The sequence below is a fragment of the Pseudophryne corroboree genome, chromosome 2, assembly GCF_028390025.1.
Source record: "Pseudophryne corroboree isolate aPseCor3 chromosome 2, aPseCor3.hap2, whole genome shotgun sequence".
NCBI classification, from domain to species: domain Eukaryota; kingdom Metazoa; phylum Chordata; class Amphibia; order Anura; family Myobatrachidae; genus Pseudophryne; species Pseudophryne corroboree.
In genome coordinates, this window is record NC_086445.1 from 330,593,216 (window position 1) to 330,665,304 (window position 72,089).

Sequence of the window (72,089 nt, forward strand, 5' to 3'; positions counted from 1 at the left end):
AAAAATGCGTCTTTGAAGTCAAGTCCATTCCGTTTCTAGGGTACATTGTGTCCGGTTCCGGACTAGAGATGGATCCTGAGAAACTACAAGCAATCCAAAATTGGCCGGTACCCTTAACCCTCAAAGGGGTCCAGAGGTTCTTAGGGTTCGCCAACTATTACCGAAAGTTTATACGAGACTTTTCCACCATTGTGGCGCCTATTACTGCTTTCACTAAGAAGGGTGCTAACCCGTCCAAGTGGTCTGAAGAAGCCATGCAAGCATTTCATCTTTTAAAACAAAGGTTCATCTCTGCGCCTGTTCTGAAACAGCCTGACATCGACTCTCCTTTCATCTTAGAGGTGGATGCCTCCTCCGTTGGAGTAGGAGCGGTGTTATCTCAGAGGGCTAAAGATGGCCATTTACACCCTTGCAGTTTCTTCTCCCGGAAGTTCTCCCCAGCTGAGCGCAACTATGCCATTGGCGACCAGGAGTTGCTAGCCATCAAGCTCGCTCTAGAAGAGTGGAGGTATCTGTTGGAGGGAGCTTCTCATTCAATCACCATACTTACAGACCACAAGAACCTTTTATACCTGAAGGGCGCACAATGTCTCAACCCTCGTCAGGCCAGATGGGCACTTTTCTTTTCCAGGTTCGACTTTAAACTCCAGTTCTGTCCGGGCTCTCAGAATCGCAAGGCCGATGCCCTTTCCCGCTCATGGGAGCAAGAAAATGAGTCAGAGTCTTCAGACAAGCATCCTATTATAAATCCGTTGGCATTCTCCACGGTAGGGATGGACTCTACGCCCCCATCAGGGAAAAGTTTTGTGAAGCCGATGCTAAGGAAGAAGCTCATGCATTGGGCCCATGCTTCCCGTTTTGCCGGACATACAGGTATCCAAAAAACCCTGGAGTTTATCTCTAGGTCCTATTGGTGGCCAACTCTGAAAAAGGACGTCTTGGAGTTTATTGCATCTTGCCCAAAGTGTGCCCAACATAAAGTATCCCGCCAGTCGCCTGCGGGGCAACTGGTTCCACTATCCGTTCCCCGTCGACCATGGACCCACTTGTCGATGGATTTCATTACAGACTTACCCATGTGCAACAAGTTCAATACCATCTGGGTGGTAGTTGACCGGTTCACCAAGATGGCACACTTCATTCCTCTCACCGGTCTTCCGTCAGCTTCCAAGTTGGCTCAAGTATTCATACAAGAGATCTTCCGACTCCACGGTCTTCCTGAAGAAATTATCTCAGATCGAGGAGTTCAATTCACAGCCAAATTCTGGCGAAGTTTATGTCAAGTCCTCCAAGTCAAGCTAAAGTTTTCCACGGCTTACCATCCTCAGACCAATGGTCAAACCGAGAGGGTGAATCAGGACTTGGAGGCCTTCCTCCGCATCTATGTGTCCTCCTCTCAAGATGACTGGGTTCAATTACTTCCCTGGGCCGAGTTCTGTCATAACAACCAGTATCATTCTTCATCTGCTTCAACACCATTCTTCACTAACTTTGGATTCCACCCTAAAGTCCCTGAGTTCCAACCGCTTCCAGCAACTTCTGTTCCCGGAGTGGATATCACCTTGCATCAGTTTGCCAATATCTGGAAGAGCGTACGATCAGCTCTGCTCAAGGCATCGTTCAGGTACAAGAAGTTTGCGGATAAGAAGCGTCGAGCAGTTCCTGCTCTCAAGGTGGGTGATCGGGTATGGTTATCCACGAAGAATTTGAGGTTAAGAGTTCCCAGTATGAAGTTTGCACCTCGCTATATCGGTCCTTTCAAGATTGAACAAGTCATCAATCCTGTTGCTTACAGACTCCAGTTGCCTCCCTTCTTAAAAATACCCAGGACATTCCATGTTTCCCTGTTGAAACCGCTGATCTTGAATCGGTTTCATTCCTCACTTCCTCCAACTCCGAAAGTCCAAACTCAACGAGGCGTTGAGTATGAAGTGGCCAAGATCCTGGACTCACGTCACCGTTACGGTCAACTACAATATCTTATTGACTGGAAGGGTTATGGTCCTGAGGAACGTTCATGGACCAATGCTTCTGATGTCCATGCTCCTGCCTTGGTCTGGAGATTCCATTCCAAGTTTCCTCAAAAGCCAAAGAAGTGTCCTGGGGCCACTCCTAAAGGGGGGGGTGCTGTCACGATCCGGGTATCTGGACGCCATTTCTTACCCATCAGATGCCTCCTAAGGCTGGCTCAGCGCTCCAGGACCGGATCCCATCTGTTATCCTGATGTGTACATTCCTGTATCCTCTCCTGTCACTCTGGGACGCTGTCACAGTGGACGCCATATTACACCTGGCATGGCGTCTCCCGCGGCCTCTGCCGCCGTCCCTGAACTTCTGCATGCGGAGTGTCTGAGTGGCGATTGCGTCAGCCGCGGCCTCCGCTGTGTCCGCGTGGTTGGATGTGCATCTGTCAGCCTGGCGCCTCCTGTCTCCGGTGGCCGGCGCCGCCATTACTGTTTTCATTACCACATGGATTACAAACCAAACTTCCCTCCAAGTGTCTGCATGGGCGCAGCCATCTTGGATTCTGTCAGCTGATCATTTCCACCAATCTGTTCTCAGTATTGATAATCTGCATAATTGCCTAGCCAATCCCTTCCTTGCTGCAGGTATAAATACACTGTGCCTGAGCAAGGAAGGCGTCAGTGCTTTGGTTGTCAAACCTAGTTCCTGTTTGTCTCTCTCCTGTGATTGTCTTCCAGGTTCCAGCTCCTGTCTCAAGACTTCCACCATAGAGACCCGCACCAGCATTCCACCTGCGGTGTAGCCTGACTCTCCAATCCATTGTGGATTCATCTGTTTCCAGCTACAACATTACCTGCTTCCAGCTCAGCTTCCAGCAGAGTACAGCTTCCCTTAAAGGGCCGGTGTCCTTTCTACACTTTACCACTCTCCACCGGTATTATTATTTCTCCGCTCTCAAGTTCTACATTTCAGTTCATATTTCATCGCTCCCAAGTTCATTTATTATTTAACTGGTTCCAGCCAGTATCCACTCCGTGCTAACAACAGTCTGGTTCCAGCCAGTATCCACAGCAGCTGTTTTATCTTCAGCAACCCAGCTTTTCCTGGAACACCAGCTGGCACAATCCTGGGTTATCTCCATTGCTACAGTCGGGCCTGGTAAGGACTTTCCATCTAGAAGATCATAAGAACTATCTCACACTACCAGTGCCCTGTGGCTCCTGCCATCCTGTAGTACCCAGGAACTGTATTTATTCTTTGCTGACTTTTTACGTTTTCTTTTACTGCTGCTGTGTTGCGGAGTTGTCATAATAAACATCATTGACTTTTATCCAAGTTGTCGTGGTCACGCCTTCAGGCAGTTATTATTCATGTTACTTACATGTCCAGGGGTCTGATACAACCTCCCAGGTTCCGGTACATCTCAGCCCCTACAACTGAGGCTGCCTCCCGTCAGCTCAGGCCCTCAGTTGTGACAGGAGGAATCCCAGTTAGGAGAGGAATCGTCAGACTTGCTGTCACGATCCGGGTAACTGGACGCCATTTTCTACCAGTTAGGTGTCTCCTGAGATTGGCTCAGCGTACCAGGGCCGGGACATAACTATGTTTGTTTTACATTTCATCTGGTATTACCCGCAGCACTGGCTCAGCGGCATTCTTAACGTTTTCACTTAACTTTAGTATGGCGCTCTCAGTACCACCGCGGCCGTCACCGCCGCGCCCGTGATCTTGCCGCATGGAAGCTAAGTGTGGCGTCCTCTGTGTGCTGCAGCTGCTGCCCCCATCCCTGTGGCCAATGTTCGTGTGTGGGAGAGCGTGGAGTCTTCTGCTGCTGCAGCCTCTGCCGCCATTGCTGTTTGGCACATGGTTCTTCAGATCATCTTTCCCCTTCAAACTCTGTCATGTGCGCAGCCATGTTGGATGAAATCCCATGTCACTCTTCTCACCAATCTGCAGCGCTGCTGGTGCCTGTGTGTAATTGTCAGCCAATGCCTGCTTCCCAGCAGGTATAAATATCCTGTCCCAGCGCCCATGAAATTGTCAGTGCTTCAATTGTCTTCCCAGTGATTCCAGTCTTCAGCTTCACTAGAGACTCTCCTGTGTTCACATTCTGCGGTGCAACCCGACTCTCCTGTGGTTACACTCTGCGGTACAGCCTGTCTCTCCTGCAATTATACTATGCGGTGCAGCCTGACTCTCCTGTGATTATACTCTGGTGCAGCCTGACTCTCTTGCTATTGCACCCTGCGTTGGCAGAGTGTATGCCTCGGCTTCCAGCAGCTCTTCTCCAGCGGTACTTTGCTCTCACTGTCTTCAAGCATCCACTATTACAGTTAAGTGCTATCTCTGCGATCTCTAGCATCACTTAAATGCTTTACCTACGATCTCTAGCATCATAAAGCACTTTAAGCCAACCCCTAGTTACTGGTCTCAAATCAGTAGGAACTCAGAGACTTTCTTTGACAGTTATTGTTTTGTTGCACCTTCTATGACTTTTATTATTTAATAAAAACCTTAAAGTCACCTCCAGTTGTCGTGGTCACGCCTTCGGGCATTGGTACTGCAGTCCCTGCGCATGTCTAGGAGTCCCATCTCACCTCCTAAGTTCAGGTACCCGTCAGCCCCTACAACTGAGCCTTCCTGCTACCAACACCAGCCCTCAGTTGTGACACTTGCCAATGACATGGCTTGCAGGACTATTGGCGTTCCTGTCTAAGGAGGAAATTGACACTGAGGGAGTTGGTGGTGTGGTTTGCAGGAGCTTGGGTACAAGAGGAAGAAGGGATTTAGTTGTCAGTGGACTGCTTCCGCTGTCACCCAAAGTTTTTGAACTTGTCAATGACTTCTGATGAATGCGCTCCAGGTGACGTATAAGGGAGGATGTTGCTAGGTGGTTAACGTCCTTACCCCTACTTATTACAGCTTGACAAAGGCAACACATGGCTTGACACCTGTTGTCCGCATTTCTGTTGAAATAATTCCAGACCGAAGAGGTGAGTTTTTTTTGTATTTTGACCAGGCATGTCAATGGCCTTATTCATCCCATGAACAACAGGTGTCTCCCCGGATGCCTGACTTAAGCAAACCACCTCACCATCTGAATCCTCCTTGTCAATTTCCTCCTCAGCACCAGCAACACCCATATTCTCATCCTGATGTACTTCAACAGTGACATCTTCAATTTGAATATCAGGAACTGGACTGTGGGTGCTCCTTCCAGCACTTGCAGGGGGAGTGCAAATGGTGGAAGGCGCAACCTCTTCCCGTCCAGTGTTGGGAAGGTCAGGCATCTCAACCGACACAATTGGACTCTCCTTGGGTATTTGTGATTTAGAAGAATGCACAGTTCTTTACTGTGCTTTTGCCAGCTTAACTCTTTTCATTTTTCTAGCAGTAGGATGAGTGCTTCCATCCTCATGTGAAGCTGACCCACTAGCCATGAACATAGGCCAGGGCCTCAGCCGTTCCTTGCCACTCCGTGTCGTAAATGGCATATTGGCAAGTTTATGCTTCTCCTCAGACGCTTTTAATTTAGATTTTTGGGTCATTTTACAGAACTTTTGTTTTTTGGATTTTACATGCTCTCTACTATGACATTGGGCATCGGCCTTGGCAGATGACGTTGATGGCATTGAATCATCTCTGCCATGACTAGTGGCAGCAGCTTCAGCACTAGGTGGAAGTGGATCTTGATCTTTCCCTATTTTACCCTCCACATTTTTGTTCTCCATTTTTTAATGTGTGGAATTATTTGCTAGTAATATATCTGGAATTAGACGGCAGTAATGTCTGGAATTAGATACCACTGTGACTGGAATGATGATGATCTATGCACAGTGACAGGACACTACCACAGCACCCTACAGCAGCAAGATGCAGCACAAGACACAGGACTTTTAGTAATGTACTGTAGTATACCGGTCACCACAATGCAGCACAAGACAATGAGTAGTGATACTGAGCACTGGTGAGGATACTAGAACTGACACTGGGCAGCGAGAACAGCACTGGACTATTGTACTGTAGTATACTGGTCACCACAATGCAGCACAAGACAATGAGTAGTGATACTGAGCACTGATGAGGATACTAGAACTGACACTGGGCAGCGAGAACAGCACTGGACTATTGTACTGTAGTATACTGGTCACCACAATGCAGCACAAGACAATGAGTAGTGATACTGAGCACTGATGAGGATACTAGAACTGACACTGGGCAGCGAGAACAGCACTGGACTATTGTACTGTAGTATACTGGTCACCACAATGCAGCACAAGACAATGAGTAGTGATACTGAGCACTGATGAGGATACTAGAACTGACACTGGGCAGCGAGAACAGCACTGGACTATTGTACTGTAGTATACTGGTCACCACAATGCAGCACAAGACAATGAGTAGTGATACTGAGCACTGATGAGGATACTAGAACTGACATTGGGCAGCGAGAACAGCACTGGACTATTGTACTGTAGTATACTGGTCACCACAATGCAGCACAAGACAATGAGTAGTGATCCTGAGCGCTGATGAGGATACTAGAACTGACACTGAGCAGCGAGATGCAGCACTGGACTATTGTACTGTAGTATACTGGTCACCACAATGCAGCACAAGACAATGAGTAGTGATACTGAGCACTGATGAGGATAGTAGAACTGACACTGGGCAGCGAGAACAGCACTGGACTATTGTACTGTAGTATACTGGTCACCACAATGCAGCACAAGACAATGAGCACTGACCCTGAGCACTGATGAGGATACTAGAACTGACACTGAGCAGCGAGGTGCAGCACTGGACTATTGTACTGTAGTATACTGGTCACCACAATGCAGCACAGATACTGAGCACTGATATTGAGCTGATATTAAGCTTTCCACTGAGAGAGCGTAGCCACGTCCTCTCACTCTCTCGATAATGCACGAGTGAAAATGTCAGCGACGCGCGGCTCTTTATATGGAATCCGAATCTCGCGAGAATCCGACAGCGGGATGATGACGTTTTCCCTCGTTCGGGTTTTCCGAGTCAGGCGGGAAGAACCGAGGCTGCCTCGTACCCGTGTAAACCACGTGGAGTTCGGGGGGGTTTGGTTCTCGGAGAACCGAACCCGCTCATCTCTAATATACACACAGAAAAAGTATGAGACTCCTAACCTGTACACAGGTAAATAAGTAAGGGGACTTATTTTGGGACATTGGTTACCAGATTAGACACCTGCACAGTAGAAGATAACTGTATTGTATGTGTTGTATTGAAACTGTATATTGAAAGGATTATACGGGCTTGTTAAAGTTAGTTGAACTTTAGGTAAAGAGAGCCCTTGAGAGTTATAGTAGTTGTGTACAGGGCAATAATATACATATATTGTCAGTGGTAAGACATTTACAACTGTTCTTATGGTATTTTGGTGAGTGATAATTATATAAAACTTGATAAATGTGATACATTGTTCTAATATGAATATTATGTTACTACATTGTTGCACTGAACTGTGTTAAAAAATACCCTGAAGCTAAGATATTGGAAGTGCATCTTGGTGTGATTTGACGCCCTTCTCCTTCCTACAAAGAGTATGGCTGAACCTGTACCAAAGAATTTCCCTGACTCCTTGTAATGGAACCGTAAAGTGTTAAAATAATGCATTACCCGTTACCCAACCATTGTACAGCAATACCGTCAGTCACCACTGGTTCTTACATGTGTGTGTTTCCTGAGTGTGCATATGCATGTTTTTTTCCTCTATTGGTGCCTGTTTGTGTATTTTTTTCCTATGGGTCCTGTTTGTGTTTTCTTTTTCCTTTGGGTGCCTGTGTGTGTGTGTGTGTGTGTGTGTGTGTGTGTGTGTGTGTGTGTGTGTGTGTGCGCGCATGTGTGTGTGTTATATTGGTGTCTATGTTTGTGTTTTTCCCTGTGGCGGCCTATGTGTGCGTGTTTTTGTCCCTGTTGGGAGCTATGTGTGTGTTTTATATTCTGCAGGTGCCTATTTGTGTGTTTTTCATATTGGTTCCTATGTATGGTTTGGTTTTTCTGTGGGGGCATATGTGTGTGGATGTGTTTTTCTTTGGATGCCAGCTAGAGGGCCAAATAAAGGGGGTGTAATAGTTTAAAAATGAGCACAACCAGAGATTCACTATAGTATACTGCTGTGTAAATTTATGCTGTTATATGGGGGCCTATGTGTTGTGTTTTGTCCTGTGGGGTCCTATGTGTATGTGTAATTTTTCATGTGGGGGCCTATTTGTGTGTGAGGTTTTTTTAGGTGCGGGCCTATGTGTTTGTGAGTTTTTTCTTGTAGGGCAAAATGTAGCCACAACAGAAGTAGCCAAAAACATCTTTGTTGTGATGTTTATGCTTGGCCATATGCATCATGGCATGCTGCATGCTTGCTAGGCTGCAACTACTCACAGCCAGTGGCCACACCACTAAAGTCTATGGTGTGCACATATGTGCCATAGTTGCAGGTAAATTAGTCATGCTATCCATGCCACACTGCTTATGTATCATGGGATGGATGAGCATAACTACATCTGTACTGTACTGTATGTGTGTTTCTTTTTCCTTCAGGGGCCTATGCTTGTGTTTTTTTTCCTTTTGGTTCCTATGTGTGTGGACCTGTGTGCTGTATGTGCTTTTCTGTGGATGTCTATGTGTGTTTGCATTTTTTTCCTATTGGAATTCAAATTCAAGCCATTTCTGAGACCATTCATCTCAGTAATAGCTGGATAGGTCATGCATCCACATGGGTGTGGATGCATGAGCAGTGCATATTAGACACATGCACAGTAGAATAAAAATGCTCAACTGTTCTGACATCAACATTATGTCCAATTCAGAATCAAGACCATATTCCACACCATTATTAGAAATTTTGATCCATAAGTATTAAAATTGAGCAGTTCAGTTCAAGGGAAAATTGAAATGTTAGACTTTTCCAAGAAGTGGTCTGTCCAGTTTTTGTGGGCCACCAGCCACACTAAGGGCTCAGTAGGAGATTGACTAATAGTCTATAGCAGTAGCATATTTTACCCATGGGCTGCAGGACTGAAACTCCCCCCCCCCCCCCACTCCCCCAATTCCCTGACTGCACTGGCTTCACTGTGACTGGCAGTGAATTCCTGCTGGAAGTCCTACCTGTCAGTCACGAGCAAACAAGGCAGTCTCATTTGGAGGTGTCTCCTCCCTCCAGGGTTGCCAGACTGGGCTGCGATAAGAAGAGAGCTGGCTTCCTTTAGGCAAATACAGAGGTAGTCAAGTTTATCATGGCTACATCTGCACCCCAATGCGATGGGGCGATGGAGGGCGCCGGCATGTCTCGGACTCGCTCAAGTCATAAACACACATGCGCCCCATTCACTTGGATGGGTGCATCTTTGTGCACTGCCTCAGCGCAGCTAGGTGCTGGAATGACTAGCCGTGCCAGCAGTGCACGTTTGTAATGTAGCCTCGCTGGATGAGCATGTTTACATCTGTATAAACTTAATTGAGCTGCAGTCGGTGCAGTCCATAGAAGCTGGGGTTTGCGCATGCACAGTCAAATCGATTGCACAGGTGCAAGGCCCCAGGAAACACTTGTCTCCTCTCCTTTCCGGGCACGGGAGTAACGGCGGCTTCTCTACCAAACGTAAATAGGAGCTGACGCTGGTCTATAGACTGCTCTTCTGCTCTAATTCCTCCTCTTTGCATCTAGAAAATTGCCACATTTGTACAACTGTAGCCATCAAGCAGGCCCGGCGCTACCCGCTCAGCAGAGTCTGCAAAGCAGGTAGGCGCCGAGCATGAGAGGCGCTTTCCCCTCTCTCTCTGTGACCCTGCTGCTGCCGGATACCACTGCGCCTGTCAGACTCTATGACAGATAGCAGCGTCGGACGGCAGCATGAAGCTCCAGTTCACCTACTGATCTCCCTACCCCTCCCACCCTCACAGTAGCACACATAGGAGGAGGTTCATTAACAGCCTGAAACTCCGTCCGTCCGCACAGGCTGTCGGAAGTATCCCCTCTCTGATGTTTTCTGTACCGTTCTGTTAACCTTTCTCCCTGCAGTGCACCCGGATTTCTGAACCCTCCCTCTCTACATACTGAAGCACAGGAGCTATCTGTGTTCAGGGCAGCCTGCCACTCACAACAGTGAGTTTAACTCTTTGAAAACCTTGTTTTCTACAGTGATTGGCAGTCACTGCCTCCTAAATGTGAGCTGCGGCTCCCATACTAATAGATCAGGGGGTAGGCGGCACTAGACTTTGACACACTCCCCTACCCCACCTTCCCTAGTCCACCTCCGATGGCGCTAGGCTGAGGCGTGAATGAGATCATGTGAAGAGGAGCCAGGGACACACCTAGGTGACAGGACCCGCGCGGATGCTGATAGGAAACAGCAGTGACACATGAGACAAGTGGAGGTTGGCATTTATTATGTGTATAAGCGCCACTGTGACCATGGGCAAGTGTATAAGTGGCATTGATACCATGGCCATTTGAATAAGCAGCACTGATACCGTGGGCATGTGTACAAGTGGCACTGATACCGTGGGCATGTGTACAAGTGGCACTGATACCGTGGGCATGTGTACAAGTGGCACTGACACCATGGGCATGTGTACAAGAGGCACTGATGCTGTGGGCATGTGTATAAGCGGCACTGCTATCATAGGCATTATTATGTGTATAAGCGGCATTGATACCGTGGGCATGTATATAAGCAGCACTGCCATCATGGGCATTATTATGTGTATAAGCGGCACCGATATTGTGGGCATGTGTATATGCGGCACTGCTATCATGGGCTTTATTATGTGTATAAGCGGCACTGCTACATTTGGCATTATTATGTGTATAAATGGCACTGCCACCGTGGGTATGTGTATAAGCGGCACTGATAGTGTGGCCATGCCCCTTCCTTGTGATACCACACCTGTTTTTTGCAGCATGTGCCTTCAGCGTGCAACTGTTCCTTTAGACAGTATGGGGGTTAGGGTACTGTAGTTTTACAGAGGGCGTCGAACACTCTACTATCGGCCCTGGCACGACTAATGGGAAGGGAGTAGGTGGCGAGGGAAATGAGTTCCACAACCTCTCCAGGACCTGAAGAAAAGGCTCTACTGTGTGTTGTAAAGTAGTGTAAAATAAATCAAGAGCACTGTATGCGGTGTAATGTGAACTAGATTGCGCTACTGTGTGGCATAACGTAAATTAGGGGTACAGTTGTGAAACCACAACCCTTTTTGCTGCATGCGCCTTCGGCGGCACGCTGTCCCTATCTTAAGTATGGAAGAAAGGGCGCAATTTACAGTTTGCAGGGAGGCGCCAAACACCTAAGCATCGGCCCTGCCATCAAGGTACCTTTTTTGAAAGGCCTTAAAGTCATCCCACAAAATTAGAGGTGTGATAGCCATCCAAATGTGCAATGACTGAGACACCCACTGTCAGCATCTGTAGAGGCTAAAATACCTCTTTAGATGCACCATACTGTAGGTCGTACAATCAAAACTTGCATCAGCCTAATGGTAGGTGAAGTTTCTCGGTCTGAGCATGGCCTCCTATTTGAGCAGTCGAGCATCTCTGTACTCAACTGATTCAGTGACATGCTCGCAATAATTCCATAAAATGTAACATCTTCGTACATATTTTTAACCACCCACCCAGGAATGCCCCAAACATTTTTGCTACCGTGCATCTAAATTTGTATTGCAACCATGTACGAACAAAATTCAGGATGAGTCTGACATGCAAGTCCTACAGTACATCTCTAGATTAGAGATGAGCGGGTTCGGTTCTCGGAGAACTAAACCCACCGGAACATTGAGATCCAAGCCGGGATCCGAGTCCACCTTACTCGGATTCCAAAGCGAGTCTGCACGTCATCTTCCCGCTGTTGGATTCTTGTGGGTTTTGGATTCTATTAAGTCCCTGTGCATCACCGCCATCTTCACTTCAGCTGTGGAGAGTGTACTGGACGGACATGTCTGTCTTAGTACTGTGTTGTCTGGCGTGGGGCGGGTGCTCTGTCTGCTGTATCTGAAAGGGGTGCTCTGTCTGCTGTATCTGAAAGGAGTGCTCTTTCTGCTGTTTCTGAAAGGGGTGTTCTCTCTGTCTGCTGTATCTGAAAGGAGTGCTCTTTCTGCTGTATCTGAAAGGAGTGCTCTTTCTGCTGTATCTGCAAGGGGTGCTCTCTCTGTCTGCTGTATCGGAAAAAGGGGTGCTCTGTCTGCTGTATCTGAAAGGGGTGCTCTATCTGCTGTATCTGAAAAAAGGGTGCTCTGTCTGATGTATCTGAAAGGGTGATCTTTCCATCTATCCAGGTGCTCCGCCCCTGTGTAAAACTAAGATAATAAAAGCTAAAAAAAAAGGCTAAAATTATAATTATAAAAAAAAATATATTTTTTGTTTGTGCTGTAGCCCAGTGTACTATACAATTTTTATTTTATTTTCATAAGTACTGTGACACTGCCGATCAGACTGCAGTATATTATTTCTTACTCATACACGTATTGTGCAACGCAGTTGGTGAAGCTAAACCGCAGTGTGTAATAATATATATTTCTGACTCATTTGTACGACACTGTAACCGCCAGTATGTGATATAAAAAATAATAGTACATATTTTGACTCATTTGTGTAACACTATAACTGCAGTGTGTGATATAAAAATAATAATACATATTTCTGACTGGTTAATAATACTATAGAAAACAAAGAAGAAAAAGTATTCCACAATGAGGCACTCATGAGTGCCCCATTGAGGAATACTTTTTCTTCTTTGTTTTCTATATGACTAATATATTCCAGGGAGCACCCCCAACTAACAACAAATAATATAATTATCAACAAGTTAATGGATTTTTCTATAAGAGTTATGGGAGGTAACTGATTGACATAACAGTATTACTTATGCGATCTGTGTGGATTTTTCCTTAAGAATTCATGGTTAATAATACTGTAGGAACAGAAACACCCCCAAATTCTGTTATTTTAGCTGTTTTTATGATTTATTTATTTTTTAAATCCAGATCCAAACCCAAAATCAAAAACCGCAAGGGCGGTTCTGGCAAAACCAATACAGATCCAAAACACGAAGGAGATCCAGATCCAAAACCAAAACACAAAACCTAAAAAATGGCCCGGAGCACATCCCTACTCTGGATTTTTTATTGTGGAGAAGAGGAAAAATATTCCCATGGGACATTGGGGGTCATTCCGAGTTGTTCGCTCTGTAAATTTCTTTGCATTGCAGCGATTTTCCGCTTAGTGCGCATGCGCAATGTCCGTACTTTGACTGCGCCAAGTAAATTTTCTATGCAGTTAGGAATTTTACTCACAGTTTTTTCCTCGTTCTGGTGATCGTAATGTGATTGACAGGAAGTGGGTGTTTCTGGGCGGAAACTGGCCGTTTTATGGGAGTGTGTGAAAAAACGCTACCGTTTCTGGGCAAAACGCGGGAGTGGCTGGAGAAACGGAGGAGTGTCTGGGCGAACTCTGGGTGTGTTTGTGACGTCAAACCAGGAACGACAAGCACTGAACTGATCGCAGATGCCGTGTAAGTCTCGAGTTACTCAGAAACTGCACAGAGATGTCTTTTTGCAATATTGCGAATCTTTCGTTCGCAATTTTTATAAGCTAAGATTCAATCCCAGTAGGCGGCGGCTTAGCGTGTGCAAAGCTGCTAAAAGCAGCTTGCGAGCGAACAACTCGGAATGACCCCCATTGTACTGGCTACATATGACAAAATAGCATACCAGTTTAAAATGAATACCTACACATTTATGGTTTATTAGTTACTGTCTACAATCATAGGATGTATTTCATAAGCAACAATCAGCCCGGCACTCCCAATTAGATTATCTGTTTATTGGTGTGTTTTCTGTTTATTTTTATTTTGGTTATGGCACGGTGCTTAAAGATGTCACTGCCTATTTTGGCCAGGCGGAACACTGTGTGACTCCATAGTTCTGGGAAAGATACACCAGTTCCGTTTGTATGGTGCCCGAGTCGCGTTACTTATGGCAAGGTGGGAGGCATGCTAAGCCGGTGTGTATTGCACCCGGCACCAAATGACAGTGATATTGCTAAACCTTGGTGCTGTCACTTATTTTTGGTATGTGAATAATATTGTAACTGTTGTCCGGATTAGGCTCCAGCATCCGGAGTTATACTCCTAGTTTTAAAGAAAAAATATATAACAGTCCTCTAGGATGTTCAATATCTAGAATGGGAATAACCATGCAGCTACACGGTTATTCCCATTCCCATATATGTGGGAAAGGCACTGTAGAATTTACAGGACAGAAATAATTACAGCTTTCAAATTGTTAAATGAACTGTAGCCGTATGGTGATTTCCAATTTATTATTGGATACCTTGGAGAACTATTATAGATATCTCCTGACAACTAATAGTACAATTCCAGCTACACAAGTACAATCCGGACACAGCCATAATAACAATTACTTGCTATTTTTTCCAACTAATTAGCAGTTGCATCCACACTGACAGGGCGAGATCGATACTAAAGGGGGGTACTCGCGGAGAGATCTATGCTTAAAATCTAAGCTATCTGACTAGATTGCTTAGATTTTAAGCACAGATTACTCGTGTTTACCCCTCACAGCGATAGCGATGCGCAGCCCCGCGCATCGCTATCGCTGGTGCTAGATCGGCCTGCATGCAGGCCAATCTAGCACGTCGCTCATTTCACCCGCTGGGTGAAATGAGCGGGCCCCCGTCCTCCCCCCGCATCGCTCAGCACACATCGTGCTGTGCTGAGCGGCGGGAGAGATGTGTGCTGAGCGGTTCGGTCAGCACACATCTCTCCCTTGTATACCAGCCTTAAGGATCTGGCTCCTGGGAATAGTCACTATCTAATTTTGAAATTGAGACTGCAAGAGAAGTGACTTGTGCACATTCTAACTAACCATATATGTGAACACTGAGGTTGATAACACAGCCAATAGCAAAGATAAGATATACTATTAGTGTGATTGACAGTATAGTTATTGATATTTGAATCACTAATTAAGTAATAGCAGGAGTGTTCATCGGCATCCCGGCGGTATACATTTTAATACTTTCTTTCTTATCTACTATCTATCTTTTAATATTTCGCCTTTTAACCTGAGTAGGTGGGGATTTATTAATTGTATACACTTAAAAAAAGTTATGTTTTAATATAGATCATTAAACTCTATTGATGTTGTAGGTGGGAAATCATTAATTATATACACTTAATAAAAGTTAAATCTTAATATTGATTGTTAAATTCTATCGACGTTGTGCACCACAGCGCTACCATCTTTCCTTTTTTGTAACACAGTTGTTCAACAGGTAGCAGGTAGCACGCCCCCGTATATGCCCAGAATTTCTCTTGGGCTAATATTGTGAATGGGAGGAAATCGTCGAACTGAACCTGTGCGGGAACATTTGTTTTTTTGTTGCATATTTTTGTTACTGCCCCTGCTGTCTCTGCTCCAGCTCCCACTGCTGCCAGCTGTGAGCTGAGCTGAAAGTTCTGATTGCAGTAGAGCAGCCAGAGTAGTCATTTCTCACTGTGAAGCTGAGCCGGCCCTAGGTTTGGAATGTATGCCCCTATGCCAAAGGGCCGGCTTTGTCAGTGGCAATCTCTGAACAAATACCTGCAGCAGCATCGTTAGCATGTTTTCGCAGATCGATTGTGGGTGTGATTGCAGTAGACATGGCATTTGTGTCCATGTCTGAATTATGGCATCTGATTGCTGATAAGCTACAGTACAGATGGCTCTGACTATGGAAAGTTTAATCTCTATATATGGGGTATGATGCAAAAAATTATAATGATTGGATGTCTACACATTCACTCCTAACTACTTTTTTTGGGGATGCAGTCAGTTTACCTCCAATCAAAATCCCGACGTTCAAAATCCCGACACCAATTGACCGATGGTCAAAATCCCGACAAGGTCAAAATCCCGACATGGACAAAATACCGACATTTAAAATACCGACATGGTCAAAATACCGACATGTAAAATGCAGACAGGTCAAAATACCGACATGAGTTTCACACTTTACCATCCCAGTGGACCTGGAGGGGGAATATAATAGTGTGCAGAGCGCAGCGAGGCACCGTGCCAGAAGCATTGCGAGCACAGCCAGCCATGCGAGGGGATGCGGTACACTTTATATGGTGTCCATGTTGACTTATGTTGACATACACACAAAAAACAACACAAACGCATGTCGGTATTTTGACCTGTTGGCACTGTACATGTCGGTATTTTGACCTTGTCGGTATTTTACATGTCGGTATTTTGTCCATGTCGGGATTTTGACCTTGTCGGGATTTTGACCATCGGTCAATTGGAACGGGATTTTGAACGTCGGCATTTTGATTGGAGGTATTTCATACCGATCCCTTTTTTTGCAATATACTGATAGAAAAAGTAAAAACTAGAAGAATCATCATAGTCTCCACATACCAGTAAGAAGTAGCATTCAATATTTTAACATATTTAAGGAACATATATAGTATCTTCATCAGTGCCAGATAAGGTCCACATTTGGAGCTGAGATTTAGGAAGGGCCTATTATATGCCATTGCAGGCAGTGTGATCAGCACCGTACAGACGTTCTCCTGGGTGGGTGGAGGGGAGTTGACATACTCAGTGGTGCCGAGAGAGGGAAAAGGGGGTACAGATTACCTGGGCCCGGGCATGCCAGGGTGCTCAGATTAGAGCACACCAGTAGCCATTTTTTGGAGGGGTCATTTTTTTTTCATTATTAGAAATCAGTGGGTGGGTGGGCATGCAAACGGTGTTTTGGCCGCAGGGTGGAGGGATGTATGTGTGTGTGTCACCTGGCTATTTGTACTATGTCGTGGACGTCAATCGCAGCCACTTCCAGACACCGCACGGCTGCTAGGATCTCGCAAGTTGATGACATCATCTCGCGAGTCAATCTCTGCAACCGGCTCTGGAGGGTCTCTTCAGAATCAGCAGGCTCCAGGCAGCTGGCAGGGACTGTGAGGGGCAGGCATGCATCTGGCTGGTCGTGGCCCATGTGTTTAACAAGTGGCGCAGCTCACCTTAGTTGTAAGAATCAGCAGTAGGGCTGGTCATCTTGTCGGAAGCTACCTGCAACACTGTGAGTTGAGAACTGTGACTGTGACAGACACTACACTCTGGTACGTCTATTATTATTATTATTATTATTTAACCTGAGTAGGTGGGGATTTATTAATGGTATACACTTAAAAAAAGTTATGTTTTAATTAGTGATGAGCGGGTTCGGTTTGTCGGAAACCGAACCCCCCCGAACTTCACCTTGTTTACACGGGTCCGAGGCAGGTTCGAACCTTCCCGCCATGCTCGGCTAACCCGAGCGCGCCCGAACGTCATCATCCAGCTGTCGGATTCTCGTGAGATTCGGATTCTATATAAGCAGCCGCGCGTCGCCGCCATTTTCACTCGTGCATTGGAGATGATAGGGAGAGGACGTGGCTGGCGTCCTCTCCGTTTATTGTAGAAGACAGTTGATTGGTTGTTTATTGCTTAATTGTGGGGAGGATTGGGGAGCAGCTGTTAGGAGTACAGTGCAGAGTTTTGCTGATAAGTGACCACCAGTTTTTATCCGTTCTCTGCCTGAAAAAAACGCTCCATACCATATCTGTGCTCAGTGTGTTGCATAATATATCTGTGCTGAGTGCTCACACTGCTTAATTGTGGGGACTGGGGAGCAGCTATAGCAGGAGTACAGTGCAGAGTTTTGCTGACAGTGACCACCAGTATACGTTGTTTGCCTGAAAAACACTCCATATCTGTGCTCAGTGTGCTGCTTTATTGTGGGGACTGGGGACCACCAGTATAATTAATATTATATAGGAGGAGTACAGTGCAGAGTGCACTGCTGTACCTACCTCTGTGTCGTCATCCATTAAGTATACTATCCATCTACATTCTATACCTGTGGTGCATTTTAGTTTTGCAGTTTGCTGACAGTGTCCACCAGTATACTATATATAGCAGTACGGTAGGCCACTGCTGTACCTACCTCTGTGTCGTCACTCGTCATCCATTAAGTATACTATCCATCTATATTCTATACCTGTGGTGCATTTTAGTTTTGCAGTTTGCTGACAGTGTCCACCAGTATACTATATATAGCAGTACGGTAGGCCACTACTGTACCTACCTCTGTGTCGTCACTCGTCATCCATTAAGTATACTATCCATCTACATTCTATACCTGTGGTGCATTTTAGTTTTCCAGTTTGCTGACAGTGTCCACCAGTATACTATATATAGCAGTACGGTAGGCCACTGCTGTACTTACCTCTGTGTCGTCACTCGTCATCCATTAAGTATACTATCCATCTACATTCTATACCTGTGGTGCATTTTAGTTTTGCAGTTTGCTGACAGTGTCCACCAGTATACTATATATAGCAGTACGGTAGGCCACTGCTGTACCTACCTCTGTGTCGTCACTCGTCATCCATTAAGTATACTATCCATCTACATTCTATACCTGTGGTGCATTTTAGTTTTGCAGTTTGCTGACAGTGTCCACCAGTATACTATATATAGCAGTACGGTAGGCCACTGCTGTACCTACCTCTGTGTCGTCACTCGTCATCCATTAAGTATACTATCCATCTATATTCTATACCTGTGGTGCATTTTAGTTTTGCAGTTTGCTGACAGTGTCCACCAGCATACTATATATAGCAGTACGGTTGGCAACTGCTGTGTACCTACCTCTGTGTAGTCACTCGTCATCCATTAAGTTAACTATCCATCTACATTCTATACCTGTTGTGCATTTTAGTTTTGCAGTTTGCTGACAGTGTCCACCAGTATACTATATATAGCAGTACGGTAGGCCACTGCTGTACCTACCTCTGTGTCATCACTCGTCATCCATTAAGTATACTATCCATCAACATTCTATACCTGTGGTGCATTTTAGTTTTGCAGTTTGCTGACAGTGTCCACCAGTATACTATATATAGCAGTACGGTAGGCAACTGCTGTGTACCTACCTCTGTGTAGTCACTCGTCATCCATTAAGTTAACTATCCATCTACATTCTATACCTGTTGTGCATTTTAGTTTTGCAGTTTGCTGACAGTGTCCACCAGTATACTATATATAGCAGTACGGTAGGCCACTGCTGTACCTACCTCTGTGTCGTCACTCGTCATCCATTAAGTATACTATCCATCTACATTCTATACCTGTGGTGCATTTTAGTTTTGCGCAGTAAATATAGTAGTAGGCCATTGCTATTGATACTGGCATATAATTCCACACATTAAAAAATGGAGAACAAAAATGTGGAGGTTAAAATAGGGAAAGATCAAGATCCACTTCCACCTCGTGCTGAAGCTGCTGCCACTAGTCATAGCCGAGACGATGAAATGCCATCAACGTCGTCTGCCAAGGCCGATGCCCAATGTCATAGTAGAGAGCATGTAAAATCCAAAACACAAAAGTTCAGTAAAATGACCCAAAAATCAAAATTAAAAGCGTCTGAGGAGAAGCGTAAACTTGCCAAAATGCCATTTATGACACGGAGTGGCAAGGAACGGCTGAGGCCCTGGCCTATATTCATGGCTAGTGGTTCAGCTTCACATGAGGATGGAAGCACTCATCCTCTCGCTAGAAAAAAGAAAAGACTTAAGCTGGCAAAAGCACAGCAAAGAACTGTGCGTTCTTCTAAATCACAAATCCCCAAGGAGAGTCCAATTGTGTCGGTTGCGATGCCTGACCTTCCCAACACTGGACGGGAAGAGCTTGCGCCTTCCACCATTTGCACGCCCCCTGCAAGTGCTGGAAGGAGCACCCGCAGTCCAGTTCCTGATAGTCAAATTGAAGATGTCACTGTTGAAGTACACCAGGATGAGGATATGGGTGTTGCTGGCGCTGGGGAGGAGATTGACAAGGAGGATTCTGATGGTGAGGTGGTTTGTTTAAGTCAGGCACCCGGGGAGACACCTGTTGTCCGTGGGAGGAATATGGCCATTGAAATGCCTGGTCAAAATACAAAAAAAATCAGCTCTTCGGTGTGGAATTATTTCAACACAAATGCGGACAACAGGTGTCAAGCCGTGTGTTGCCTTTGTCAAGCTGTAATAAGTAGGGGTAAGGATGTTAACCACCTCGGAACATCCTCCCTTATACGTCACCTGCAGCGCATTCATCATAAGTCAGTGACAAGTTCAAAAACTTTGAGTGACAGCGGAAGCGGTTCACTGACCACTAAATCCCTTCCTCTTGTAACCAAGCTCCTGCAAACCACACCACCAACTCCCTCAGTGTCAATTTCCTCCTTACCCAGGAAAGCCAATAGTCCTGCAGGCCATGTCACTGTCAAGTCTGACGAGTCCTCTCCTGCCTGGGATTCCTCCGATGCATCCTTGAGTGTAACGCCTACTGCTACTGGCGCTGCTGTTGTTGCTGCTGGGAGTCGATCGTCATCCCAGAGAGGAAGTCGGAAGACCACTTGTACTACTTCCAGTAAGCAATTGACTGTACAACAGTCCTTTGCTAGGAAGATGAAATATCACAGCAGTCATCCTGCTGCAAAGCAGATAACTCAGGCCTTGGCAGCCTGGGCGGTGAGAAACGTGGTTCCGATATCCATCGTTAATTCAGAGGCAACTATAGACTTGATTGAGGTACTGTGTCCCCGGTACCAAATACCATCTAGGTTCCATTTCTCTAGGCAGGCGATACCGAAAATGTACACAGACCTCAGAAAAAGACTCACCAGTTTCCTAAAAAATGCAGTTGTACCCAATGTCCACTTAACCACGGACATGTGGACAAGTGGAGCAGGGCAGACTCAGGACTATATGACTGTGACAGCCCACTGGGTAGATGTATTGCCTCCCGCAGTAAGAACAGCAGTGGCGGCACCAGTAGCAGCATCTCGCAAATGCCAACTCGTTCCTAGGCAGGCTACGCTTTGTATCACCGCTTTCCAGAATACGCACACAGCTGAAAACCTCTTACGGCAAGTGAGGAAGATCATCGCAGAATGGCTTACCCCAATTGGACTCTCCTGGGGATTTGTGACATCGGACAACGCCAGCAATATTGTGCGTGCATTACATCTGGGCAAATTCCATCACGTCCCATGTTTTGTACATACCTTGAATTTGGTGGTGCAGAATTATTGCGAGCGCAGCGAGCCATGCGAGGGGATGCGGTACACTTTATATGGTGTCCATGTTGACTTATGTTGACATACACACAAAAAACAACACAAACGCATGTCGGTATTTTGACCTGTTGGCATTGTACATGTCGGTATTTTGACCTTGTCGGTATTTTACATGTCGGTATTTTGTCCATGTCGGGATTTTGACCTTGTCGGGATTTTGACCATCGGTCAATTGGTGTCAGGATTTTGAACGTCGGCATTTTGATTGGAGGTATTTCATACCGATCCCTTTTTTTGCAGTATACTGATAGAAAAAGTAAAAACTAGAAGAATCATCATAGTCTCCACATACCAGTAAGAAGTAGCATTCAATATTTTAACATATTTAAGGAACATATATAGTATCTTCATCAGTGCCAGATAAGGTCCACATTTGGAGCTGAGATTTAGGAAGGGCCTATTATATGCCATTGCAGGCAGTGTGATCAGCACCGTACAGACGTTCTCCTGGGTGGGTGGAGGGGAGTTGACATACTCAGTGGTGCCGAGAGAGGGAAAAGGGGGTACAGATACCCTGGGCCCGGGCATGCCAGGGTGCCCAGATTAGAGCACACCAGTAGCCATTTTTTGGAGGGGTCATTTTTTTTTCATTAGTAGAAATCAGTGGGTGGGTGGGCATGCAAACGGTGTGTTGGCCGCTGGGTGGAGGGATGTATGTGTGTGTCACCTGGCTATTTGTACTATGTCGTGGACGTCAATCGCAGCCACTTCCAGACACCGCACGGCTGCTAGGATCTCGCAAGTTGATGACATCATCTCGCGAGTCAATCTCTGCAACCGGCTCTGGAGGGTCTCTTCAGTATCAGCAGGCTCCAGGCAGCTGGCAGGGACTGTGAGGGGCAGGCATGCATCTGGCTGGTCGTGGCCCATGTGTTTAACAAGTGGCGCAGCTCACCTTAGTTGTAAGAATCAGCAGTAGGGCTGGTCATCTTGTCGGGAGCTACCTGCAACACTGTGAGTTGAGAACTGTGACTGTGACAGACACTACACTCTGGTACGTCTATTATTATTATTATTATTATTTAAACTGAGTAGGTGGGGATTTATTAATGGTATACACTTAAAAAAAGTTATGTTTTAATTAGTGATGAGCGGGTTCGGTTTGTCGGAAACCGAACCCCCCCGAACTTCACCTTGTTTACACGGGTCCGAGGCAGGTTCGTACCTTCCCGCCATGCTCGGTTAACCCGAGCGCGCCCGAACGTCATCATCCCGCTGTCGGATTCTCGTGAGATTCGGATTCTATATAAGCAGCCGCGCGTCGCCGCCATTTTCACTCGTGCATTGGAGATGATAGGGAGAGGACGTGGCTGGCGTCCTCTCCGTTTATTGTAGAAGACAGTTGATTGGTTGCTTATTGCTTAATTGTGGGGAGGATTGGGGAGCAGCTGTTAGGAGTACAGTGCAGAGTTTTGCTGATAAGTGACCACCAGTTTTTATCCGTTCTCTGCCTGAAAAAAAACGCTCCATACCATATCTGTGCTCAGTGTGTTGCATAATATATCTGTGCTGAGTGCTCACACTGCTTAATTGTGGGGACTGGGGAGCAGCTATAGCAGGAGTACAGTGCAGAGTTTTGCTGACAGTGACCACCAGTATACGTTGTTTGCCTGAAAAACACTCCATATCTGTGCTCAGTGTGCTGCTTTATTGTGGGGACTGGGGACCACCAGTATAATTAATATTATATAGGAGGAGTACAGTGCAGAGTGCACTGCTGTACCTACCTCTGTGTCGTCATCCATTAAGTATACTATCCATCTACATTCTATACCTGTGGTGCATTTTAGTTTTGCAGTTTGCTGACAGTGTCCACCAGTATACTATATATAGCAGTACGGTAGGCCACTGCTGTACCTACCTCTGTGTCGTCACTCGTCATCCATTAAGTATACTATCCATCTACATTCTATACCTGTGGTGCATTTTAGTTTTGCAGTTTGCTGACAGTGTCCACCAGTATACTATATATAGCAGTACGGTAGGCCACTACTGTACCTACCTCTGTGTCGTCACTCGACATCCATTAAGTATACTATCCATCTACATTCTATACCTGTGGTGCATTTTAGTTTTGCAGTTTGCTGACAGTGTCCACCAGTATACTATATATAGCAGTACGGTAGGCCACTGCTGTACCTACCTCTGTGTCGTCACTCGTCATCCATTAAGTATACTATCCATCTACATTCTATACCTGTGGTGCATTTTAGTTTTGCAGTTTGCTGACAGTGTCCACCAGTATACTATATATAGCAGTACGGTAGGCCACTACTGTACCTACCTCTGTGTCGTCACTCGACATCCATTAAGTATACTATCCATCTACATTCTATACCAGTGGTGCATTTTAGTTTTGCAGTTTGCTGACAGTGTCCACCAGTATACTATATATAGCAGTACGGTAGGCCACTGCTGTACCTACCTCTGTGTCGTCACTCGTCATCCATTAAGTATACTATCCATCTACATTCTATACCTGTGGTGCATTTTAGTTTTGCAGTTTGCTGACAGTGTCCACCAGTATACTATATATAGCAGTACGGTAGGCCACTGCTGTACCTACCTCTGTGTCGTCACTCGTCATCCATTAAGTATACTATCCATCTACATTCTATACCTGTGGTGCATTTTAGTTTTGCAGTTTGCTGACAGTGTCCACCAGTATACTATATATAGCAGTACGGTAGGCCACTGCTATACCTACCTCTGTGTCGTCACTCGTCATCCATTAAGTATACTATCCATCTACATTCTATACCTGTGGTGCATTTTAGTTTTGCGCAGTAAATATAGTAGTAGTCCATTGCTATTGATACTGGCATATAATTCAACACATTAAAAAATGGAGAACAAAAATGTGGAGGTTAAAATAGGGAAAGATCAAGATCCACTTCCACCTCGTGCTGAAGCTGCTGCCACTAGTCATGGCCGAGACGATGAAATGCCATCAACGTCATCTGTCAAGGCCGATGCCCAATGTCATAGTAGAGAGCATGTAAAATCCAAAACACAAAAGTTCAGTAAAATGACCCAAAAATCAAAATTAAAAGCGTCTGAGGAGAAGCGTAAACTTGCCAATATGCCATTTACGACACGGAGTGGCAAGGAACGGCTGAGGCCCTGTCCTATGTTCATGGCTAGTGGTTCAGCTTCACATGAGGATGGAAGCACTCATCCTCTCGCTAGAAAAAAGAAAAGACTTAAGCTGGCAAAAGCACAGCAAAGAACTGTGCGTTCTTCTAAATCACAAATCCCCAAGGAGAGTCCAATTGTGTCGGTTGCGATGCCTGACCTTCCCAACACTGGACGGGAAGAGCTTGTGCCTTCCACCATTTGCACGCCCCCTGCAAGTGCTGGAAGGAGCACCCGCAGTCCAGTTCCTGATAGTCAAATTGAAGATGTCACTGTTGAAGTACACCAGGATGAGGATATGGGTGTTGCTGGCGCTGGGGAGGAAATTGACAAGGAGGATTCTGATGGTGAGGTGGTTTGTTTAAGTCAGGCACCCGGGGAGACAACTGTTGTCCGTGGGAGGAATATGGCCATTGAAATGCCTGGTCAAAATACAAAAAAAATAAGCTCTTCGGTGTGGAATTATTTCAACACAAATGCGGACAACAGGTGTCAAGCCGTGTGTTGCCTTTGTCAAGCTGTAATAAGTAGGGGTAAGGACGTTAACCACCTCGGAACATCCTCCCTTATACGTCACCTGCAGCGCATTCATCATAAGTCAGTGACAAGTTCAAAAACTTTGGGTGACAGCGGAAGCTGTCCACTGACCACTAAATCCCTTCCTCTTGTAACCAAGCTCCTGTAAACCACACCACCAACTCCCTCAGTGTCAATTTCCTCCTTACCCAGGAAAGCCAATAGTCCTGCAGGCCATGTCACTGTCAAGTCTGACGAGTCCTCTCCTGCCTGGGATTCCTCCGATGCATCCTTGAGTGTAACGCCTACTGCTGCTGGCGCTGCTGTTGTTGCTGCTGGGAGTCGATCGTCATCCCAGAGGGGAAGTCGGAAGACCACTTGTACTACTTCCAGTAAGCAATTCACTGTCCAACAGTCCTTTGCTAGGAAGAAGAAATATCACAGCAGTCATCCTGCGGCATAGCAGATAACTCAGGCCTTGGCAGCCTGGGCGGTGAGAAACGTGGTTCCGGTATCCATCGTTAATTCAGAGGCAACTATAGACTTGATTGAGGTACTGTGTCCCTGGTACCAAATACCATCTAGGTTCCATTTCTCTAGGCAGGCGATATCGAAAATGTACACAGACCTCAGAAAAAGACTCACCAGTGTCCTAAAAAATGCAGTTGTACCCAATGTCCACTTAACCACGGACATGTGGACAAGTGGAGCAGGGCAGACTCAGGACTATATGACTGTGGCAGCCCACTGGGTAGATGTATTGCCTCCCGCAGCAAGAACAGCAGCGGCGGCACCAGTAGCAGCATCTCGCAAATGCCAACTCGTTCCTAGGCAGGCTACGCTTTGTATCACCACTTTCCAGAATAGGCACACAGCTGACAACCTCTTACGGCAAGTGAGGAAGATCATCGCAGAATGGCTTACCCCAATTGGACTCTCCTGGGGATTTGTGACATCGGACAACGCCAGCAATATTGTGCGTGCATTACATCTGGGCAAATTCCATCACGTCCCATGTTTTGCACATACCTTGAATTTGGTGGTGCAGAATTATTGTGAGCGCAGCGAGCCATGCGAGGGAATGCGGTACACTTTATATGGTGTCCATGTTGACTTATGTTGACATACACACAAAAAACAACACAAACACATGTCGGTATTTTGACTTGTTGGCATTGTACATGTCGGTATTTTGACCTTGTCGGTATTTTACATGTCGGTATTTTGTCCATGTCGGGATTTTGACCTTGTCGGGATTTTGACCATCGGTCAATTGGTGTCGGGATTTTGAACGTCGGCATTTTGATTGGAGGTATTTCATACCGATCCCTTTTTTTGCAGTATACTGATAGAAAAAGTAAAAACTAGAAGAATCATCATAGTCTCCACATACCAGTAGGAAGTAGCATTCAATATTTTAACATATTTAAGGAACATATATAGTATCTTCATCAGTGCCAGATAAGGTCCACATTTGGAGCTGAGATTTAGGAAGGGCCTATTATATGCCATTGCAGGTAGTGTGATCAGCACCGCACAGACGTTCTCATGGGTGGGTGGAGGGGAGTTGACATACTCAGTGGTGGCGAGAGAGGGAAAAGGGGGTACAGATTACCTGGGCCCGGGCATGCCAGGGTGCTCAGATTAGAGCACACCAGTAGCCATTTTTTGGAGGGGTCATTTTTTTTTCATTATTAGAAATCAGTTGGTGGGTGGGCATGCAAACGGTGTGTTGGCCTGCTGGGTGGAGGGATGTATGTGTGTGTCACCTGGCTATTTGTACTATGTTGTGGACGTCAATCGCAGCCACTTCCAGACACCGCACGGCTGCTAGGATCTCGCAAGTTGATGACATCATCTCGCGAGTCAATCTCTGCAACCGGCTCTGGAGGGTCTCTTCAGAATCAGCAGGCTCCAGGCAGCTGGCAGGGACTGTGAGTGGCAGGCATGCATCTGGCTGGTCGTGGCCCATGTGTTTAACAAGTGGCACAGCTCACCTTAGCTTTAAGAATCAGCAGTAGGGCTGGTCATCTTGTCGGGAGCTACCTGCAACACTGTGAGTTGAGAGCTGCGACTGTGACAGACACTACACTCTGGTACGTCTCTCTCTCTCTATATATATATATATATTAGAGATGAGCACCTGAAATTTTTCGGGTTTTGTGTTTTGGTTTTGGGTTCGGTTCCGCGGCCGTGTTTTGGGTTCGAACGCGTTTTGGCAAAACCTCACCGAATTATTTTTGTCGGATTCGGGTGTGTTTTGGATTCGGGTGTTTTTTTCCAAAAACACTAAAAAACAGCTTAAATCATAGAATTTGGGGGTCATTTTGATCCCAAAGTATTATTAACCTCAAAAACCATAATTTACACTCATTTTCAGTCTATTCTGAATACCTCACACCTCACAATATTATTTTTAGTCCTAAAATTTGCACCGAGGTCGCTGTGTGAGTAAGATAAGCGACCCTAGTGGCCGACACAAACACCGGGCCCATCTAGGAGTGGCACTGCAGTGTCACGCAGGATGTCCCTTCCAAAAAACCCTCCCCAAACAGCACATGACGCAAAGAAAAAAAGAGGCGCAATGAGGTAGCTGTGTGAGTAAGATTAGCGACCCTAGTGGCCGACACAAACACCGGGCCCATCTAGGAGTGGCACTGCAGTGTCACGCAGGATGGCCCTTCCAAAAAACCCTCCCCAAACAGCACATGACGCAAAGAAAAAAAGAGGCGCAATGAGGTAGCTGACTGTGTGAGTAAGATTAGCGACCCTAGTGGCCGACACAAACACCGGGCCCATCTAGGAGTGGCACTGCAGTGTCACGCAGGATGGCCCTTCCAAAAAACCCTCCCCAAACAGCACATGACGCAAAGAAAAAAAGAGGCGCAATAAGGTAGCTGACTGTGTGAGTAAGATTAGCGACCCTAGTGGCCGACACAAACACCGGGCCCATCTAGGAGTGGCACTGCAGTGTCACGCAGGATGTCCCTTCCAAAAAACCCTCCCCAAACAGCACATGACGCAAAGAAAAAAAGAGGCGCAATGAGGTAGCTGTGTGAGTAAGATTAGCGACCCTAGTGGCCGACACAAACACCGGGCCCATCTAGGAGTGGCACTGCAGTGTCACGCAGGATGTCCCTTCCAAAAAACCCTCCCCAAACAGCACATGACGCAAAGAAAAAAAGAGGCGCAATGAGGTAGCTGACTGTGTGAGTAAGATTAGCGACCCTAGTGGCCGACACAAACACCGGGCCCATTTAGGAGTGGCACTGCAGTGTCACGCAGGATGTCCCTTCCAAAAAACCCTCCCCAATCAGCACATGATGCAAAGAAAAAGAAAAGAAAAAAGAGGTGCAAGATGGAATTATCCTTGGGCCCTCCCACCCACCCTTATGTTGTATAAACAAAACAGGACATGCACACTTTAACCAACCCATCATTTCAGTGACAGGGTCTGCCACACGACTGTGACTGATATGACGGGTTGGTTTGGACCCCCCCCAAAAAAGAAGCAATTAATCTCTCCTTGCACAAACTGGCTCTACAGAGGCAAGATGTCCACCTCATCTTCACCCTCCGATATATCACCGTGTACATCCCCCTCCTCACAGATTATCAATTCGTCCCCACTGGAATCCACCATCTCAGCTCCCTGTGTACTTTGTGGAGGCAATTGCTGCTGGTCAATGTCTCCGCGGAGGAATTGATTATAATTCATTTTAATGAACATCATCTTCTCCACATTTTCTGGATGTAACCTCGTACGCCGATTGCTGACAAGGTGAGCGGCGGCACTAAACACTCTTTCGGAGTACACACTTGTGGGAGGGCAACTTAGGTAGAATAAAGCCAGTTTGTGCAAGGGCCTCCAAATTGCCTCTTTTTCCTGCCAGTATAAGTACGGACTGTGTGACGTGCCTACTTGGATGCGGTCACTCATATAATCCTCCACCATTCTATCAATGTTGAGAGAATCATATGCAGTGACAGTAGACGACATGTCCGTAATCGTTGTCAGGTCCTTCAGTCCGGACCAGATGTCAGCATCAGCAGTCGCTCCAGACTGCCCTGCATCACCGCCAGCGGGTGGGCTCGGAATTCTGAGCCTTTTCCTCGCACCCCCAGTTGCGGGAGAATGTGAAGGAGGAGATGTTGACAGGTCGCGTTCCGCTTGACTTGACAATTTTGTCACCAGCAGGTCTTTCAACCCCAGCAGACCTGTGTCTGCCGGAAAGAGAGATCCAAGGTAGGCTTTAAATCTAGGATCGAGCACGGTGGCCAAAATGTAGTGCTCTGATTTCAACAGATTGACCACCCGTGAATCCTTGTTAAGCGAATTAAGGGCTGCATCCACAAGTCCCACATGCCTAGCGGAATCGCTCCCTTTTAGCTCCTTCTTCAATGCCTCCAGCTTCTTCTGCAAAAGCCTGATGAGGGGAATGACCTGACTCAGGCTGGCAGTGTCTGAACTGACTTCACGTGTGGCAAGTTCAAAGGGCATCAGAACCTTGCACAACGTTGAAATCATTCTCCACTGCACTTGAGACAGGTGCATTCCATCTCCTATATCGTGCTCAATTGTATAGGCTTGAATGGCCTTTTGCTGCTCCTCCAACCTCTGAAGCATATAGAGGGTTGAATTCCACCTCGTTACCACTTCTTGCTTCAGATGATGGCAGGGCAGGTTCAGTAGTTTTTGGTGGTGCTCCAGTCTTCTGTACGTGGTGCCTGTACGCCGAAAGTGTCCCGCAATTTTTCTGGCCACCGACAGCATCTCTTGCACGCCCCTGTCGTTTTTTAAAAAATTCTGCACCACCAAATTCAAGGTATGTGCAAAACATGGGACATGCTGGAATTTGCCCATATTTAATGCACACACAATATTGCTGGCGTTGTCCGATGCCACAAATCCACAGGAGAGTCCAATTGGGGTAAGCCATTCCGCGATGATCTTCCTCAGTTGCCGTAAGAGGTTTTCAGCTGTGTGCGTATTCTGGAAAGCGGTGATACAAAGCGTAGCCTGCCTAGGAAAGAGTTGGCGTTTGCGAGATGCTGCTACTGGTGCCGCCGCTGCTGTTCTTGCGGCGGGAGTCCATACATCTACCCAGTGGGCTGTCACAGTCATATAGTCCTGACCCTGCCCTGCTCCACTTGTCCACATGTCCGTGGTTAAGTGGACATTGGGTACAACTGCATTTTTTAGGAGACTGGTGAGTCTTTTTCTGACGTCCGTGTACATTCTCGGTATCGCCTGCCTAGAGAAGTGGAACCTAGATGGTATTTGGTAACGGGGGCACACTGCCTCAATAAATTGTCTAGTTCCCTGTGAACTAACGGCGGATACCGGACGCACGTCTAACACCAACATAGTTGTCAAGGACTCAGTTATCCGCTTTGCAGTAGGATGACTGCTGTGATATTTCATCTTCCTCGCAAAGGACTGTTGAACAGTCAATTGCTTACTGGAAGTAGTACAAGTGGGCTTACGACTTCCCCTCTGGGATGACCATCGACTCCCAGCGGCAACAACAGCAGCGCCAGCAGCAGTAGGCGTTACACGCAAGGATGCATCGGAGGAATCCCAGGCAGGAGAGGACTCGTCAGACTTGACAGTGACAAGGCCTGCAGGACTATTGGCATTCCTGGGGAAGGAGGAAATTGACACTGAGGGAGTTGGTGGGGTGGTTTGCGTGAGCTTGGTTACAAGAGGAAGGGATTTACTGGTCAGTGGACTGCTTCCGCTGTCACCCAAAGTTTTTGAACTTGTCACTGACTTATTATGAATGCGCTGCAGGTGACGTATAAGGGAGGATGTTCCGAGGTGGTTAACGTCCTTACCCCTACTTATTACAGCTTGACAAAGGGAACACACGGCTTGACACCTGTTGTCCGCATTTCTGGTGAAATACCTCCACACCGAAGAGCTGATTTTTTTGGTATTTTCACCTGGCATGTCAACGGCCATATTCCTCCCACGGACAACAGGTGTCTCCCCGGGTGCCTGACTTAAACAAACCACCTCACCATCAGAATCCTCCTGGTCAATTTCCTCCCCAGCGCCAGCAACACCCATATCCTCCTCATCCTGGTGTACTTCAACACTGACATCTTCAATCTGACTATCAGGAACTGGACTGCGGGTGCTCCTTCCAGCACTTGCAGGGGGCGTGCAAATGGTGGAAGGCGCATGCTCTTCACGTCCAGTGTTGGGAAGGTCAGGCATCGCAACCGACACAATTGGACTCTCCTTGTGGATTTGGGATTTCAAAGAACGCACAGTTCTTTGCGGTGCTTTTGCCAGCTTGAGTCTTTTCAGTTTTCTAGCGAGAGGCTGAGTGCTTCCATCCTCATGTGAAGCTGAACCACTAGCCATGAACATAGGCCAGGGCCTCAGCCATTCCTTGCCACTCCGTGTGGTAAATGGCATATTGGCAAGTTTACGCTTCTCCTCCGACAATTTTATTTTAGGTTTTGGTGTCCTTTTTTTACTGATATTTGGTGTTTTGGTTTTGACATGCTCTGTACTATGCCATTGGGCATCGGCCTTGGCAGACGACGTTGCTGGCATTTCATCGTCTCGGCCATGACTAGTGGCAGCAGCTTCAGCACGAGGTGGAAGTGGATCTTGATCTTTCCCTAATTTTGGAACCTCAACATTTTTGTTCTCCATATTTTAATAGGCACAACTAAAAGGCACCTCAGGTAAACAATGCAGATGGATGGATTGGATACTAGTATACAATTATGGACGGGCTGCCGAGTGCCGACACAGAGGTAGCCACAGCCGTGAACTACCGCACTGTACTGTGTCTGCTGCTAATATATAGACTGGTTGATAAAGAGATAGTATACTCGTAACTAGTATGTATGTATAAAGAAAGAAAAAAAAACCACAGTTAGGTCACTGGTATATACAATTATGGACGGGCTGCCGAGTGCCGACACAGAGGTAGCCACAGCCGTGAACTACCGCACTGTACTGTGTCTGCTGCTAATATATAGACTGGTTGATAAAGAGATAGTATACTCGTAACTAGTATGTATGTATAAAGAAAGAAAAAAAAAACACGGTTAGGTCACTGGTATATACAATTATGGACGGGCTGCCGAGTGCCGACACAGAGGTAGCCACAGCCGTGAACTACCGCACTGTACTGTGTCTGCTGCTAATATATAGACTGGTTGATAAAGAGATAGTATACTCGTAACTAGTATGTATGTATAAAGAAAGAAAAAAAAACCACGGTTAGGTCACTGGTATATACAATTATGGACGGGCTGCGGAGTGCCGACACAGAGGTAGCCACAGCCGTGAACTACCGCACTGTACTGTGTCTGCTGCTAATATATAGACTGGTTGATAAAGAGATAGTATACTCGTAACTAGTATGTATGTATAAAGAAAGAAAAAAAAACCACGGTTAGGTGGTATATACAATTATGGACGGGCTGCTGAGTGCCGACACAGAGGTAGCCACAGCCGTGAACTACCGCACTGTACTGTGTCTGCTGCTAATATATAGACTGGTTGATAAAGAGATAGTATACTCGTAACTAGTATGTATGTATAAAGAAAGAAAAAAAAAACCACGGTTAGGTCACTGGTATATACAATTATGGACGGGCTGCCGAGTGCCGACACAGAGGTAGCCACAGCCGTGAACTACCGCACTGTACACTGGTTGATAAAGAGATAGTAGTATACTCGTAACAACTAGTATGACGACGGTATAAAGAATGAAAAAAAAACCACGGTTAGGTGGTATATAATACAATTATGGTTGGACGGACTGCCTGCCGAGTGCCGACACAGAGGTAGCCACAGCCGTGAACTACCGCACTGTACACTGGTTGATAAAGAGATAGTAGTATACTCGTAACAACTAGTATGACGACGGTATAAAGAATGAAAAAAAAACCACGGTTAGGTGGTATATAATACAATTATGGTTGGACGGACTGCCTGCCGAGTGCCGACACAGAGGTAGCCACAGCCGTGAACTACCGCACTGTACACTGGTTGATAAAGAGATAGTAGTATACTCGTAACAACTAGTATGACGACGGTATAAAGAACGAAAAAAAAAACACGGTTAGGTGGTATATATTATAATACAATTATGGATGGACGGACTGCCTGCCGAGTTCCGACACAGAGGTAGCCACAGCCGTGAACTACCGCACTGTACACTGGTTGATAAAGAGATAGTAGTATACTCGTAACAACTAGTATGACGACGGTATAAAGAACGAAAAAAAAACCACGGTTAGGTGGTATATATTATAATACAATTATGGATGGACGGACTGCCTGCCGAGTTCCGACACAGAGGTAGCCACAGCCGTGAACTACCGCACTGTACACTGGTTGATAAAGAGATAGTAGTATACTCGTAACAACTAGTATGACTATGACGACGGTATAAAGAAAGAAAAAAAAAACCACGGTTAGGTGGTATATAATACAATTATGGATGGACGGACTGCCTGCCGAGTGCCGACACAGAGGTAGCCACAGCCGTGAACTACCGCACTGTACTGTGTCTGCTGCTAATATAGACTGGTTGATAAAGAGATAGTATACAATACTACTAATATACTGGTGGTCAGGCATTGGTCACCACTAGTCACACTGGCAGTGGCACTCCTGCAGCAAAAGTGTGCACTGTTTAATTTTAATATAATATTATTTATCATGTACTCCTGGCTCCTGCTATAACAACCTGCAGTGCTCCCCAGTCTCCCCCACAATTATAAGCTTTATATACAATACATTGATGTGCAGCACACTGGGCTGAGCAGTGCACACAGACTGAGTCACTGTGTGACTGTGTATCGTTTTTTTCAGGCAGAGAACGGATATATTAAATAAAACAAACAACTGCACTGTCTCTGGTGGTCACTGGTCACTGTGGTCGTCAGTCACTAAACTCTGTCTGCACTCTGCACTCTCTTCTAATCTACAGTATCACAGCAATCTCTCTCTCTCTCTCTCTCTTCTAAATCTAATCTAAATGGAGAGGACGCCAGCCACGTCCTCTCCCTATCAATCTCAATGCACGTGTGAAAATGGCGGCGACGCGCGGCTCCTTATATAGAATCCGAGTCTCGCGAGAATCCGACAGCGTCATGATGACGTTCGGGCGCGCTCGGGTTAACCGAGCAAGGCGGGAAGATCCGAGTCGCTCGGACCCGTGAAAAAAAAAGTGAAGTTCGTGCGGGTTCGGATTCAAAGAAACCGAACCCGCTCATCTCTAATATATATATATATATAAATTGCAATATACAGAGGCACTCCCGGACTTCCAACTTTGTGAAACAAATGCGGTGATTTAATTCAATGATTTGGGGTACTGCCCCCCGTCATCAGGACACACACACATCAAACAGTGTACAAACTACAGTGCTTAAATACATACTTACAGGTCTCCACCCTCCCAGCGCGTGTTCCCGGCATCTGCGTCTCACTTTCGGTCCCGAGTGTGACGTCGCCCCGGAAGTGACGTCCGCCGGGCCACCATGCCTGGGCTAATCAGGTTGTCATGGTAATACAGTCGACGCTGCTGCCTCCATATGTGCTCGGATTCCCAGTTCCCAGTTAGTACTCACGGCGTTCATGTCCCCCTTCCGATCCCGACTATGCCATCGCCCTGGAAGTGACGTACGCCGGGTACTTCCCCAAGGACTTGTCCCCGTTGCCATGGTGATCCCACAGCAGCCTCCGCTGTCTCCATATGACCTGCTAATACATAATACATATTCAATAATAACAATGCAAATCATTATACAGTGCAACTATTAGCTAATAATAATAGAATGGCCCAACATAGAGGAGCAATAACAGCAGCAATCAGCGAAGGGAGGAGTGACCAGACAGTAGCACGCCACTTCCTTAGGGCCAAAAACTCCATGGCAAACCTCAGATACAGAATAATTGATCAGATCCCCCCCAACTTGAGAGGGGGGGGGGGGGGATAGAGATAAGCAGTTGTTGCAACTGGAATGCAAATGGATATAAACCGTTTGAATACGGTTAGCCCACATGGGCTGAATGAAGCCCTAAATCTCAGTTGTTTCTTATAATTATTTTTGTGGTTGCATAATACAGCTTTAGACAGCAGGGACGGGTGATATAGTTTAGTGATGAACAACATAGACTCGGTGGGAGAGAATATAGTCTATATATGTTTGACAGAATTGCACATGGAGATTATTCGATATTAACACCAATTGTAGAATATTACAGTGGAGGTTAGCAACACTAGTTTTTAATTTTTAATTTAGGATGTGATAATTAATTGTAGTCACTAGATGGCGACAGAGAGGTTTGGTGCTATCTATTCATATCTAATCAAGGTAAGATCTTGTATTTAGGACATGTACACGTGTTTTAGTGAATATGTATTTTATTATTATTAGCCGATAGTTGCACTGTATATTGATTTGCATTGTTATTATTGAATATGTATTATGTATTAGCAGGTCATATGGAGACAGCGGAGGCTGCTGTGGGATCACCATGGCAACGGGGATAAGTCCTTGGGGAAGTACCAGGCGTACGTCACTTCCGGGGCGATGGCATAGTTGGGATCGGAAGTGGGACATGAACGTCGTGAGTACTAACTGGGAACTTGGAATCCAAGCACATGGGGAGGCAGCAGCGTCGGCTGTATTACCATGACAACCTGATTAGCCCTGGCATGGTAGCCCGGCGGACGTCACTTCCGGGGGGACGTCACACTCGGGACCGGAAGTGAGACCCAGACGCCGGGAACACGCGCTGGGAGGCTGGAGACCTGTAAGTATGTATTTAAGCACTGTAGTTTGTACACTGTTTGATGTGTGTGTATCCTGATGACGAGGGGCAGTTCCCCGAAACGTTGAATTAAATCACCGCATTTGTTTCACCAAGTTGGAAGTCCGGGAGTGCCTCTGTATATTGCAATTTGTATTCAGAGATCTGTTTGACCCAAAGGAGAGCACCCTGGCAAGGTATCAGTAAGCTATCCAGGGAGTGCCGGCTGATGGAAAATGTTTTATATATATATATATATATATATATATATATATCTACAGTATGTATAGATATATATAGATATAGAGAGAGATATATACACACTGTGGCCACAACCACTCCAGAGGGGGCCCAGGAAGTTGTACCGGGGGTCAGGATTACTCTTGGCAGCCATGGACATGCTATATCACTGCACTACAACCCCATACTACATCACTAAGCAGCCTTTCTGCACTACATCACTGAACTACCTCCCCACAATACATTACTGTGCTACTTCCCCACACTATATCACTATGATACTTATCCACACTATATCACTGCAGTATATCACTACGCTACCCCCACACAAAATCTCCACACTATTTCACTGCATTACCTCTCTAGACTACATTCCCGCACTATATCTACCTCCCCACACCACATTACTACACTACCTTCCCACACCGTCCTACTGTGCTGCCTTCCCACACCACATTACTGCACTACCTTCCCACACCACTGTACTAAACTACCTTCCCACATCACCTTACTGTACTACCTTCCCACACCACATTGCTATGCTACTTTCCCACACCACCTTACTGTACTACCTTCCCACACCACCTTACTGTGCTACCTTCCCACACTACCATATGGGGTTGCCTTCCCACACCACTTTACTGTTCTGCCTTCCCACACCATTGTACTGGGTTACCTTCCCACACCACTGTACTGGGTTACCTTCCCACACCATCGTACTGCACTACCTTTCCACACCACATTACTGCACTACCTTCCCACACCACTGTACTAAACTACCTTCCCACACCACCTTACTGCACTACCTTCCCACACCACATTACTATGCTACCTTCCCACACCACCTTACTGTACTACCTTCCCACACCACATTACTGTGCTACCTTCCCACACTACCATATGGGGTTGCCTTCCCACACCACTTTACTGCTCTGCCTTCCTACACCACTGCACTGGGTTACCTTCCCACACCACCGTACTGCACTACCTTTCCACACCACATTACTGCACTACCTTTCCACACCACATTACTGCGCTACCTTCCCAGGCCACTGTACTGCGCTACCTTCCTGCACCACATTAATACGCTACCTTCCCAAACCATCGTACTGCGCTACCTTCACACACCACATTACTACGCTACATTCCCACACCACCGTGCTGCACTACCTTCCCACACCTTAAATTGCTACCTTTTCACACCACTGTATTGCGCTACCTTTCCATACCACATTACTAAGTTACCTTCCAACACATTACTGCGCTACCTCTGCACATGCTATCACTACCTCCGCATACTACTTCACTGCACTTCCTCCCTACAGTACATACAGTAACAGCACTATACACTACCTCCCCACTCTGCACCACTACACTACCTACCCATATTACATCACTACACTGCCCCCCACACACAAACACTACATAACAGCACTAACTCCCCAGACTACATCACTGCACTACACTCCACTAACCCTCCCTCCCATTACATTAGAACATACCTTACACAGGCACTTACATTAAGCAGCTTTTCTCTGTCTCTTTCCTCAGGTTCCTGGCTGCATGCACAGAAGCCCGACTTCCGGAGAATCATCATAGAGAGGGCAGGCTTGGATAGGACGAAGGGGTAAGGAGGGGCGGGCCTGAGGATGGGGATGGGAGGAACAGAAGAAAAGAGGGAGGCAGCTGGAGTTGTAGGAGCAGCTTATGCACTACAAAGCTGAAGCAGCAGGGCAGCCCACGGCTGGGGGAGGTGCCAGTCACAGCATTCAGGGCATGTCGGACTCTACAACAGTAGATGCAGGCGCAGGGTGGGTGAGAGGTGAGCAGCAGGGAGGGCAGGACTGTGCGTACTGCCTGACAGTGCTAGTTACAGTAGCTAGTCGAACTGCGCGATGGGGCAAATCGCAGAGGATTCTGTGGGCCTATTTTCATTGGGGGTCTGGAGCTGCAACTCTATCTGCCCCATTGTTAATCCAGCTCTGATCTTCGTAGCTTATTTAATATGTACAATTGATGTAAAAATCTGGCAGAATTTATTCAGTGATGTACAGTATACAGGTATTCTTTTTTTTCTGAATAGAATGTACTGTGTTTGCACAGCTGTCACTTCAATCTTCCCTAGCCAAAACTAAATAAAAATCTGTCTAATGTAAATATATTTTTCAAGAAGATATTGCCACCATCACTTAAGATATAAAAAAAAACATTTAAATTACCTAGACAGCTTTCCACGGAGGGCGTTAAATTTACCAGTAGTGGTGACACAAATGTTAGAAAAATAAGAACAAGTAGCATAAAAGTAAATACTCAGCAGGATCTGGATGGACACATGGCAAATAGAATTCATTTTTAAATCGTTCTGCAGTAATAAAAGATGACATTCAAATGCAACTGTTTCTATGTCCTACAGAAATGAATCAATAAAATTTACAATAATTTTCCACTGTTCACCTGTTCCTGCATTGTGTAAATGTTTATATACTGTATTATTTGTGCTATTAAAGTATTACATTCTTTGTTAAAAAGATGTTGCAATTAACAACTGTGGGGACAATGACTGATTGCACTAATTATTCCAAATGTAAGAATTACCTATTTGGCTTTCATGAGTTACATGCTTTTCATATGCATCTATCTATCTATCTATCTATCTATCTATCTATCTATCTATCTATCTATCTATCTACACAAACATCTCTCTCTCTCTCTCTCTCTCTCTCTCTCATACTCTCTCTCTCTCTCTATATATAAAAACTGGTTCAAATAATTTCTCACAGGCAGGTCACAGAGAGTATCATCTGGATTATACTCATCACCACCAGTGCTATTGCCATGTGGTGTCCCACAAGGTTCTATACTATCCCCCATGCTTTTTGGAGTATACATGCTTCCATTGGGTGAAATAATCAGGCGCCATAGCCTGGTCTACCACTGCTATGCAGATGATACACAACTGTACTTGTCCTTTGCTCTGGGCACTGATAACCCAATAGCAACCCTAAATGGCTGTCTAGCTGAGCTACAGGAGTGGATGAGCGTCAGTTGGCTGCGACTGAACCCGGATAAAATAGAGGTCCTTATGATACGACCGCAACATCAAAGGACAAGACTGCAGCATAGCCAACCAATTGGACATATACTCGGGGATTCAGAATTACAGACCAGTGATCGTGTGCGGAATCTTGGCGTTGTCCTGGATGGTGGCTTGACACTTAAACATCAGATTTCAGCCACAATCAAATCCTCATTCTTTCACCTGAGGAACATAGCCAGAATCAGGCACTTAATTCCCTCAGATGATCTGCCAAAAGTCATACATGCATTTGTATCATCTCGTTTAGACTACTGTAATGCCCTCTACCTTGGTCTACCAGCAAAAGAATTGCAGCGCTTACAGCTGGTACAAAACACAGCTGCCAGGCTGTTAACCAACCAGCCCCATTCTAGCCACATAACACCCATCCTTTACTCCCTTCACTGGCTGCCTGTAAGATGGCGAATCATCTTCAAGATTGGCTTACTGAGTTTCAAAGCATTACATGACCAGGGCCCAAGGTACCTGAAGCAGCTTCTGACCCCATACTGTCCCACTCGATTACTGCGATCTGTAGATGAAGGACTTTTATCAGTACCTAGAATCTACCGTAATTCATCTGGGGGTCGAGCTTTAGTCGTGCGGTTCCGACTCTATGGAACTCACTTCCTCGCACAGTGCGAGAGGCCCCAACTATAGAATCCTTCAAAAGTAGACTCAAGACTTTCCTGTTTACTCAAGCATTTCCATAATGTCCCTTTTAGTATCTTCATGCTTCTGTATTTTATGAAAATGTACTTCATTATTTTCTGTACTATATTATGCTATGTATTTGTTAAGCGCCTTGAGTCCTATTGGAGAAAGAGCGCTATATAAATAAAATTATTATTATAATTATTATTATATATATATATATATACACACTTTATATATATATATATATATATATATATATATATATAGCAGGATGTGCGGTGAGGTAAATTTCTTAGGAGGCACTGTTTAGTACCAGAGCAAGATGTCACACTCCATTGGTGTCTCCTCTTATTTAAGATAAGTTATTTTGTTATACTGTATCATTGTGTCTCTGAGAAAAGATAAACATGTCTGAAACTTCAGACTTTAATAAAAGTGGCTGCAGTGTCTGTCATTGATTTGTGTTGCCCACGAGTGCAGTCTCTATTTGTATATGTGTGTATATGCATAGAGATGTACAGTGGGCACTTTTCATGTTTTGTGTTTTGGTTTTGGTTCTGGTTCCTTCCTCGTGTTTTGGATCTGGATTGGTTTTGCCACAACCACCCTTTCGAGTTTTGGTTTTGGGTTTGGATATGGATGATTTTTGAAAAAAACCCATAAAAACAGCTAAAATCACAGAATTTGGGGGTAATTTTTTTTTTTTTGGTATTACTAACCTCAATAAAATTCACTTCCACTCATTTGCAGTCTATTCTGAACACCTCACACCTCACAATATTGTTTTTAGGCCTTAAAGTTGCACCGAGGTAGCTGTATGACTAAGCGACACAAGTGTGCGGCACAAACACCTGGCCTATCTAGGAGTGGCACTGCAGTGGCAGACAGGATGGCAGATTTAAATAATAGGCCTCAAACAGCACATGATACAAAGAAGAAAAAGAGGTGCAATAAGGTAGCTGTATGACTAAGCTAAGCGACACAAGTGTGCGGCACAAACACCTGGTCCATCTAGGTGTGGCACTGCAGTGGCAGACAGGATGGCAGATTTAAATAATAGGCCTCAAACAGCACATGATACAAAGAAGAAAAAGAGGTGCAATAAGGTAGCTGTATGACTAAGCTAAGCGACACAAGTGTGCGGCACAAACACCTGGTCCATCTAGGAGTGGCACTGCAGTTGCATACAAGATGGCACTTAAAAAAACTAGGCCCCAAACAGCACATCATGCAAACAAGAAAAAGAGGTGCAAGGAGGTAGCTGTATGACTAAGCTAAGCGACACAAGTGTGCCGCACAAACAACAATATTGGTGGCACAGGAGAGCGTACCCCTAAACCACACACACACACACACACACACACACACACACACACACACACACACACACACAGAGCAAACCTTTAAAATAATTTGGATAATAATAATCCATTTATTTGGAGTTATTATAATAATATGCAGCACAGGCGAGCGTACCCCTACACCACACAGGGTAAACCATGTAAAAATTATTTGGATAATAATATAAGTAATGTATATAACCCTTTTATTTGGAGTAAATAATATACAGCACAGGACACCCCCACTGGACTGATGCAGCACAAGACAGCGCCACTGGACTGGACTTATATGGCAGTACCACCGGAATTAAACGGCAGTACCACTGGACTTATACGGCAGTACCACTGGACTTATACGGCAGTACCACTGGACATATACAGCAGTATCACTGGACTGGACTTATACGCCAGTACCTCTGGAATTATACGGCAAGATCACTGGACTTATACACCAGTACAACTGAAATTATACAGCAGGATCACTGGAATTATACGGCAGTACCACAGGACTTATACGGCAGTACAGCTGGACACATACGGCAGTATCACTGGACATATACGGCAGTACCACTGGACATATACAGCAGCACAGGGACGCCACCACTGGACTGATGCAGGATAACACAGCACCTCTGCAATGGACTGGACTTATACAGCAGCACTGGACACATGGCACAGAGGACACCACCACAGTAAGTGGACTGATGTAGCACAATACGTCACCACTGAACTGATGCAGCACAACACAGCACCACTGGACTGGAGTTATACAGCAGCACTGGACATATGGCAGCAGAGGACACTTTCACTGTGACTAGACTAATGCCGCACAATACACCACCACTGGACTGAGGCAGCACAACACAGCACCACTGGACTGGACTTATACAGCAGCACTGGACATATGGCAGCAGAGGACACCTTCACTGTGACTGGACTGATGCAGCACAAGACACTAACACTGTACTGATGCAGGACACTGAGGACGGAGACATGTCCTCTCTCTACACTCTCCAATGCTGGAGTGCAAATGGCTGCGACGCGCAGCTCCTTATATGGAATCCAAACCCTGCGAGAATCCGACAGCGGGATGATGATGTTTTGCCTCGTTCTGGTTTCCGAGTCAGGCAAGAAAACCCAAGCCTGACTCGGATCCGGGCTCGGTTGGTGAAGTTCGGGCGGGTTCAGTTATCAGGGAACCGAACACGCTCATCTCTAATATACAGTATATATATATATATATATATATATATATACATACAGAGGAGACCGGCGGCACTCAAGCAGACTCAAATCTTGTGAACCAAAGTGTGGTAAGTTTATTCCGACATGTTTCGGGGAACTCCCCGTCCTCAGGGTCTAACAAGCCAAACTAAACCACAGTGAATGTTTATAAACACACCAGACAATAATGAGACATACATAACTATACTCACCTGTGTCCCGGCACCAAGCGCCCGCCCCGGAGTCCCGCGGCACGCCGGAGTCGCCCGCCAGTGACATCACAACGATCGGATATAGTAATCCGTAAAGCGGATAAGGGGGGGTCCATAGTGATACAGGACCTCACCGATTATGTTAAAGAATGTGAGCGGCAGCTCGGTGATTCTAATACCTATACACGTCTCACTATGGATCCCACCCGAAGTTTTAAAACGGAATTAGATACCTTCCTCGATACATCTCTGAGCCAGGGCTTGATTACTCAACAAATATGTAAATGTTTAAAAGTTGAACACCCACGGGTACCACTTTTTTATACTGTGCCCAAGGTTCATAAAAGGCTGGTGGATCCCCCTGGTCGCCCTATTGTGTCGGCCAGGGGGTCCCTGTATCATCCCATATCAGTTTATTTAGACTCTTTTCTTAACCCTTGTGTACAGGCACTTTTTTCGTATTTGAAGGATACTACAGACCTGTTGCTACAACTGCAGCGTTTGGGTCCCCTTCCTGAGGGCACCTTACTCTGTAGCGCTGATGTTACCAGCCTCTACACCTGCATCCATCATGAAGCAGGTGTAGAGGCGGTTCGTATGCTGATTCAGGACAATGAGGCCTACACAGGCCCTGAGGTGTCCTTTTTTCTATCATTACTTAATCGCATCCTTAGATGTAATTATTTTATTTTTAATGGTAAAATCTGGTTACAGACCGCGGGATGTGCGATGGGGTCTGCCGTGGCCCCATCGTACGCTAACGCGTTCATGTACCAGGTTGAGAAGAAAATGTTCTCCCTGGACCCCGCTGTAGCACCAGCTGTCATCTTGTACCTACGTTACATTGATGACTTGCTTGTGTTGTGGCGGGGCCCAAGGGATAAATTAAGGTCATTGTGGGAAGACCATAACGCCACGCAGCATGCGGTACAATTCACTTATGTAATTGATGACAAATCTATTAATTATTTAGATGTCACCATCAATATACAAGATGGACAATTAGTCACTTCCCTCTTTGTTAAAAGCACAGATCGTAACACTTTATTGAATTTTCAGAGTCACCATCCGCCAGCTTTACGCAGAGGATTGCCATTCTCGCAATTTATGCGTGTCCGCCGGATCACCACATACCCGGTTGAGACTGATACGGCTATGGAAGCTATGCTAGTTAAATTTGCAGAAAGGGGTTACCCATTGAAAGCCTTGCAACAGGCTCGAAAGAGGGCTATGGACATCCCTCGTGAAATAGCGTTATGCCCTAGGCCTAAAACATATGTTTCAGCAAAACAGAGGCTACCTTGGGTGAATAGATATGTGGTCGGTTCTGATGAGCGGACCAAAAGGGCTAAAAGCCTGTGGCCCATGGTTCAGACTGACCCAACATTGACATCCTTAGCACATACCTCCTTACTGCCTAGCTACACACGTGGCAAGAATATTGGTGACTATGTAGTCAAATTAGATGTATCTGGTCTCACTAAGCACCAAGAAAAGCACTTCCTTAGATCTAAGAAAGGTTGTTTTAGGTGTTTAGGATGTGCAACGTGCAATACATTAATTACAGGCACATCTTTTAACCATCCTTTGACAGGCAGGAAACTTACCATTAAACATCGACTTACTTGTACATCTACACATGTGGTTTACTTACTCACATGTCCTTGTGGTCTTGCCTATGTGGGCAAGACCATAAGACAGTTTCGTGAGCGCATGGCCCTTCATAGAAGTGCCATCAAGAAGGCACATGAAAAAGGGAGTAGTGAACAACCCTTTGCGCGCCACTGTCTAGTTGCTAAGCATGGCGTGGCCAGCATTAGAGCCATTATAATTGATCAGGTGCCCATTTCACTTAGTGGTGGTGACAGGGATAGGATACTGCTACAGAGGGAGGCACGTTGGATCTTTACCTTGGGGACGTTGTCTCCAGGTGGTCTCAATGAGAATCTAGGGTTGCAGTGTTATTTATGAAACTTCTTTAGCTTCCCATATTAGGGAGCCCTATAGTTAACTTAGCAGCATATTTAAGTAGGGTGATTTCATGACTAACTAGCCTAACGGTATACTGGCCTATGTGATCTGGACATCAGCTCTTTTAACATGTATGTCATTATGTAGTTGAAACATATGCAAGTCTATTTTTCATGCATATTTTTGTTTGTCTTTTTTGTCCTGTTCATTTGTTTATTTACTTTTTTAGGTTGTCAAGTTAACTCCCCTGTGTCGTGGACCAATCGTGCGGCGCGGGGTCCGGTGACGCGCCGGCTAGTTTCCGGCTGGGACGGCTAGTGGAGGTGCGCGTCAGCGTCCTGTTGCCTTGGTGACGGCCCGGCGCGACGTCCGCTGATGTCACTGGCGGGCGACTCCGGCGTGCCGCGGGACTCCGGGGTGGGCGCTTGGCGCCGGGACACAGGTGAGTATAGTTATGTATGTCTCATTATTGTCTGGTGTGTTTATAAGCATTCACTGTGGTTTAGTTTGGCTTGTTAGACCCTGAGGACGGGGAGTTCCCCGAAACATGTCGGAATAAACTTACCACACTTTGGTTCACAAGATTTGAGTCTGCTTGAGTGCCGCCGGTCTCCGCTGTATATTTTGAGGATCAGCTTTGTTTCTCTAGGAGGGCACCGCAGCACGTTGCCAGTGGGAGAGGGAGTGCCGGGATTGTATTGGACTATATATATATATATATATATATATACTGTAGATGTGTATACTCTGTCTCTCTCTCTCTCTTATATATATATATATTAATTACAGTTATCTATATAGTGAATACATATTACACAGCACGCTACAGAGAATATTTTCGTAATTTACATCAGTCCCTGACCCATTAGAGCTTACTAGCTATCATTGTAAACACACATAAACATAGAAATATAGAATTTGATGGCAGATAAGAACCATTTGGCCCATCTAGTCTGCCTAAAAACACATACATGCATGCATACCCTTGCACACTAGGATTCATGTCTGCTGGGAGCCATTTAACCAACAGTATGCAGCTGCTGTGTGAAAATATGCCAGTGTCACAGGAGGCATTCACAGGGGTAGCGACAGCTGTGCCAAGCCCAGGTACTGGGATGGGGCGTGGTCAATGAAGGGAGGTGTGGTCAGCATCTCAAGAAATGTCAAAAATATTAGTCTGCGAAGCTGGTGTGCACTGCACAGGGGTCGCCAGCGTGAGGACTGATAGGCGCCGATGGCAGGCGGGTGTGATCACTCACCCACACTGACAGATTCTGCAGCAAATAATAACTGTGTAATAAAGAGGGCAATTTGCAGCAAAAAGGAAAACCTTTTTTCACCTCATCAGTTTGAAGTTTTCGTCATTGATATTTCGGACCCCTGCTACTTGTTCAAGATCCAAATGTGACAATAACGCAATAATGCAAGGATGCAGGAGTAATGTGACTGACCTGATGGCATGCTTAAGTGAGGTGTTTAATCAATCATTCATTTAAATCCAGCTGACTGGAACTAAGCCACTATCAGCACATACATACATGGAAATTTGAACAATGCCGCCTAGAACAGACGGAAACTACGGTAATTCAGAAACATACATCACAAAACCAAACTCACGTCCAACCTTATAAACTGTGACACATCATGCAAAGCAGGTCTTACTGCGGTACACATAACCTAGCATGCTGTGGACTTTTGTCTGCTTTCCTCCATGGAAAGTACATTACTCCCTAGTACGTCACTGTGTAGGTCACTGCAGGATAAACACAATATGAATAGGGTAACCAGTGGCGGAACTAGAGTGTGGTGGGCCCAGGTGTAACAATATGCTTTGGGCCCCCCTTCACACACACACACACACACACACACACACACACACACACACACACACACACTCAACACAAACCCACAGAAGAAAACCAAAGAAAATTTTTGCTGCTTTAAAAAACAAAAACAAAAAAAAACAACACGTCCGAGTTTGGCAGGAATCTTGGCACTCCAGCCGACTCTCACTGGATTACATCCGGACCATGATCTGAATTGTGCTTAGCCTTTTTCTAATGACGTGTGGAAATGATGTAACTACTCAAGCTGCAAAATATAGAAACAGACCAGGGGGGTTATCCAATTAGCTGCGATGCCGCTTTGGTGGATGAAAACAGACGGATATTGCGATTAATGACCGATGGTAGTTATCGCAGTGTCCAATTAGAGGCCCTCTTCATCGGCTGAAAAAGGACCCACAATCGCGAGATAATGCATGGGATCGGGGATAAGCTTACTGCGGATTATGCTATGGCTGCCTGAGGCATCCGAAGCATAATCCGTGATAAATGCCGGCATCGGTGGCAGGAGCCCAAGGCATCATGGCTAATAGGATAGCCCCGGGTGATACATTTATTATTAATTATTATTTATTACCAGTTAATTATATAACGCACACATATTCCACAGCGCTTTACAGAGAATATTTGGCCATTCACATCAGTCCCTGCCCCAGTGGAGCTTACAATCTATATTCCTTACCACATGTACACACAGACACATTTATGCTAAGGTTAATTTTGTTGGGAACTAGTTAACCTACCAGTATATTTTTGGATTGTGGGAGGAAACCGGAGTACCCGGAAGAAACCCACGCAAGTACGGGAAGAATATACAAACTCCACACAGTTAGGGCCATGGTGGGAATCAAACCCATGACCTCAGTGCTGTGAGGCAGTAATGCTAACCATTACACCATTCGTACTGCCGCTAACATACTGTACATAAACAGTGGTCGAAGTGGAAATTTTGAAGTGGGGGTATGGAAAAGTGAAGGTTGTAAATCATGCGTGCGGCAAAGGTGTGTGTGCTCGGGAAAAGGGGCTGTGGCCACTCGAAAGGGGGCATGGCCTTCAGTGTAGTTTATCAAACCATGTACCCCTTATGCTCATAATGCACCACAATAGTAGGACCCCTTACTGGTGCCCCTTTAACATTATAGCACACGGTATGAGCCGAAATTCACATTATAGCACATGCTATGAGCCAAAATTCACATTATAGCACATGGTATGAGCCGAAATTCACATTATAGCACATGGTATGAGCCAAAATTCACATTATAGCACATGGTATGAGACGAAATTCACATTATAGCACATGAGCCAAAATTCACATTATAGCACATGGTATGAGCCGAAATTCACATTATAGCACATGGTATGAGCCGAAATTCACATTATAGCACACGGTATGAGCCGAAATTCACATTATAGCACACAGTATAAGCCAAACTTCACATTATAGCACATGCTATGAGCCAAAATTCACATTATAGCACATGGTATGAGCCGAAATTCACATTATAGCACATGGTATGAGCCGAAATTCACATTATAGCACATGGTATGAGTCGAAATTCACATTATAGCATATGGTATGAGCCGAAATTCACATTATACCACACTGTTTGAGCCAAAATTTACATTGGCGGGTGCCATGGTTCTGGAGTCCTGGGCATGGGCAGTAGACTCCAGCACAATGCCGGAGCCTACTGCACTGTGTAGAGGAGTGGGCCCACCTGGAGTCTGCACACAGGCCCCCATCTCTGTTAAATGCTCCTGAACACTATATTTGTTTTCCCTTTCTTTTGGAGATGAGGGGGCACCAGACTCCAACTTGCCTCTGGACGGCTGTCAGTGTCAGTGATTCAGTGATGATACTTCTAGGAGTTCTGGTATATAACACATCTACAGTCTCAAAGCACTTACTGTATCACATATAGTACCAACTCACTTATCTACATGAATAACACAAGGAAGACTCACCGATCTCAAGGGGGTTACAGTCTAATTTAGTTTATTTAAAAAAAACTGAAATTAAGCAAAAATATCAACTTGAACCATGTATAATGTTTCATTACAGAAAGCATCAGTGTTAATGTTTGTGTATTACCACATTGTAAAACAACTTTTTTTCTGACAATGCCACACTGCATGATCAAATAAATGTTGGCCTAACGATCCTACTTATTATAGTATTGGTTTTATAAGATCAGTAGCCTTTTTTCAGTTGTCAATATGACGTGCCAAAAGTGCTACTGCCCAGCAATAACGTGCCCTCTGTTTTCATTAGGTTTAGTTTTATATTAAAATCAAGATCAGAATCAAAATATTAAGGTGAAATGCAGTTGTGTTTGTGCAAAAAATAATTATAGCAGAAGTCAAACAAACATAACTGCTATATAAAGGTCCTGCTTTATTAAAGGATGATGATATCTGGCCTTTTATTAGCTACATTGTTTGCCTCCATTTATTAAGTCAGATTAGGAGACTAGAATTCCTGAAAAATATTACCAAGAGAAAACATTCCCCTGACCTGATTGTCAGGTGGAACTGAGCAAGCTGCCAGACAGTCAAAAAGTTACATGCTGTCAACAATCAACTCCTGGACTAATTCAAGCCAAATAAAGAACAATGTGGGTAATTCAGATTTGATCACAGCAGCAAATTTGTTAGCAGATGGGCAAAACCATGGCCCTCATTCCGAGTTGTTCGCTCGCAAGCTGCTTTTAGCAGCATTGCACACGCTAAGCCGCCGCCTACTGGGAGTGAATCTTAGCTTAGCAAAATTGCGAACGAAAGATTCGCAATATTGCGAAAAGACTTCTCTGTGCAGTTTCTGAGTAGCTCGAGACTTACTCTTCCAGTGCGATCAGTTCAGTGCTTGTCGTTCCTGGTTTGACGTCACAAACACACCCAGCGTTCGCCCAGACACTCCTCCGTTTCTCCAGCCACTCCCGCGTTTTTCCCAGAAACGGTAGCGTTTTTTCACACACTCCCATAAAACGGCCAGTTTCCGCCCAGAAACACCCACTTCCTGTCAATCACACTCCGATCTCCAGTACGAAGAAAAAACCTTGTAATGCCGTGAGTAAAATACCAATCTTCATAGCAAATTTACTTGGCGCAGTCGCAGTGCGATCATTGCGCATGCGCAGTTAGCGGAAAATCGCTGCGATGCGAAGAAAATTACAGAGCGAACAACTCGGAATGAGGGCCCATGTGCACTACAGCAGGTGTGTGTGTGTGTGTGTGTGTGTGTGTGTGTGTGTGTGTGTGTGTGTGTGTGTGTGTGTGGGGGGGGGGGGGGGTGGGTATGTGCAGATATAACATGTGCAGAGAGCGTTAGATTTGGATGGGGTGTGTTCAAACTGAAATATAAATTGCAGTGTTAAAATAAAGCAGCCGGTATTTACCCTGCACAGGAACAAAATAACCCACCCAAATCTAACTCTGTCTGCAAATGTTATATCTGCCCCCCCCCCCTGCAGTGCACATGGTTTTGCCCAACTGCTAACAAATTTGCTGCTGCGATCAACTCTGAATTACTCCCGTTGTTGATAAATCACAATAATGGGGCAGATGTATTAAGCCTGGAGAAGTGACAAAGCAGTGATAAGTGCAAGGTGATAACGCACCAGCCAATCAGCTACAATATGTAAATTTACACATTGAAGCTGATTGGCTGGTGCATTATCAAGTTGCACTTATCACTGCTTTATCACTTCTCCAGGCACAATATATCTGCTCCAATATGAGAGTCTACTGAAAATTATTTTGTTTGTGTTAGAGTTTTTATTCATACAGTACATGTATGTAGTTATTAGTATAGTTTTATTAAGTACTCATTATATACTCTCCCATGCACTGTATATTCAGAGTTTTACAGTAATAGCTTTACAAAAAAAACAACAATATTTTAAGGAGACAGCAAATCAATAGGAAAATAGGTCATTGTATAAGAACATAGAAATTTCTTTAAATATTAGCAAAATAGAAGATAAATATATAGGAATATATAAAACTTAAGTTAGCAAAACACAATGTCATTGGTCATTATTTATCTATGGTCAGAAAATAAGTCTATGTTTTTCTTTAGTTTTCTGGCAGGTTTTAAAATATCAACTTTATTCAAGTCAAACTATATTTTGTAACTCATACACTGGTTTTGCCGTTAATAATATCGCCATTTTAAAGTCATCAAAAAAATTGTGAATATCAACATAAAACTGACACTTGATAAAATACTATAGTGATAAAGAGCAGAGAATTGATCCAGCACAAGACAAGGAAGGCATAGTATGAATATATGACTGTTACCTATAAGACTAACCAATGTGGTACCTTCTACAGTACAACAGAGATTGTTTTCTGTATGCACCATGGAGTAGAGTAAAGTATACTCAAGGGGAGGGTTCACAGGTGTAGACCAACAGCTAGACTCCTTGCCTGGTGCACTCTTAACAAAAATAATAACTTGTAAAATATAACTTTTAATCAGGAATTGATAAAAAAAAAAAGTTGAAAACATAAAGATTCACAACATACTGTAGAATTCTATCAATATAAAGTAAGTGGTAAAAATTCTATATTTCTATATTGTTTTGAATCTGTATATGTCTTCAGCTCAATTTTTTTTATACAGCTTTAATTTTATCAACCATCAGTCTGTGATTTGGGATCTGTGATGTGAATCTGATGTCTGTGGTGTATGTACTTTAAGTTGTTAATGGGTGCATTACATCAATACAGTATTTTCTCTATAGAGTCTTTGATGTAAAGGTTTTGTGTCTATCATTTGAAAACAATTTAAGAAATATTGATTGTAGTTTTTTTCCAAAATCAAATCAACATTATTTTGATCCTTTGTCGCAGGGGCCAAAAAAGGTGTGGGGCCCATATGCCAGTGCTTACTCTGCCTATTTGTTAACTTAATCTGGCACTGACTGTCCACTAAGGCTAGCTGCCATATAGCAGCATAGTGTTACATGGTATCCGTTCACATGGTCGACCATGTTATGGTCGACAGTCATTAGGTCGACCACTATTGGTCGACATTGACATGGTCAACCTGGACACATGGTCGACATGAAAATGGTCGACACATGAAAGGTCGACACATGAAAAGGTCGACATGAGTTTTTTAACTTTTTTTTCTTTTGGGGAACTTTTCCATACTTTACGATACACATGGACTACGATTGGAACGGTAAAGTGTGCCGAGCGAAGCGGTAGCGGAGCGAAGGCACCATGCCCGAAGCATGGCGAGCGAAGCGGTGCACCAATTGGGGTTCCCAGTCACTTTACGCAAAAAACGACACCAAAAAAAGTAAAAAAACTCATGTCGACCTTTTCATATGTCGACCTTTCATGTGTCGACCATGTGTCCATGACGACTATGTCAATGTCGACCAATAGTGGTCGACCTAATGACTGTCAACCATAACATGGTCGACCATTCATACCGGAACCGTGTTACATTGGGCAGGGAGGGAGAGTGGAGGAAGCAGCTTCCCTGGACCGTGAGCAGCCCAACATACAGCAGTCTCCTGCATGATGTGCCACTGCTTCTGTACTGCTAAATAGCAACTAGTGGTAATGAACAGATAAGAAGTGCTACAGAAGGCGGTGTCAGGGGATGCACTGATCGCTCCGCCCTGATAGAAATATTGGTTCTATACAGCTAATCTTTAGTGAATAGAATATTTTATGTCTGGACATTCCAAAGAGAACAAATGAAATCTGCAGGAACATTAAAATATAGTGTAGTGTATTGATGTAGTATAGTGATGCAGTGCAGCATGTGTGTGTGCGGGGGAGGGGGTTGTGTAGTGAGAATAATGTAGTGTAGTGATGTAGTGTAGTGACACAGCACTGTTCACGGGGAGGATGTAGTGTAGTAATGTAGCCCTGCACATAGGGAAAATGTAGTGTAGTGATGTAGTGCAGCATATAGGGGGGATGTAGTATAGTGACACAGCTCTGTGCATAGGGGGATGTAGTGTAGTGTAGTGATGTAGTGCAATGCAAAGGGTGGGATGTAGTGCAATGCACAGGGGGATATAGAGCCACATATAGGTGGATGTAGTGCAGCACATAGGGGGTGATTTAGTGCAGCAACGCAGTATGGCATATAGGGAGATTTAGTGCAGTTATGCAGTGCAGTGATGCAATGTATTGTAGTGATGTAGTGCAGCGTATAGAGAGATGTAGTGTAGTGTTGTAGAACAGTTACGGGATGGATATAGTGCTGTGGAGAGGGCACAGGCACTCATTTCATCAACATACTAACCACCTTGTTTTTCTTTAGTTTGGGGGTGGGAGTTCAAAGCATATTTTTGCTCATGAACCCTCATGGGATCTATTTATAAAGCAGAGTAAAGCCCTGCTTTGCAGAAAAGAGGGCTTTTCTCTGCTTTGGGCTATTCACAGACCGTGTTACCCTGAAGAAGTTCCTGACTCCTCCAGTGGCACCCCTGCTCCAAACCGGAGTCGCATCACCATACTTTTGTATGGTAAATGTGCTTCATGAAGTAATGGAAAGCTCTGCTTTCTGCTTCTCCATGGAGTTTAGATTCGCCATCTCGGGATGGCACAGTCTGAATTGTGGTGTGGTCACTGCAGGGAAGCTCAATGCTTCCCTGCTCTCTGACTTGCTCCCTGCACTGGCTCCATTCCGTGACCTCCCAGCAGCCCCTGCAGCCTGCTGGAACCTCAGATGCTGGTGCATGCACAGAAGTGACCCACTAACTTCGCAGTGGGGACCTCTGGAGAAGGATGCACCGCTGGAGCCAAGGATGCTCGCTTTGCCTGAAATGTAAGTATACTGTACATGAATTTCTACTAACAAAACCTATATATTGCATCAAACTGATGCAATGTATAGTGATAAGTAACAATTCACATTTCCTTTTGTACATGAATATACCCCTATATGACCAACAACATATGCAACCCAAGCATGCATATAGCTAACGAGCTACATAAGTGCTTTTACCTGACAATGCATATTAATTGCCTAGCGATGCAACGAGGACATACCTGAAGACTGCGCTGATTAATTTAATATTTGACACTTGTACGGTATATCTGTGTGCGAATGAGTCTGTTTACCACGCACAAAAGAACTTGGCATGAAAGAAAGCAGCAGCCGCTATAGCGTAGCACTTTGTATACAGATTCAAACTCAGTGGCACAAAAATATACAACTTTCGCATAGCAACTGAATCAGCACCGTATCCAGGAGTGTCTTAGGGTGGGTACACACTATGCCATTATTGGCACAATATGTCATTTCCAGACAAATCCAAATGACATTTTGTGCATAGCAAGCAGTGTGTACACCCAATTGTGCATTCCCGCGAGTCACATGTAATATCTTCTGGTTGGCTGTGCTGCACGGCCAATCAGAAGATATTGCATATCATCCAGTGTAGTTTAATGAAGGACGGAATGAGGGTTCACTCCGTCATTCATTAAATTGTTTTAGTGTGTATGGGCAACATGATATGACAGCCCATCGACTGATGTGTACCCTGCATCGCCTTGTGGTTAAAAACACTTGAAAAAAGATGTCCGGCACTATTAGAGATGCACAGGACCTGGCATACCCAGAGGTTCTGTTTGGCACAACTGTAGCAATAATGTTTGAGGACAGATCTGTAAATGTACCTACTAAGTACCCACAGGAGAGGTTGGGGATGAAATCCCAGTAGACGGGATCCCGACGGTCAGTATGCTGACAATAGGATCTCGGTCATCAGAATACCATCAGCGGGGCGAGTGCTAAAATGCCCCTTGTGGGCTCGCTGCACTCTCCACAGGTTCTATTCCCACTCTATGGGTGTCATGGACACCCACGTGTGGGAATAGCTCTGGCGCAGCTGTCGGCATTCTCGGTAGTTGGAATCCCAGCGTCGGTTTTTGACAACCTGGGATATTAACTACATCCCCATAGAAGCATAGTTATTCTTGGGTTTTATGGTTTTTATGGCTAAATCCAATAAATTGTTGTTCAGAGATATCAGGAAAGTTTGCAGATAGTTTGCTATGCCGGGTGTTGTATGCCGCAATGCGTAAAAGGATACATTAGTACCTATTGATTCTATGTAGTCCTGGTTGGTTTTGCCTTTTACATGATTGCTACTTTATAACATCGACCAGACTCACCAGGAACTTGCCAATACTTCACAAGCCACTACATTTACCCGTAGAGTTGAACTGCATTCAGTGTCAGAGTTGCAAAAAATTCAAAAGTCCAATAATTCAATCTTTACGTTCCACAATTTTTTATATTGTGAAATGCGTTGTACTTAAAATTCAGCATTTCGCCAAGTTTATATTTAATGAGTAAGCATGGGGCACCGATATTCAATTCATTTGAAGCAGAACTGTGAAAAATAAGGCCACATTTTAATAAGGGAATATGTAAAATTTTGTGGAACGAGAAATTAGGCCAATTAAGAACAGTTTTGAAAATAATGCTGACTTTTAACACACACACACACAAACATTAACAATTACAATATACATAAAACATCACATCATGCATACACACCCAGGGGCACCAACAGCTTTGCCAGGCCCTGGTAATGAGAAGGAACATGGCTAATGAGGGGGAGGCGTGTCCAGACAGCTCTGTTTAAAATATAAAAAAATATTAGTTACGTGGAGTGCCATCGTGCCGCACGGGGAGAGGGGGTGGGGCACTGGTGTCAGAACCAGTGGGTGGCCACAGTCGCTCCCCTTCCTTTTATCATGCTGGGAGAGCGCGTGTGCAGGACTGGGATTGAGGCTGCAGCAGCAGCGGCCAGTCCTCTCTCCCCACCTGATGTGCGGCTGCAGCAACGAGGAAGTCGGAGGGCAGCGGGACCCGGGACCCCTCTTGGTCACTACTGATATTCTGTTATTTCCTGGCTCTGAACAGCTGAATACAGGTACTGTACAATACACTGCCTTTTTTCATTCTCTAAGTAGTCAATGACCACTTCAGCAGACTGAACTCCACTCACTGAAATAACTGCTATATTATATTAAGACGTTGCCATATAGATGGATTACTTTTTTGTTATTTCAATTTAGACTACTTTAAGGAAGAAGATTCTCAATGTGTTCTAATAACACTGTCATTATACTATTTTCTCTTCAGTACACTATATTGAGTTAAAAAAATAGCTGTAAATGAAACCTTTCTTCAATTCTATCGGTAAAACCTGTTTTCTTTGACTGACAATTAATAAACATACAGTACTTTTATCACACTTTTAGGTCTGCAGTATTAAATTACAGCATTTATCAAACTAGGTTTTACTCATAATTTTTTCTTATTCTAAGATTTTACAAACTTTTAAGTTTGCATTTAGGAATGTGAAAATAAAAAAAAAAGACTGCATGATCATGTCAATAAGAGGATCTTACTTGTTGCAAACAGTAGTTTGCAGGAATATATGACCTGCAAACTTACTTTGTTCTAGGGAATATGATTGCCACCAAGCGACAGCTGGTGGGTGTGTGGTCAAGCCTCCTGATGGCGCAGGAAAGGTAAAGTGAAAGGAGCTTTCACTTACCTTTCCTACAACTATAGGGAGCAGGTCTAGTGTATGCCACGGTGTGTGTGCATGCATGCATGCAGGTCATGTGTACGTGATTACATGTGTGCCTGGTCCCGCTTCCTACTGTAGCTCATTTTTTGTAGAAGCTTGTCAATGGCAATTCCAAGATAGAACAATAAAGAGAAAACACCCAAAGTCTCTTTTGTGATGAATAATGACAGACAGCAGTGAAATTCAACATGAAAGTGTTTACTGATAATTTGAGAATTCTTAACTCAACAAGAAATAGTAAGAACTTGTAAGGAAGGAAGAAACTCTGTTACAATGAAGCAAGTCTCAGAACTAGGAGTAACTGGTCAACCCAGACAATGAAGCAGAGATGAAACTGGAAGAGCTGGAGACATTTTATTTCCTTAGGTGGGTGTGCCTGTTGTCTCTTCTGACCGTTTGGCTCACCTGCAAAGGATTTGGAACCAAAATCAGGATTAGTGTAGCACACAGAGAAACCAACAGACCTAGCAAGGTATAAGGTGGGTTAGGCAGAAGCTGTTGCTAGGTGACAATCCTATTCCCTAGAACAAAGAAAGTTTGCAGGTCATAGATTTCTGAAAACTACTGTTTGTTCATCAGGAGGCTTGCCACCTAGCAACAGCTGGTGGGTAGACTACCACATACCTGGTGGATGCTCTAATAAAGTCAATCCTCTGAGGATCGGTGGGTCTCCAGTAATGCATAACAAAGGTACGGCTGGAAGACTAATGGGCAGCTTGCCTTATAGCTTTTAGTGCTAAACCTTTGGCCACAGCAGAAGTCACTGCAGCACCTCAAATTGAATGACACTTAAAAAGGGAGGTATCTATTCCTGAGAGCTTCATTGAAGTAATTATCCATCCTCAGATAGTGGAAGGTCTAGTAGGGTGGAAGGTGATGAAAAGTTGGGAGATCACCATACAAGGAAGACGTGAGATCTGGTTATGCAGACAGACATGCAACTAAGCAAAGATCAGGTTCTGACTTATCAGTAAGTAGGTCAAATTTAACCAATGGGTTGTTCTGAGTACTGGTTTTTGTGTGACCCTTGAGAATGAAGTGAAACCCCAGGGGAGTCTGGGTGAACCAAGGATCTGATGATATATGTATAAGGTTGAGTTCAGTACCCCTTGCGGTAAAAGGCTACGGCTAAAAGGAATGCTAACTTTCTAGACAACCAGAAAACAGAGGTGGAATTTATGCTAGATAGAAAATGCAAGAAAGGTTTGGTGTCCCATGTACAAGAGAAACATGAACAACATAGTCTATACAGGAAGGCTTAATTAAGCAGGCGGAGGTAAAGTTTATTCTCAGTCAGGCTTGGGACCAATAAAGTTAAGGTAGAGCCATAAGAAAGTATAGTAGTAAAAGCTATGCCTGCTTCAAACTTGGTGGCTAAGAAATTGAATGCAGGTTGAGAGTAGTTAATGATGATGGGTGTGATTGATGTAGCTATCTAAGTACTATCCTCATTCTTGATGAACAAGATGGCTCTTGTTCTGGGTCTTGGAGAAGCATTAATTAGAGTAATTGAAGCGGCTGACTAGTTAGAGTCGATTAACAACCGAGTAATAGCACCAGACACATGTGGGAGCTCCTGAAGAAGGTTTGGAGTCCCCTGAAAGCAGTTCTTGGACAAACCTAGCAGAACCTTGGGCCCCTTGCACAACTAGTTGATTAAGGGAAATCAACTTTTGGAGGGCCAAACCAGGTAAACTAGTATGAGGCAAGAAATGTGGTCTGGTCTGACCTTGTGAAGGACTGTCCACAGTATGGCTGAGGGGAAAGGCATATGAAAGGGGAAGATCTGTCCATGGGAAGGATATGGCATCCATGTGGAGGGCTCCCTGCATCCAAGCTCTGGAGACAAAATTTGTAACTTGAGCATTGGACCAGGTTGCAAAACAGGTACAGCCCTGGAAGGCCAAATGTTTTCACAATGTTCTGGAAAACCTCTGATCTGAGGCTTACTTTGTCTAGAGTGAGGAGTCTTCAGGATGGGAAGTCTGGACAGCCTAATTTCAAATCTCTATCACTTCTCAACAGAGAAGGATAGACATGGTGCCTCCCATTCTATTTATATAAGAAACAGCTGTTTTGCTATCAAGGCAAATCTGTATGGAAACTTCTTGCAACTGGAAGGGAATTAAAGATTGTAAGTTAGCTTTGGTCACCCTCAACTCAGAAGGTTTATGTGGCATTTGGATTCCTGGGTGGACCACATTCCTCTGTTTGCTATGTCCTGTATGAAGGCTCAGCAATCTGTGAGGAAAGCATTTGAGGAAATTATAACATTTGATGGAGGGTCCAAGAGAGATCTGTGAGGAGGCAAAGGAAGAGTCATCCAGGTTTCTATCTCTTTGCGAACAGGAGAGAACAGACAGATTTTTTTCAGAGATTCTGGAGGTAATTCAGACCTGATCACTAGGCTGCGTTTTTGCGCAGCGGGCAATCAGGTCTAAACTGTGCATGCGTGTGCACCGCAATGCGCAGGTGTGTCGCACGGGTACAAAGTGGATCGCTGCTCAGCGAGTGGTTTGTGCAAAGAATCCATTTGCACGGGCGTTCGTGAGACTGGCAAGAAGAGGGCGTTTGTAGGTGGCAACTGAACGTTTTCAGGGAGTGGTTGGAATAACGCAGGCATGTCCAAGTGTTTGCAGGGAGGGTTCCTGACGTCAATTCCGGTCCCGACAGGCTGATGTGATCTCAGCGGCCGAGTAAGTCCTGGGCTGCACAAAGACTGCACAAGATCTGTTTGTACAGCTCTGCTACACATGCGTTCACACATTTGCACAGCTAAAATACACTCCCCCTGTAGGCGGCGAATATCTTATCGCAACAGTGCAAAAATCGCTTGCTAGCGATCAAGTCTGAATTAGGCCCTCTGTTTGAGGAAGGTCTCCATGAGGAAATGAGAATGACTGCATAAAAGAGGAACCTGAAGGAACCCTGGACCCAGGCCTCTCATGTTCCCTATGAGCTTGGCCAAGTCCCTCATTGAGAGCTTGCAGTAGAGAGAACGAGCAGCAAGTGTCTTCACCTATGTCCATTTTTATGGCGGGACCTCTATCAAAAATTAAATGGAGTCTATTAGGAACCCCAGTATGACTATTGTCTGGCACGGCACTAGTTCACATTTGGGATGGTTTATGGAAAAACCTAGGCTAAGAAATACAGTATGAGAATAATAAGATCCAGTTATGACAGTAACATCTCTCGATCTGGGTAAACTACCAGGAGATCGTATAGGTACAGTAGATGATGCAAAGGTTCCATTTCTGATGAAGGTGAAGGACGACAACTTTCATCAGATAGGTAAATGTGTATGAGGCATTGGAGTGTCCAAAGACCATAACTGTCCACTGGTAAAGAGTGTCTCTCCAGAAGAATCTTAGAAACCTTCTGTGATTTCTGATGGATCTGTATTGAATGAAAGGCCTCTTTAAGGTCTATCTTGATACAGAATTCGTTTTGGGAGAGAAGGAAGGGGTCCTCTCATAAACTTTCCATTCTGAATGTTCGTTTTTTTATGAATAGATTTAATGCTTTGAAATTCAAAATTGTTCTGTAGGAGCCATTTTCCTTTCACACTGGGAAAAGATGGCTGTTCCAACCTTCCTTGGTTTTGTCTGCTAATTCTATCTTGCCCTGGAACACTGCTAGGGTCAATGCATTGTCCAGTAGAGGACTGCATTTTTTTGAGCAGGGGAACCTCTGGTTTGAAAAGCTGATAAGAGGTATTGATAACCCATTTTCTATAATATAAAAAAAACAAATGTATGTGGTAATCTGCCTCTAGACAGATATTACAAGAGAGAGTTCAAGGTGAGAAGTTACCTGGAAATGACTTACCGTAACTTCTGTGTCTCGTGGAGGGATTCCTGATGGTTATCACTCCACCTCTTGTGATTTGTGTCCTTCAGGAGCCTCCATTTGAGCCTCTAGTGGTGTTTCTGTAGCCTTGGGTTGAACCACTTGCTGTCATGGCTCGACCCACCTGGGATAAAGATCTTCTCAAAAATTGGGGACCTCTAAGATCTGAAAAATCTTTCCATGCTTTATAACAGATCTTAACCTCATTAACAAGGTTTGCATCTATTAGGGTAGTAACATCAACAGGCCTGCCAGCTAGGTTAGGTAAACCTGCTCCTGCAAGCCAACAGGTTCAACAGGTGTTTGATATGAAATCAAAGGTTTGGCTGATCATTAAAGTGGCTCTGATTATAGGTTTAAGGAGTGCTTTCTTGGAAGCCACTAATTCCAGCTACGAGCAATAACAGGAAATTAGATATTTTTCCCTAAGCGTGCATCTCTATGAGAAACATTGATCACCTCATTATGAGCAAATGCAAGAGGGGAGTGCAACTGGTCACTGGGGGCACTCCCTAAGTCTCTAAACTTCAGTTTCTTCAGAGCTGACAGGGACAAAACATTTTTTCTTTTAAATACAACTTCTTCTGAGGAGCAGTGGCAAATTACCCATTAGGCATGCCTAGGGGTGGCACTTGTTTGGGTCGGCACTTGAATGCTTGTGTTGGTACTGTCAGCCCGAAAATTACCAGTAACTGCAAAATATTTCCACTGTACTGTACCATATCCCAACATGAGGACCTTTAATAAAAATAATACAAATTACTCTTGTACCTAGGGGCGCCCTCACCACTAAATCCTCCCCCTGCCGAGGAGGAATTATCCTCAGTATTATCCAACAGTCTTTTTTCACTGCCTGGAAATGTTACTAAGTGATGAGTACAAACAGAGGGTGTCTGTGGCAGAGACAGACACAGAATGCTTCATCCCTGCAGCACTGTGGTAAAAACTGAGATCACTATAGTTGTGGGAAAGGTAAGTGAAATTTCCTTAGACTTTAGCTTTCCTATGCCATTGGAGGGCTTGACCACCTACCTACCAGCTGTTGCTAGGTAACAAGCTTCCTCATGAAGAAAACATTATTTCCTGGTTGGAAAATACTGTATATGCTGCCTATGCATCTATATGATGAAGGTTAATTCCTGCTATTTATAATAACACGATTCAGCGTACTTTGTGCAGCACAACAATCTCCAGGGCCTACCATCTAGTTTTACTTCCAGGTTGAAGCTCTATGAGTTTAAAGTATCATGTAATGTATTAAGGCCCCGATTCAGCAAGGCATGCTAATGTGCTGAAATCGCTATTAGGCGATTTCAGCACATGTGTGCATGCACATACGCCGGTGCGCGCATATGCAAGGTCTTATACTGCGATCAAAGTCTAAGTCCTGTCAGGGGGTGGTGACAAGGCGTTGACGCTGCAATTTGTTTGGGGAGCACAGTCCAGACAACGCAGATGTGTCTGGACCATTTGTGGGGCCGGCTGCGGTGGCTGAGTATCCTGCCTGTGCTTCAACAGTGGGGGCATATTCTAGAGCCTCCGCGTGGGCAGCATGGGGACTGATTCTGCTAATCTTCAGCCTCCGCAACCTGCAGCAGCTCTTCCAGTAGCCATGCTGCTGCTTGTGGCAGATCCTGGATACCAATACAATCGTCCCCGAACAGCAGCGTAAGCAGAGGCGGATCTATACTACTGGCTTTGGACATCCCCCAGCTGAGAGGTTTGTATTGCAGTTTCAGAGAAAAAAAATAATCCAAAGTGGGCCAACAATAAAGGAAAGAAAGAGACTGTAGACAGGTGCAAGAAGCAAGATGGGAACTGGCGGTAGATGTTTAACAAGAGAGAGAGCAAGACAGGCAGAGAGAGGGAAGCAGAAAGAGAAGAGGCAGAGAGAGGAGAGAGAGAGGCAGAGAGAGTGGGGCAGAAAGAGAAGAGGCAGAGAGAGGAGAGAGAGAGAGAGAGGCAGACAGAGTGGGGCAGAAAGAAAAGAGGCAGAGAGAGGAGAGAGAGAGGCAGAGAGAGGGAGAGGAGAGAATGAGAGGAGGAAGAGAGCAGATAGAGGCAGAGAGAGATTACAGAAGACACAAAATCTGACGGTCCATACACAAAAAAACTGTATATACATCCAGACTATGGCCCTAATTCTGAGTTGTTCGCTCGCTAGCTGTTTTTAGCAGCAGTGCAAACGCTAAGCCGCCACCCTCTGGGAGTGTATCTTAGCTTAGCAGAAGTGCGAACGAAAGGATCGCAGCGCTGCTACCAAAAAAGATTGTGCAGTTTCAGAGTAGCTCGAGACCTACTCCTAGCTAGCAATCACTTCAGACTGTTCAGTTCCTGTTTTGACGTCACGAACAAGCTCTGCGTTCGGCCAGACACTCCCCCGTTTCTCCAGCTACTCCTGCGTTTTTATCTGGCACGCCTGTGTTTTTACACACACTCCCAGAAAACGGTCAGTTGCCACCCAGAAGCACCCACTTCCTGTTAATCACTCAACGATTCAGTGTGACTGAAAAGCGTCGCTAGACCTTGTGTGAAACTACGTTGGCTTTTGTGAAAGTACGACGCACATGCGCAGTGCGCCCCATACGCATGCGCAGAATTGCCATTTTTTTGAACTAAACGCTCCGCTGCGAACAACGGCAGCTAGCGATCAACTCGGAATGACCCCCTATGCCAGATGCAACTGCTGCCACTGTATGAAAAATAAAGACATTAATATGTAAAAAAAAAAAAATGTGTCCTGACGTTTACCTTTTGCTGTCTCCAACTGTTGACATTTGGGATGGGGCTTGCTACTGGAGGTACTCGCTAGGGTGGAGTGGACATCAGTGTCTGTAGGATCCCAAGCACGTGATTATCCAGTAAGTAGCTCATCCTTGCTGAAAGCCTGGATTTCCAAAGTTCCTTGGAACCCTTGGGCACAGGTAACCATACCTCAGCAAATAAAAAATTGATGAGCCACTAGTACCTGCGAGATCCCTAGGCTTCAGCCCTGACTATAAACGCATTTTTGGCTCACATCTATTAAATTGTGTTAAACGCTACTGGATGTGTTATTGAATGAAGACAAAACATTATATGCATTTTCTTTTAAATTAAATTGCCATTATACAGTACTAGTTAAAAATACTGAAAAGTTTATAATGAATAGGGAATGTGAACAGAAAGCTTTGTTCTGCCTTGCACTACAAGGCAGAGGATGGGGCATAGCTGAGCCAGCTATTGATACCAAAGTGTCACACACATATGCAGAGGGTAACAAATACATTTGTGGCTTCAGCAGTCCTATACATACGCTCGCCTACATTGCTCCATATGCTGGTGGAGAGTGGTGGCGATGCACTGATCACCTGCCTCCAGCATATAACAGTCCCATATCATCTATCGCTCCCCAGCATAGGAGACACCACTGACCCTTACCAGAATAACTATAATACGCCCTTTTATCTACCTGTGCCTCACAGCCCCCACCACAAGCGTAGCTGAACCACCCAATTAACCTTCCCAGTGTAAGAGCCCCATGTTCTCCCTCTCTATAGTCAGGCAGTGCTACACACTCCATATTTTTATTTCTGCTTTCCTCTTCCCATTTATCTTTTCCCCTTACCCACTCCATATGTTGCAGTGGCCAGTACACAGCTACTACCACACACAGCTACTTCCATATCCGTGTTCAGGTACAACAGCCCGCCCCAAGCCCCTCCCCTGTTAGACTGTCAGTTTGAAGCTCCTCAGAATGGACAAGGTTGATAATCTATGACCTTGTGCTCCTCTCACAGTGTGAGGAGTAGTCAGCAGCTGTCACCCGCACACCCTCTCTCCCGCTACACCCGCCGCACCCATCATCTTTAGCTTTCAGATCAGGGTCAGGAACTCAGCGACAAGAACGGGCATCAATAAAATCAGCCAATTATGTGATGTAATACCCAGGGAATATTCCACCTCCGATCTTGAATTGCCAGTTCCCCCTCCTTCCCTGGTGCATTTCAATTGGTCCAGATGTGTCCGGATCACCACAGCAGCCCACCTCTTCCAGATTCCTGATGGCAGCTGTCAAATCAATGCACTGACAGACTGCCAGTGAGGAAGTATTTAAAGAGCCTAGCGCAGTGACAATTTTTTTTTTTTTTAATCTTTTCTGTGGAATAAATTGTACAATTTATCCAAAAACAGACAAAGATGAAGGTGTTACATGAATCATTTTATGTAATATAGATTTCCTTGTGGCTGCCTGATATTGCCAAGAGTAGTTTACGGCTTCCCAATGAAGCTGCAATACTCTTAGTCAATATGTCGAATACAGCCCATTCTGCAGTCACCGGAAAGTAATTTACTAAATGATTGTTAGTGAAACCCCAATATTTTTCCCAAAAACTAAAATTGGACTATCCCATACACCATTGGTTCTCAAACTGTGTGCCTAAGCACCAACGGGGTGCCTCAGTGCACCTAGAGGGGTGCCCTGTGTTGGTGGTCCAGGACCAATTCAACTTATCTATGGTCAATGTAATAGGCAAAACCAGTGCTGGTGGCTGTCAGTTATAAAATATGTGGACAAACAGAAGCAAATCTTGTCCCTCACCACACAATTGAACCTAAGAATGACATATACACACAATTTACTTAATTTAATATTTCTTTCTAAATTTTTCAATAAGAAACTTTTGCCATAAGGGTGCGGTGAAGAAAAATCTAATGCTCTAGGATGCCATGATTCAAAACAGTTTGGGAACCACTGTTATAGACAATAGTTCTAATTCAGGCCTGATCGCTATGGTGCACTATTTGGATCCCTGCGATCAGGTAGTTGCTGTCTACAGGGGGAGGAGAAAATCGCTGTGCAGGGGTGTGATCGCATGTGAAGGAGAGCTGCACAAACAGAAGTTTGTGCAGTCTCTGCACAGCCCAGGACTTATTCTTCCAGTGCGATGATCGGGGCCGGAGCTGATGTCAGACTCAGAAGCACTCCCTTCAAAGCCTGGTCCCTCCTGCGTTTCTCTGGATATTCCTTAAAAATGATCAGTTGCCACCCACAAACGGCCTCTTCCCGTCAGTCACCTTGCAATCGCCCATGCTATCGCTTTTCTCGCACCATCCCATCCCTGCCGGGTGATCCCCGTTGCTGCAGACCAACGCGCCTGTGCATTGCGGTGCATACACATGCGCAGTTCAGACCAGTTCAGTTCAGATCGCAGGCTGTACGAAAACGCAGTCTAGTGATCAGATCTAAATTAGGCCCTCTGAAAGAGATCCACCTTTCTAGCTCAACATTTTAAACATTTACATCAGGTCGAGAGTCCCATTTCCCAATGTCTTAATGGGGAAAGATAGGCCCTATGAAATATTTTTAAAAACATTTCCAAAGTCTTTGCCTGTGATAGTAGCCGCAAACATCTGGCATTTTGCAAAATAGGCTGTATTAGCAGCCGCAAAGGAGATTTTTTGGATGATTTTGGCTCTAAAATAGAAAATAGAGAGCCAGATAAAAAGTTGGATGCAGATGTTTTGGCCATTTTAAATACACAACTCGGCCAATGTAATGGAGTCTGATATTGCAAGTCAGACACAAAACAGTTCTAAAACTCTCAAAGAATTTAGAGGTGTTTTTTGGCCGACTTTGTTATGAAAATGTTAGAAATCAAGTATAAGTACACTTTTCAAGCACATTTGCAATAAATAAACACATTTCAATAAATTTTTAAACTTTAAAAAAACAAAAAACTTTGGGGGTAATTCAGACCTGATCGCTTGCTAGGGTTTTTTTGCACTGCTACGAACAGATAGTCGCCACTCATGGGGGAGTGTATTTTCGCTTTGCAAGTCTGCAAACGCATGTGCCACAGAGTTGTATGAACACTTCAGCCTGTCCGGGACCGGAATTGACATCAGGAACCCTCCCTACAAACGCTTGGACACACCTGCATTTTTCCAAACACTCCCAGAAAACGGTCACTTACCATCCGCAAACGGCTTCTTACTGTCAATCTCCTTGCGATCGTCCGTGCAAATGGATTCTTCGCACAAACCCATCACTGAGCGGCAATCCGCTTTGTACCTGTGCAACGCGCCTGCGCATTGTGGTGCATACACATGCGCAGTTCTGACCTGATCGCAGCGCTGCAAAAAACGTTAGTGAGCGATCAGGTCTGAATTACCCCCCTTGATCTGTAAAAATGCTCCACAAACTGTATATGTCATTTTTACATTATTTTCCTAAGTAAATGTGTATTAGATCCAGCTGAATCCAATGATATGCTCATGCCTATATTCTGTATCTAACTGCAAATGTATCTGCACGAAATGTTATGTTACATTGTTTTTCAGAAAAACACTGTAACATAATTTAGGATGACGATACAGTAGCAATTATATACATAATATAGGCATGTCTCATATGATTGGATTCAACTGGATCTGCTTGTGCAACTTAGTACACCTATTTGCAGCCAAGACACATTTTCAGGGGTTAAATGTGCTAAAAAACACATGTATGTGTAAAAGGTCATCATATTAAGCCATTAGGTCAAAAGTACTCACTAAGGGTTAGATGCATCATCGCTTGTAAAGTGATAAAATGGAGAGTGAAAAAGTGCCAGCCAATCAGGTCCTAAATGCCGTGTCAGAGACTGTGTTTGAAAAATGGCAGTTAGGAGCTGATTGGCCGGTACTTTTTCACTTTCCATTTTATCACTTTACAAGCGATGGTGCATCTAGCCCTAAATATTTATTTTGCAAAACTAGTTATGTGCACTAGAGATGAGCGCCGGAAATTTTTCGGGTTTTGTGTTTTGGTTTTGGGTTCGGTTCCGCGGCCGTGTTTTGGGTTCGACCGCGTTTTGGCAAAACCTCACCGAATTTTTTTTGTCGGATTCGGGTGTGTTTTGGATTCGGGTGTTTTTTTCAAAAAACCCTAAAAAACAGCTTAAATCATAGAATTTGGGGGTAATTTTGATCCCAAAGTATTATTAACCTCAAAAAACATAATTTACACTCATTTTCAGCCTATTCTGAACACATCACACCTCACAATATTATTTTTAGTCCTAAAATTTGCACCGAGGTCGCTGTGTGAGTAAGATAAGCGACCCTAGTGGCCGACACAAACACCGGGCCCATCTAGGAGTGGCACTGCAGTGTCACGCAGGATGTCCCTTCCAAAAAACCCTCCCCAAACAGCACATGACGCAAAGAAAAAAAGAGGCGCAATGAGGTAGCTGTGTGAGTAAGATTAGCGACCCTAGTGGCCGACACAAACACCGGGCCCATCTAGGAGTGGCACTGCAGTGTCACGCAGGATGTCCCTTCCAAAAAACCCTCCCCAAACAGCACATGACGCAAAGAAAAAAAGAGGCGCAATGAGGTAGCTGACTGTGTGAGAAAGATAAGCGACCCTAGTGGCCGACACAAACACCGGGCCCATCTAGGAGTGGCACTGCAGTGTCACGCAGGATGTCCCTTCCAAAAAACCCTCCCCAAACAGCACATGACGCAAAGAAAAAAAGAGGCGCAATGAGGTAGCTGACTGTGTGAGAAAGATAAGCGACCCTAGTGGCCGACACAAACACCGGGCCCATCTAGGAGTGGCACTGCAGTGTCACGCAGGATGTCCCTTCCAAAAAACCCTCCCCAAACAGCACATGACGCAAAGAAAAAAAGAGGCGCAATGAGGTAGCTGACTGTGTGAGAAAGATAAGCGACCCTAGTGGCCGACACAAACACCGGGCCCATCTAGGAGTGGCACTGCAGTGTCACGCAGGATGTCCCTTCCAAAAAACCCTCCCCAAACAGCACATGACGCAAAGAAAAAAAGAGGCGCAATGAGGTAGCTGACTGTGTGAGAAAGATAAGCGACCCTAGTGGCCGACACAAACACCGGGCCCATCTAGGAGTGGCACTGCAGTGTCACGCAGGATGTCCCTTCCAAAAAACCCTCCCCAAACAGCACATGACGCAAAGAAAAAAAGAGGCGCAATGAGGTAGCTGTGTGAGAAAGATAAGCGACCCTAGTGGCCGACACAAACACCGGGCCCATCTAGGAGTGGCACTGCAGTGTCACGCAGGATGTCCCTTCCAAAAAACCCTCCCCAAACAGCACATGACGCAAAGAAAAAAAGAGGCGCAATGAGGTAGCTGTGTGAGTAAGATTAGCGACCCTAGTGGCCGACACAAACACCGGGCCCATCTAGGAGTGGCACTGCAGTGTCACGCAGGATGGCCCTTCCAAAAAACCCTCCCCAAACAGCACATGACGCAAAGAAAAAAAGAGGCGCAATGAGGTAGCTGACTGTGTGAGTAAGATTAGCGACCCTAGTGGCCGACACAAACACCGGGCACATCTAGGAGTTGCACTGCAGTGTCACGCAGGATGTCCCTTCCAAAAAACCCTCCCCAAACAGCACATGACGCAAAGAAAAAAAGAGGCGCAATGAGGTAGCTGTGTGAGTAAGATTAGCGACCCTAGTGGCCGACACAAACACCGGGCCCATCTAGGAGTGGCACTGCAGTGTCACGCAGGATGTCCCTTCCAAAAAACCCTCCCCAATCAGCACATGATGCAAAGAAAAAGAAAAGAAAAAAGAGGTGCAAGATGGAATTATCCTTGGGCCCTCCCACCCACCCTTATGTTGTATAAACAAAACAGGACATGCACACTTTAACCAACCCATCATTTCAGTGACAGGGTCTGCCACACGACTGTGACTGATATGACGGGTTGGTTTGGACCCCCCCCAAAAAAGAAGCAATTAATCTCTCCTTGCACAAACTGGCTCTACAGAGGCAAGATGTCCACCTCATCTTCACCCTCCGATATATCACCGTGTACATCCCCCTCCTCACAGATTATCAATTCGTCCCCACTGGAATCCACCATCTCAGCTCCCTGTGTACTTTGTGGAGGCAATTGCTGCTGGTCAATGTCTCCGCGGAGGAATTGATTATAATTCATTTTAATGAACATCATCTTCTCCACATTTTCTGGATGTAACCTCGTACGCCGATTGCTGACAAGGTGAGCGGCGGCACTAAACACTCTTTCGGAGTACACACTTGTGGGAGGGCAACTTAGGTAGAATAAAGCCAGTTTGTGCAAGGGCCTCCAAATTGCCTCTTTTTCCTGCCAGTATAAGTACGGACTGTGTGACGTGCCTACTTGGATGCGGTCACTCATATAATCCTCCACCATTCTATCAATGTTGAGAGAATCATATGCAGTGACAGTAGACGACATGTCCGTAATCGTTGTCAGGTCCTTCAGTCCGGACCAGATGTCAGCATCAGCAGTCGCTCCAGACTGCCCTGCATCACCGCCAGCGGGTGGGCTCGGAATTCTGAGCCTTTTCCTCGCACCCCCAATTGCGGGAGAATGTGAAGGAGGAGATGTTGACAGGTCGCGTTCCGCTTGACTTGACAATTTTGTCACCAGCAGGTCTTTCAACCCCAGCAGACCTGTGTCTGCCGGAAAGAGAGATCCAAGGTAGGCTTTAAATCTAGGATCGAGCACGGTGGCCAAAATGTAGTGCTCTGATTTCAACAGATTGACCACCCGTGAATCCTTGTTAAGCGAATTAAGGGCTGCATCCACAAGTCCCACATGCCTAGCGGAATCGCTCCGTGTTAGCTCCTTCTTCAATGCCTCCAGCTTCTTCTGCAAAAGCCTGATGAGGGGAATGACCTGACTCAGGCTGGCAGTGTCTGAACTGACTTCACGTGTGGCAAGTTCAAAGGGCATCAGAACCTTGCACAACGTTGAAATCATTCTCCACTGCACTTGAGACAGGTGCATTCCATCTCCTATATCGTGCTCAATTGTATAGGCTTGAATGGCCTTTTGCTGCTCCTCCAACCTCTGAAGCATATAGAGGGTTGAATTCCACCTCGTTACCACTTCTTGCTTCAGATGATGGCAGGGCAGGTTCAGTAGTTTTTGGTGGTGCTACAGTCTTCTGTACGTGGTGCCTGTACGCCGAAAGTGTCCCGCAATTTTTCTGGCCACCGACAGCATCTCTTGCACGCCCCTGTCGTTTTTTAAAAAATTCTGCACCACCAAATTCAAGGTATGTGCAAAACATGGGACGTGCTGGAATTTGCCCATATTTAATGCACACACAATATTGCTGGCGTTGTCCGATGCCACAAATCCACAGGAGAGTCCAATTGGGGTAAGCCATTCCGCGATGATCTTCCTCAGTTGCCGTAAGAGGTTTTCAGCTGTGTGCGTATTCTGGAAAGCGGTGATACAAAGCGTAGCCTGCCTAGGAAAGAGTTGGCGTTTGCGAGATGCTGCTACTGGTGCCGCCGCTGCTGTTCTTGCGGCGGGAGTCCATACATCTACCCAGTGGGCTGTCACAGTCATATAGTCCTGACCCTGCCCTGCTCCACTTGTCCACATGTCCGTGGTTAAGTGGACATTGGGTACAACTGCATTTTTTAGGACACTGGTGAGTCTTTTTCTGACGTCCGTGTACATTCTCGGTATCGCCTGCCTAGAGAAGTGGAACCTAGATGGTATTTGGTAACGGGGGCACACTGCCTCAATAAATTGTCTAGTTCCCTGTGAACTAACGGCGGATACCGGACGCACGTCTAACACCAACATAGTTGTCAAGGACTCAGTTATCCGCTTTGCAGTAGGATGACTGCTGTGATATTTCATCTTCCTCGCAAAGGACTGTTGAACAGTCAATTGCTTACTGGAAGAAGTACAAGTGGGCTTACGACTTCCCCTCTGGGATGACCATCGACTCCCAGCGGCAACAACAGCAGCGCCAGCAGCAGTAGGCGTTACACGCAAGGATGCATCGGAGGAATCCCAGGCAGGAGAGGACTCGTCAGACTTGCCAGTGACATGGCCTGCAGGACTATTGGCATTCCTGGGGAAGGAGGAAATTGACACTGAGGGAGTTGGTGGGGTGGTTTGCGTGAGCTTGGTTACAAGAGGAAGGGATTTACTGGTCAGTGGACTGCTTCCGCTGTCACCCAAAGTTTTTGAACTTGTCACTGACTTATTATGAATGCGCTGCAGGTGACGTATAAGGGAGGATGTTCCGAGGTGGTTAACGTCCTTACCCCTACTTATTACAGCTTGACAAAGGGAACACACGGCTTGACACCTGTTGTCCGCATTTCTGGTGAAATACCTCCACACCGAAGAGCTGATTTTTTTGGTATTTTCACCTGGCATGTCAACGGCCATATTCCTCCCACGGACAACAGGTGTCTCCCCGGGTGCCTGACTTAAACAAACCACCTCACCATCAGAATCCTCCTGGTCAATTTCCTCCCCAGCGCCAGCAACACCCATATCCTCCTCATCCTGGTGTACTTCAACACTGACATCTTCAATCTGACTATCAGGAACTGGACTGCGGGTGCTCCTTCCAGCACTTGCAGGGGGCATGCAAATAGTGGAAGGCGCATGCTCTTCACGTCCAGTGTTGGGAAGGTCAGGCATCGCAAACGACACAATTGGACTCTCCTTGTGGATTTGGGATTTCAAAGAACGCACAGTTCTTTGCGGTGCTTTTGCCAGCTTGAGTCTTTTCAGTTTTCTAGCGAGAGGCTGAGTGCTTCCATCCTCATGTGAAGCTGAACCACTAGCCATGAACATAGGCCAGGGCCTCAGCCGTTCCTTGCCACTCCGTGTGGTAAATGGCATATTGGCAAGTTTACGCTTCTCCTCCGACAATTTTATTTTAGGTTTTGGAGTCCTTTTTTTTCTGATATTTGGTGTTTTGGATTTGACATGCTCTGTACTATGACATTGGGCATCGGCCTTGGCAGACGACGTTGCTGGCATTTCATCGTCTCGGCCATGACTAGTGGCAGCAGCTTCAGCACGAGGTGGAAGTGGATCTTGATCTTTCCCTAATTTTGGAACCTCAACTTTTTTGTTCTCCATATTTTATAGGCAGAACTAAAAGGCACCTCAGGTAAACAATGGAGATGGATGGATTGGATACTAGTATACAATTATGGACGGACTGCCACGGTTAGGTGGTATAAAAAAACCACGGTTAGGTGGTATATATTATAATAATAATACAATTATGGATGGACGGACTGCCTGCCGACTGCCGACACAGAGGTAGCCACAGCCGTGAACTACCGCACTGTACACTGGTTGATAAAGAGATAGTAGTATACTCGTAACAACTAGTATGACACTATGACAACGGTATAAAGAATGAAAAAAAAACCACGGTTAGGTGGTATATATTATAATAATAATACAATTATGGATGGACGGACTGCCTGCCGACTGCCGACACAGAGGTAGCCACAGCCGTGAACTACCGCACTGTACACTGGTTGATAAAGAGATAGTAGTATACTCGTAACAACTAGTATGACACTATGACGACGGTATAAAGAATGAAAAAAAAACCACGGTTAGGTGGTATATATTATAATAATAATACAATTATGGATGGACGGACTGCCTGCCGACTGCCGACACAGAGGTAGCCACAGCCGTGAACT